The sequence below is a fragment of the Notamacropus eugenii genome, chromosome 2 (genome assembly GCF_028372415.1).
Source record: "Notamacropus eugenii isolate mMacEug1 chromosome 2, mMacEug1.pri_v2, whole genome shotgun sequence".
NCBI lineage: Eukaryota > Metazoa > Chordata > Mammalia > Diprotodontia > Macropodidae > Notamacropus > Notamacropus eugenii.
The window spans coordinates 157275752-157347840 of NC_092873.1; the positions used below are offsets into that span (position 1 = coordinate 157275752).

General features: G+C 37.5%; 1 long non-coding RNA gene across 2 annotated transcripts; it reads right to left on the reverse strand.

The window, feature by feature from the left end:
- Window positions 1-10071: 10071 nt before the first annotated feature.
- LOC140523734 (uncharacterized) lies at window positions 10072-32440 on the reverse strand. Of its 2 annotated transcripts, XR_011973455.1 has the most exons (5): window positions 32360-32440; window positions 18532-18672; window positions 13072-13138; window positions 11139-11227; window positions 10072-10250 (listed from the first exon to the last, which is right to left on the reverse strand). It is a non-coding gene; the product is annotated as an uncharacterized lncRNA (long non-coding RNA). The 2 variants fall into 2 exon arrangements; XR_011973454.1 differs by lacking the exon at window positions 11139-11227.
- Between the last annotated feature and the right edge of the window lie 39649 nt (window positions 32441-72089).

Genomic DNA, 72089 nt, shown 5'->3' on the forward strand with positions numbered 1-72089 from the left:
ATACCATCTATTCCCTTAATTAATTTATTAAATGTTATGCACACAGGGTCAATCCAAGATCCCTGGGACATTCCTCTAGAGCCCTCATTCCAAGTTGACACTACCCTATTAATGACTGCTCTTTGAATCCAGATATTTCACCAGTTCTGAAGCCATATACTTGTATTAGTCTAAATAAAGGCAAAAAGGTAGAGAAGACCCACCTTGAAAGAGGATCTTTTTTGTAATAGTGTTATTACTGTCAAATTCTTGGAGCAAAGATACCCCAGGAGCTTCCAACCACTTAGTATCTCCAAAAGGTTATAAATATACTTAGAAAAGGTTCCACCTAAACAGCTACTGTGTGGCAAGCTCAAATGGAACTGGCAATAAGCAGGGAGCATTCAAGGAAATGGTCATATTGACTTATTCAACTTAACACAATTCATTAAAAACTAATTGATTGCAGATATCACTGCTAGGCTGTGGTGGGGAAGGGAAGGAGAGAGGAATATAGCAATGTTTAAAGCTACAGTCTCTGTTTTCACGATATTTCTAGTTCATTAAGGGAATGATACCTACCCAGATCACAATGAAGCATGATCTCAGGAATTAACTTACTGAAGGCTCTTGTCTTTGTGTTTACAGAAGCAGATATGGTGTAGCTGGATGAGAAATCAGAAGATCTAGATTTAATCATGCCTATGCCTTTTAATAGGAAATCTCTTCACATATCTGAACCTCAATTTCTACATCTTTATTTTTTTAATTGATTTATTTTTAGTTTTCACTTCCACAAGATTTTGAATTCCAAAATATCTCCCTTTCTCTCCCTACCACCCACCTTACATCTTTATTTTTTTAATTAATTAACTTATTTTTAGTTTTCACTTCCCCAAGATTTTGAGTTCCAAATTTTCTCCCTTTCTCTCCCTGCCGCTGATCCCAAGACATTGTACATTCAATTACTTCTTCCCCCTATGTACCCTCCCTTCTCTCACACCCCTCTTTTCTCTAGTCCCCTTGCCTTCTATTTTCTTGTAGGGCAAGATAGATTTCTATACCCCATTGCCTATATGTATTATTTCCCAGTTGTATGTAAAGGCAAGTCTTAGCATTCATTTTTAAAACTTTGAGTTGCAATTTCTCTCCCTTCCTCCTTCTCCACCGATACTCATTGAGAAGACAAGCAATTTGATATAGGTTATACATGTGTAGTCAGGCAAAACACTTCCATAACAGTCATATTATGAAAGACTAACTATATTTCCCTCCATCCTATCCTGCCCCCCCATTTATTCTATTCTCTTTTTTGACTCTGTCCCTCCTCAAAAGTGTTTGCTTCTAATTGCCCCCTCCTTCCAGTTTGACTCCCTTCTATCATCCCCCACCCCACTTATCCCCTTCTCTCCTACTTTTCTGTAGTGTAAGATAGATTTTCATACCAAACTGAGTGTGTATATTATTCCCTCCTTAAGCCAAATCTTGAGAATAAGGTTCTCTCTTTCTTTCTCACCTTCTCCCTCTTCCCCTCCATTGAAAAAGCTTTTCCTTGCCTCTTTTATTAGAGAGATAATTTACCCCATTCTATTTCTTCTGTTCTCCTCCCAATATATTCCTCTGTCACATCTTAATTTTATTTTTTTTAGATATGATCCCTTCATATTCAACTCAACCTGTGCCCTCTGTCTACATGTCTCAAGAGTTATGAATATTATCTTTCCATGTAGGAATGTAAACAGTCCAACTTTAGTAAGTCCCTTATGATTTCTCTTTTCTGTTTACCTTTTCATGCTTCTCTTGATTCTTTTATTTGAAAGTCAAATTTTCTATTCAGCTCTGGTCTTTTCATCAGGAGTGCTTGAAAGTCCTCTATTTTATTGAAGTTCCATTTTTCCCCCTGAAGTATTATACTCAGTTTTGCTAGGTAGATGATTCTTGGCTTTAATTCTAGCTCCTTTGGCCTCTGGAATATCATATTTCAAAACCCTGATCCCTTAATGTAGAAGCTGCTAGATCTTGTGTTATCCTGGTTGTGTTTCCACAATACTCAAATTGTTTCTTTCTGACTGCTTGCAATATTTTCTCCTTGGCCTGGGAACTCTGGAATTTGACTAAAATACTCCTAGGAGTTTTTCTTTTGGCATCTCTTTCAGGAGGTGATCAGTGGATTCTTTCAATATTTATTTTACCCTCTGATTCTAGAATATCAGGACAGTTTTCCTTGATAATTTCTTTTTTATATTAATTTTATTTGTTTTCAGTGTTCTACAATCACTACCATATAACTTAGATTATTTTTTACCCTCTCTCTCCCCTACCTTCCCCTTCCCTCCCTGAGATGGCATACAATTTTGTATAGGTTCTATACATACCTTCCTATTAAATACATTTTCACTATAGTCATGTTGTGTAGAAGAATTAAAATGAATGGGAGATATCATATAACAAACCAAAAGGAAATGATCTGCTACATTCTATGGTTGAATTCCAAAGTTCTTTCTCTGGGTATGGAAGACATTTTGCCTTAAGAGACGATTGGGAATTTTTTTACGTCCTTGCATTGCAATGAAGTTCCAAGTCCACCAGAAAAATCTCTTGCATGCTGTGGTTGTTGCTGTGCACAAAGTTCTCCTGGTTCTACTCCTTTCGCTCAGCATCAGATCATATAAGTCTTTCCAGGCCTCTCTGAAGTCTTCCTGTTCATCACTTCTTATAGCGCAAGAGTATTCTATTACATTCATATACCATAATTTATTCAGCCATTCCCCAATTGATGGGCATCCCCTTGATTTCCAGTTTTTGGTCACCACAAAGAGTGCTGCTATAAATATTTTTGTACATGTAGGACCCTTTCCCATTTTTATGATCTCTTGAGGATACAGTCCTAGAAGCAGTATTGCTGGGTCAAAGGGTATGCACATTTTTGTAACCCTTTGGGCATAGTTCCAAATTGCTCTCCAGAATGGTTGGATCATCTCACAGCTCCACCAACAATGAATTAGTGTTCCAAATCTCCCACATCTTCTCCAACATTTATCATCTTCCTGTTTTGTCATGTTAGCCAATCTGATAGGTGTGATGTGGTATCTCAAGGTTGTTTTGATTTGCATCTCTCTAATTAATAGTGATTTAGAGCATTTTTTCATATGATTATAGATATCTTTAATTTCTTCCTCTGAAAACTGCCTGTTCATATTCTTTGACCATTTATCAATTGGAGAATGACTTGTATTCTTGTACATTTGACTCAGTTCCTTGATAATTTCTTGAAAGATGATGTCTAGGCTCCTTTTTTGATCGTAGCTTTCAGGTAGTTCCATAATTTTAAAATTGTCTTTCTTGAATCTGTTTTCCAGATTAGTTGTTTTTCCAATGAGATATTTCGCATTGCCTGCTATTTTTTCATTCCTTTGGTTTTGTTTTATAATTTCTTGAGTTTTCATAATGTCATTAGCTTTCATCTGTTCCATTCTAATCTTTAAAGAATTATTTTCTTCAGTCCAATTCTGCTTTTTAAGGCATTCTCCTCCTCATTGGCTTTTTGGACCTCTTTTGCCATTTGGGTTAGTCTATTTTTTAAGGTGTTATTTTCTACAGCATTTTTTGGGTTTCCTTTAGCAAGCTGTTGAACTCATTTTTTATGATTTTCTTGCATCACTCTCATTTCTCTTCCCAATTTTTCCTCTTCTTCTCTTACTTGATTTTCAAAATTCTTTTTTGAGTTCTTCCATGCCCTGAGACCAATCAATACATATTTTTCTTGTAGGCCTTGGATGTAGGAGCTTTGACTTTGTTTTCTTCTACTTGTATATTTTGATCTTCCTTGTTACCAAAGTAAGATGCTACAGTCTGATTCTTTTTCTGGTTTTGGTCATTTCCCCAGCCATTTACTTGACTTTTGAGCTCTTTGTCAAGGTAGTTCTCTGCTTCCAGTGTGTGTGGGGGACATACTGTCAGCTACTTGATCCCCCCACAATCTGTGGGCATAGAGCTCCCCAAATAGCTGCTGCTGCTCCCCTGCTGCTGCTAGCTTCTCCACCCCTTCCACCACCCTGGGATTGAGACTGGGACACTCTCTCACACATGCCTGACAGGTTTTTTCCACTGACCTTCCAATTTGTCCCCAGTGTTTTGGGGTAGAGAAGTCTGGAAACCATCATAGCTGCAAGCAATTCAGTCCTCCCCTCCACCCAGGGCTGCTCAGGTCCTGCTTGTGCCAGAGTAGTCCACGTTGCACTGTGCTCTGCTCCCAGCATGGTGTGATAGGTACTTCCCATTGACCTTCCAAGCTGTCTTGGGCTGGAGATTTGCTTCACTCCATTATTCTGTGGGTTCAGCAGCTTCAGAATTTGTTTAGAGTCATTTTTACCCATATTTCACTGAGCTTGGGGGAGAACTTTAGCAAGCCCTTGCTTCTACTCCACCATCTTGTCTCCACACCCCAGTTTCTATATCTTTAGAATGGGGATTATGACAGCTGTCTTGCCTAGCTCATAGGGTTGTTCTGAAGACTAAATGAGAGCAACTATATGTAAATTCTATATAGATTGTAAAGTGATGCTATTTTAAGTGGTTCTATTTTTCTATTTTTGTAACTCTACTGAGGCACTGTCAATATGGTTGTCACATTGATTATTTTTTAAAAATTTAGTTTTTTTAATTACCAAAAAGTTTTGATGGCCTTTGTTTTTATAACAGTATTGTCCCAATATATCTTTACTCCTATTGAACCATGCCTTGTAACAAAGAAAATTAGTTAAACAAAGCCTCTTGATTATGACCATGTCTCACATTATATACCATACCATACACCTGCAGTCCATCATGTTTTTCCTGAAAGGGGGAGGTATGTTTCCTCTTCTCTGTGGAATTATTTTTCAGGTAGTAGAAATAAAATTTTTCCACTGAATCTAATAGCTTTCTGTTTCATAGTCTACTTGTGATTAATTAGATATATTTGTGAGATTCTAGATATAATGCCTAATTTTTGTTATATCACATTATATATTATATTAATCATATATCTTATTATATTGTGTTGTGTTATGTTATATTATACTGTGTTATGTTGTGCTATATTATTTTATATTACCTAATAATTACCTAGTATCTTACCAATTTTTATAATGATTAGCATTTATATATCACTTTAAGGTTTGCAAAGTAAATTACAGATATTTTATCGTGTGATCCTCACAACAACCTGGAGGTAATTCCTTTTTGAGCAGACAGTGCCTCAAAAGCTAACCAGAGAAGAGAAGGTAATCTAGACTAGGTACATCCATCATCTTTGTGGAAGAAAATGATGAAGGTTCAATAATAATAATAAGAGCTATCATTTACATATAACTTTAAGGTTTGTGAAGAACTTTATAAATGTTACCTCATTTTATCCTTATAACAACCCTGGGAAGTAGGTGCTGTTATTGTTATTAATTTTAAAAATAAACTTTTCAGTTATATATAAAACAGTTTAAAACATTTGTCCTTAAAAATTTTGAGTTCCAAATCCTCTTCCTCTTTTTCTCCCTTTCTCCCTGAGACAGTAAGCAATTTAATATAGGTTATACATACACAGTCATGCAAAACATTTTTCCTTTTTTTTTTTCATTTCTAAACCCAGGGTTTTTATTGTTATTTTTTAATATATAGTTTATTTTTCAGTTTTCAACATTCACTTCTACAAGAATTTTAATTCCAAATTTTCTCCCTATCTCTCCCACCCTCTGCTCTAGGACAGCAGGTACCCCATCTACCCCTTCCCTAAATTTGTCCTCCCTTTTATCACCGCCCTTCTTCCATCCCTCTCCCCTCTATTTTCCTGTAGGGCAAAATAGATTTCTATACCCCATTGTCTGTACATCTTATTTCCAAGTTTCATGCAAAAACAATTTTTAACATTCATTTTGGAAACTTTGAGTTCCTTATTCTCTCCCTCTCTCCCCACCCACCCTCATTGAGATAGCAAGCAATTCAATATAGGTCATACATGTATAGCCGTGGAAAATACTTCCATAAGTTATGTCATGAAAGACTTACCACATTTCCCTCTGTCTTGTCCTGCCCTCCATTTATTCCATTTTCTCCCTTGACTTGTTCCTTCACAATAGTGTTTGTTTCTGATTATCCCTTTCCTTAATTTACTGTCCCTTCTACTATCTTCTCTTTCCTAATCCCCTTCCCCCCTACCTTCCTGCAGGGTAAAATAGATTTCCATACCAAATCGAGTGTGCATTATTCCTTCCTTAGGTCAAATACTATGAGAGTAAGGCTCACTTATTCCCCTTCATCTCCTCCCTCTTCCCCTTCATCATAAAAGCTCTTTCTCACCTCATTTATGTGAGATGATTTGCAACATTTTACCTCTCCCTTTCTCTTACTTCTAATACGTTCCACTCAAGAGTAAATTTTATTTTTCAGATATTTTCCCTTCATATTTAGCTCACCTTGTGCCCTCTGCCTGTGTGTGTGTGTGTATGTACATATATATGTATACACACATATATACATACATACACCCATATACATATACTTATCTACATGTATACATACACATATATAATATACACATACATACCCACACACATACACACACACACTCATATATATATATATATACATATATATATACTACTCTAACTATATCTATATCTATATCTATCTATCTTTCTATCTATCTATCTATCTATCTATCTATCTATCTATCTATCTATCTATCTATCTATCTATCTATACTACTCTAATACTGAAAAAGGTCTCATGAGTCACAAATAAAATCTTTCCATGTAGGAATGTAAACAGTTCAACTTAATGAGTTCCTTATGACTTATCTTTCCTGTTTAACTTTTCATGTTTCTCTTGATTCTTATACTTGAAAGTCAAATTTTCTATTCATCTCTGGTTTTTTCAACAAGAATGTTTGGAAATCCTCTATTTCATTGAAATTCCATTTTTCCTTTGAAGTATTGTACTTGCGGAGTAGGTGATTCTTCATTTTGATCCTACCTCCTTTGACCTCTGGAATATCATATTCCAAGTCCTTGGATCCCTTAGTGTAGATGGTGTTAAATCCTGTATTTCAACAATACTTGAATTGTTTCTTTCTAGCTGCTTGTAATGTTTTTCCTTGACTGGGAACTCTAGAATTTGTCTAAAATATTTTTAGGAGTTTTCCTTTTGGGGTCTCTTTCAGAAGGAGATGGGTGAATTCTTTCAATTTCTATTTTACTTTCTGGTTCTAGAATATCAGGGCAGTTTTCTTTGATAATTTCTTGGAAGATGATATCTAGGCTCTTTTTTTTTTGTCATGGTTTTCAAGTGGACTAATAATTTTAAAATTACCTCCCCTGAATCTATTTTCCAGATCAGTTGTTTTTCCAATGAGATATTTTGCATTGTCTTCTATTTTTTCCTTCTTTTGGTTTTGTTTTATAATTTCTTGATTTCTCATAAAGCTTCCATCTGCTCCATACTAATTTTTAAAGAACTATTTTCTTTGAGGAGCTTTTGAACCTCCTTTTCCATTTGGTCAATTCTGCCTTTTAAGGCATTCTTCTGTTTGTTGACTTTTTCGGACCTCTTTTGCCATTTGGGTTAGTCTATTTTTAAAGGTATTTTTTCTTCAGCATTTTTGGGGTATCCTTTAGCAAGCTGTTGACTCATTTTTCATGATTTTCTTGCATTGCTCTCATTTCTTTTCCCAACTTTTCCTCCACTTGACTTACTTGATTTTCAAAGTCTTTTTGAGCTCTTCCATGGCCTGAAACCATTTCATTTTTTTTTTTTTTGGTGACTTTGGATGTAGGAGCATTGACTTTGCTATCTTCCTTCAGATGTATGCTTTGGTCTTCCTCTGGTTGTATGCTATGATCTTCCTCATCTGAAAGGATGGAAGAAAATACCTTTTCACCAAGAAAGTACCCTTTGATAGTCTTATTTTTTCCCCTTTTTGGGCATTTTCCCAGCCAGTTACTTGACTTTTGAGTCCTTTGGCATGTGGAAGGTTTACTACCCCAGGCTTCAGAGGTTTTATGTAGCTATTCCCCAAGATATCTCTAGGGAGTTGTAAGTTCTCAGTTCCTCCAAAGTGGCATAGTCAAGGGAGAGGTGTTTACTCCTCTCCTGGCCTGCACTGTGGTTTATGAGCAGCCACAACCCTCTTTTCTGCCTTGGAACTGCAAGTAAGATTCCCTCTTTACATCCTATACTAGCTCTGCCATGCTAGTGCTCCTCCTCATCCTGTGCTGCTACTCAAGACTGATCAGCTGCTCAAATACCCAGATCATTTGCTCAATTTCCCTACCTGATATAGGCTGAGAGCTCCAGAAGTGACTGTTGTTGTGACTGCCCTGGGGCTGGTTCTAGGGCTGGGGCTGGACCACAGTTGCCTCATACCCAGGTGAAAAAGCTTTCCCACTGACCTTTGAAGCTGTCTTTGCTGTTTGTGGGTTGAGAAATCTGGAAACCACAGCAGCTGCCTGTAATTAAGTGTCCTGAAGCCTGTTCCAGTTCCATCTGTGTCCCTGCTGCCCAAGCTAGGCTATGCTCTGTTCTGAGACCAGTGTGATAGACCCTTCTTGTCAGCCTTCCAGGTTGTCATGGGTTGGAAATCTGTTTCACTCTATCATTTTGTGGCTTCTAGTGCTCTAGAATTTGTTTAGAGTCATTTATACAGGTGTTTTAAGGACTTTGGGGGGAGAGTTTGAGCAGGTATGTGCTTCTACTCTACCATCTTGACTCCCCCCCAAACTCTCCAACATTTTTCCATATTAGTCACCTTGTAAAAGAAAATAGAGACCAAAAAACATAATAAAAATAAAGTTGTTGTTGTTTTTTTTTAATATGCTTCAATCTGCATTTAGACTCCATCAATTCTTTCTCTGGAGAGGGATAGCATTTTTCTCTCATAAATCCTTTGGAATTATCTTGGATCTTTGTGTTGCAAAGAATAGTTAAGTCATCCACAGTTGATTTCCATACAATATTTCTGTTACTGTGTACAGTGATCTCCTCATTCTACTCATTTCACTTTGCATCAGTTTGTGGAAGTCTTTCTAGGTTTTTCTGAAAGCATCCAGGTCATTGTTTCTTGTGTTATCATTTGTTCTCGTTTTATAGCTGAGGAAACTGAGGCAGGCAGCTATTAAGTGACTTGCTCAGGGTCACACAGCTAGTAAGTGTCTGAGGCAGGATTTGAACCCAGGTCTGCTTGACTCTAGGTTCAATGCTCTTTCTACTGTATCATCTAGTTACTTCTACATTTAATTTTCTTAGTCATATATCATAACAGCTTAAAAAGCTTAACCTAATATAATTTACAACAATAAATGGGTGTTTTAGCTATGTGCCTATTGAAAATCTATGTGACACTGTAGAAAGAATTAGGAGATCTAATCAGGAGAGAGACTAGGGTTTATATTATACCTCCAAAATTTTTTAGCTGTCACTTTGGGCAAATAAGGAATTCTCTGAACCTCAGTTTCTTCATCTGCAAAATGGGAATAAGAATATCTATAGTACCTAACATAGGCGTTATGAGAGAATATGATGAATGTATAAAAAACTCTAGAACCTGAAAGTGCTATAAAATGTCTGCTAATATTACTTGCAGGGGACTAAGTCAGGGTCCCATGATGAAGTAGGAACCAGACTCATTGGTCACTGAGGTACCTTGATCCTATGAATATTTTTTACAGAGATGGACCTAAGAGAATATGAAATCATTATGTTGTCTTAAAGAATGTGATGATTGTTGACTTTGATCCATCACTACCCCAACCCTTTGGTGATCTCTGCCAGAACTATTGAGACTTCCCTAGGAGCACACACAGGGAAGGGGTTCATAAAGATACATGATGAAAGTCATCCAGGAATAGCAGATGTCTGAAGTCATCCTGCTGTGCCATTTGGAACTCTCTTCTTTCTAAGAGAATGCTGACTCTCACCCTAACTCTTTGAATTCACATTTTGTGTTTTCTATCTCTTCCATTCTTTATTATTATTGAGCCAAAACATGCTTCTATTTTGTATCAGACAATGAAGAGATATCATTTATTCAAAAACAAGACAAAAAAGTGTGACAGTCCAGCCTGTAGCACTAGCCTGGATGCTCAGCATTTGACTCCTGTTCTTTATAGCCTACAGGAAGTTTCAGAGTACTACAGATGCTGTTACTTTCAGCTGCTTTAAGTTTCTCAGTGTTACAATGCTGTGCTAAGGAATGGAGAAAACTGAAAAAAATATGGTCCTTTCTTCATGTAGCTTACAATCTAGAAGAAAATAAGGAAGAAAGGTAACTGAAAGATTCATGGACTTAACACCCTCTAACTGTACTACTCTTCTGGGTAAGTTATTAGAAACCAGGGATAAATAGAATATCCAAGAGGACTAGTACTTCTAGTGTGAAGACTTGCCAAGCTCTTTTCAGGACTGCTCATCCACCTTTGGTGTCCATCTGATTCACCCAACTCTCACCTATGCCTCCAGGAAGTAACTGTAGCATGCTCAGTGGCTCAGTAAATCATCTCAGTAGATGGATTAAATCAGGATAAGGGTAATCAACAGACCTCAAACTTGGTGAGTTTAGGGGGGTGTCTACCCCGAGCATGTATAGACTTGCCCTAGTGGAATGGGCAAATGAGAACAATTTGTTCCAATGACCATGAGGGTGACTGAAGCAAGTGTTGTAGAGCAATTAGAGCTTGATCAGACATCAAAGATGCCCGTCATCCCCTACAGCCCAGGCTTTGTCAATCATTTTGACTTTTGTCTTGGCACTGGACTTTGATGACTCTGGAAAACAGAGTGAACTAATTCACACACAAGTGAATACATCACTAGTAATGTCACTGGGCCTCTTTGAAAATGAAAGACAAACAACATTAGAAACTATCACTAACTCACTATGGGACCTGGAACAACTCTTTTATATACCCTGAATTACAGTTTATTTATCTGAAAAATTAGTAGCTTGGACTAGAATGTCTAAGACCATAATAAAACTCTGTCATTCTGTTTTCCTTAAACAACAATCTAAAATACATTGTGTCAAAGAAAGGATGAAAGTACCAAGTCATAAAAAAAAAATCACAATATTTTTATTTTGATGATTACCACTTCTTTTCTCTATATCTGTTTCTAGCCTGGTATCCACATACCTGAATGCTATAGAATGTCCATGTGCCTCTGCTCAAACTATCCCCTCTGGAAGAAGAAGAGAACAGGGAGGCCAACATGTCTAAGCTTCCTGTTAGAAGAATGCTCTGATGAAGCATACACCAAGCATAGCTAACTACCATTTGAGCTCCTCTCTGTATCCAGGTGTCCCTGGCTTTTATGACCCTTTCCTGTCCTGATCCTTCTTCCTAGTTATCTGTTCCTGTCTGAACCTGCTGGAATAACTGCTCCTCATGATCACATGGGGCTTGGCCACCAACCCTTGCCTTGTGGGATATCAGTTTGTCCTGAGACATGACAGAATAGACAGAGGCCAATAAGAATAGCACATATGTCAGCAACTGTCAGATTCCAAAACTGGTGTAGTTCATGGATTCTGAATTCTAGTGCATGTTTCCTTCAGTGTGACCAAAAGAAACCTTTTACTGGGGCTTCCTTATCAAAAATTCACTTGAAAGTTTCCCTTTTCCTCTTAAACATGTATAAATGTGATTCCTTTGAGAGTATTTAAGCAATATAAGACAAAAAACTGATCATTTACACATGGATAATTGTCAGAAAAATGACAAATTAATCATATCTGTTCCTTAAAGTAACTAGGTAATTCAGTGGGTAGAATGCTGGACCTGGAGAAAAGGGAGTCTTGAATTAATATCTGGCCTCCAACTCTTACTAGCTGTGTGATACTGGGCAAGTAACTTAACCTCTGTCTGCCTCAATTTTCCTATCTGTAAAATAGGAATAATACTAGAACTAACCTCCCAGGGTTGTTCTAAGGATGAAATGAGATAATATTTGTAATGTACTTTGCAAACCTTAAAGAGTTATAAAGACTAGTTTTTATTATTAAATTTTATTATTATTAATTTTATTTTTTTATTTTTATTATTAAAGCAACCCATATAATGACTCCTGTAAGGACAATAATTTATTAAGTTACTTTGAGTTAGTATATGTGCTTTATTATAGCAAAAACAAGATTTTTCTCAGAACAACCTATCATTCAGACTTTTAATTATGTTTGACTTTGAACCAAATGAGTGATTTTTAAAAAGCTACACTTTTTTTCTTTAAATATAGAGAATCCAAGATATAAATGCAGTCCATCTTTTGGCCTCAAAACAAAAAAAAAAAACAAGCTTAAAGTCATAGACCCATAGGATCACCAACACATATTTAGAACTAAAAGGTTCCTCAGAGTCCATTTGGAAGCAATCAAATCTGTGTGTTAGGCTTTCTTTTTAAAAATAGAAAGCTTCCCATGGGTTAAGAAAAGTCTTCATAGTCTCCTATGAGTAGTGATAACTTCATCTATGAGAAGACTCTATTAGAGTCATAAAAATGAGCCATATCATTAGACAAGAGGGAATTTCACAGTCAAACTAGGGACGGGAATACTAATCATAAATCAGATATTAAGTTCTTTAGGTCTATTGATCTATAATTTATGAAATACTAGCTAATATTTGCATTCTTTGGACCTTAAGTTCTATATTGAGTTTTAGGGGAGAGCACATTTTTGGAGAGTCTTTAAAACTGAACTATACAGTCACGTAAATCAGAACAAGACTTTGTTCACAAGATAGTTATCTTAGCAGTACACATCCCACTACAAGGGAATCGGACAGCTCCCTGGGGAAGGAGACAGGGATTATATATGACTTAATAGAGCCACCCACATTGTCTCTGAGTGCTTTTGTAAAGAGAAAACTACTTTCCTGGTCAATATCCTCATAGCCAGGTCATTTTCTGAAAAGAAAGGAATGAAAGAAAATTCAATTCAAAATGGAGAATAAAATATGTTTCACATTACCTTTGCCTTAAAAAAAAAAACCCTCAATATAAGATGTGTTTAAAAACCTTAAATTCTTTAAGGCATCTTTTAATATTTTAGTTAACTGAGAGACTTATTACCTGATTTATTAGGTTCTGTGATATTGGATCCAGGTCAGTACAGGAAATACTCAAATGTAGCAGGGCTCTGAAGAAAAAAAAAAGGTCAGACCATCCATATATCTTCCTGTATTATTAAAAAAAATTGCTTCCTTAAATGTAACTAGAATATTATTATGGTAAAGACATTTTTTTGCATTCTGGTATCCTTTCTGGGGGTACCATTGGTGCTTTTGGTTGCCATTGTCCACTCTAGGTGACCCTAAATGGGTTCACTTCATTTGTTTCTCTGGAAATCTAAAGTCTACTTAAATTTTTTTTCAAAAGAAAAGGCATGGAGCATCTCTAACAATACAGGAGGGAAAGAGTAACCACATTGCGCAATTAGATTTCCTGATTCTGAGAACATGTGCAGACAGAATGGTATCAGACTGTTGGAATCAAAGTCTTTTCAGGAAGAAATGGCGGCTTCCATTTTTTTTACATGACTCTTGGTATAATGTGATATTTATCAAGAGCTTACGTTAAAATATACAAGCTGCCATTGTACTCTTGATCACAATTATATTGCACAATGGATGTTGCCAAGTCAATTTATGTTTGCTAAAGCATTTCTGTTCTATTTCATGCATCGCATCTTCTTGCCTACTCAGCTCCATTTTCATAAATCTTTTTAAAAAGCATTTTAATTTAGAAATTATGCCTAGACCTTTATATATTTTTCTATTAAAATCTTGCTTATATATTACTTAAGAGATGTGGCCAACTTTCATTTGAGTCTTGGGAAAAGATTACACTTTGGAGGATATGGATGAGAAAGAGAGATGTTAAGCTACTGAGCAGTTTGGAGCTCAGACATTCAGCTGGTCGGGTGTTTGAATTGTAGATGGGTGAACCTGGCTGTGTTCTGGGTCTGCTGAACGTCTTGAACTGTTTTCCTAATGTTTTGGGTTTGGCAGACCCAAAGTGTGTTTTGCTAAGCACTTTTCCCTTCATTTTAAGCCCATGTGTATTATAAAGGAAATTTAATCCGTATGTTTTTGATTCCTTTACACTTAACTCATCAAAATGTTGTTTTGTAAGAGCTATTTGATGTCCAAGAAGCCTTTGAGTCTTTTTTTAAATAAATTTTTTAAACTTCCCCCTCTCCCTCCCCTTAGGAACAGGAAGTTGTCTTTTGAAGAAAGTAAACTAACTAAAAAAAAAAAAAACCTAAGGATGAATATTTCATAGAAGACTCCCCAACCTGTGCTAGATAGAGAAATGGAACATAAATTAAAGAACTTTTGACATTATTCAAAATTTGTTAAGTGCCCATACTGTGTCAGATACTGTACAGATCTCATTCTTTGCCCTCAAGAGACTTTACCTTGTAATACACAGCAAATGGAAGAGAAAACAGAAAAATTTAATGAGATGCCACATCTCACCAAGTCCCTTTCTATTTCTCCAATTCTAATATCATCATTCATTATACCCTTAGCAGGATACCCTACTTGAAGTACTGAAGTAAGTGTAGCTCTGTGCCACCATCTGATACCCAATTCCTGACTGGTCTGGGGGAAATTTGATCAAATACACTGACCGAATTACTGGGCTAACTAAAACTTTATTTTTTTAAAATTAGGAATGGGGATGTCGAAAGCAGCTGTGGTCATGAAGGACCAAACTTTCTCTGCCTGTCTACTCCAAACATCTCTTTGTGAGGATATTTGAGATTAAAAATCCCTCAGCCCTTCTTAGGATCACAGATTTAGAAATTGAAGGGACCTAAGAGATCATCTTAAGGTTCAGATAAGGGAAATTCTTTTCCCCAGTGTTACACAGGCAACAAGTGTTAGAGATAGGATTTGAACCCAGTTGCTCCCATTCCAAATTTAGAAATTCTTCTTCTTGACAATGGCTACCATTTGGCATCTACTGCAAGGCATTTCCTTGTCTTTTCTCAATAAGACTCAAAGAGAGGATTTTATTCATGGGGAACCAAGTTTTCCACCTTAAGTTACTCAGAATATAGCTGCAGCATAAAGTAACTAAAGAGATCATGGGACATTTCAAAGTTAAAATTGTGTTTTACTATATCATGAAAAAAATGTCAAACTCATCATAGCAAAAGCCCACAGAGCTTACTAAAAGTCCAGGTCACTTGGGAATGTAAATTCTGGTCAGCAATTTTGATACAAATTTCATTTTGAAAAATTCAAGGACAATAGGCTAGGCATCTTGGATAAGCATGCATTAAACTAAGTGATCAACATCTTTATAAAAGTAATGTTATTTTAAAATAATAAGTTTTCTAATTTAGGGAGGACATGCTGCCTACTTAAAACATCATATTTATTTATTGCAAATAATTTATTGTTGTTCAGTTGATTTTCAGTCATGACCCCATTTTGGGTTTTCTTGACAAAGATACTGGAGTGATTTGCTCTTTGCTTCTCTAATTCATTTTTACAGATGAGGAAACAAAGGCAACCAGGATTAAATGACTTGTAAAGGGTCACACAACTAGTAAATGTCTGAAGCTAGTTTTGAACTCAGGAAGATGAGTCTTCCTGACTCTGGGTCTGACGCTCTATCCACTGTACCACATAGCTGCCCTGATTACAAATAATTATCTATTTCATAATTTTATATTTGAAAATTTTCAATTTGGAAGCAACTGAATTTGAGAGCATACTATCCCACAGAATCTCCACCAGAGACCTATTACTGTGAAAATTTACCTGCCATTTCAAAGAGCTAGTCTAACTTTTTTTTCTTCCTCAAGTCTCAAAAGAATCCCAGTATTGGGATGTCCTGGTCTAGAAATGTTTCCTTTTTTTTTAATCCATATGATCATATGTTATATAGAAAGAGCATTAGATTTAGGAGAATTGGGATGGAATCCTGACTTAGATACTTTCTATCTGTGTGACCTTGAACAAATCATTCAATTTCTCTGAGTCTCAGTTTTCCAATCTGTTATGATATTAGACTGGATTATCTTTCTAGTTCTAAATCCTGTGATTTCTTATATTTACCATCATTATCATCATCATCAGCAAATAAGCAAATAAAACAACAAATAAATTATAGCCAGAACAAAGGACTAAATTTAGAAGATAATCAAAACAGGAAAAAATGTTTTGACTTGTTTTGAAGTGTGTTATTGAGGCATTTTGGACTGGATTTGTGAATTGGTACAGTGAACTCAACGGGGCAAAATTTCTTCTACCAAAACAATTCAGTACCTATTCTATAATTTATCTTCTTAGATAATTATGTGTATTTGGGGGAAGAGAGGCAGTGAGTGGGTAAATGACTTCCCCAAAGTCATAATGTGGTATGGCTCAGGTGTAGAACTTGAACCCGGGTCTTATCAGTGCTGAGACCAGTTCTCTCATCACTAACCCATGGTTCTGCTTTTATTGAAGTTTGAAGAATTAAATTAAATTCAACCACAGATATTTATTAAGATGCTTCTATGCAAGTTTTAATAAGTGTATAACATTTTTAAAAGAAGATACTAAGTGCTGAAAGAGTTATAAAATTTAGGCAAGTCAAGGTTCTTGACTTCAAAAGCTTATAATCTAGTAGAGAGGTATGACACAGGCACAAATAAACACATGACAAAAAAATACTTGACAGAAGATTCTCAAATGAATCTGTGACCTCATCAGTTTTGATGTTGCTTCCAATTCAATGCATGCTTGAGTCCATAGGGAACTCAATGGACTTTCCAACCTTGCTTTTTCTTGAAACCATGAGAATACCAATGGTATGCTCAAGATTTCTCCATGTTATCTCTTGCTCTCTCCATAGGAGCAATCTATTTCCTTTTTTTTCATTACTACATTTTCATAATGGAGACCTTTACTGTAATTCCTCAATGGTTCTTCTTTGTTATGTTGTAGCTAGTTCTCACCCATCACATATTGCTTTCTTGTGACAGGCACTTGTAATTCTTTGCCAACTGTAGCATTCTAAGACTCACAGTCATGTAATAGCAATATTCATTTTAAAAAAGATGGTCCCTTAGGTGCAAACTGCTATGTGTATAAAAGCACAAAATGTCAGCAAAAAAAATTTTCAACCTTATCTTTGTTATATTTTCTCTTTAACACATTACATCAGCTAGAAGCCCCTGATTTCACATAATTTCACTGGCTCTGGCACAGAATCCTTTTGGTTTTTATAGTTTTCCCTAAGGACCAGGAGGATTGAGGAAAACATGAAGCTTTTCTTAGAAGAAGAAAAAAATTCATGAATAACATGTACGTAAAAGGCTTCTCCTGCTCATAAAATGCTAGACAATTTTTCAGGCTTGCAAATATTGTAACTTCGAAAAGACAACTGGACCCAATGGGAAGTTTTCAGAAGAGGATATCAAAGCTATCAATGGTCACTTGAAAAAATGCTCTAAGTCACTACTGATTAGAAGAATACAAATTAAAACAACTATGAGATACCACTGCTCACTTATTGGATTGGCTAACATGACAGAAGAGGAAAATAAAAAATGCTGTAGGGAATGTGAAAAAATTGGGACATTAGTGCATTGTTGGTGGTGTTGTGAACTACTCCAACCGTTGCAGAGAAAAATTTGAAACTACACCCAAAGTACTATAAAACTGTATACCTTTAGACTCAGTAATACCACCACCAAAACTGTATCCCAAATCAATCAAAGAAAAGGGAAAAGGACCTATATGTATAAAAATATTTATAGGAACTCTTTTTGATGGCTTCAAAGAACTGGAAATTGAGGAGGATTCCCATCCATTGGGGAATGGCTAAATGAGTTGTAGTATATGATTATGATAGAATGCTATTATACTATAAGAAATAACAAGCAGAGTAGTTTCAGAAAAATCTGGGAAGACATATGTGAACTGATACAGAGTGAAGTGAGCAGAATCAGAGGGACATTATACACAGTGGCAGCAATATTGTGAGGATGATCAACCATGAAAGACTTAGCTAGTCAGATCAAGATAATGATCCAAAGGATTCATGATGAAAAATGCTGTCCACTTTCAGAGAGAGGACTGATAAACTCTGCAGATTGAAGCATACTTTTAAAAACTTTTTTATTTTAATTGTTTTATTTTGTTTGTGTTTTCTTTTTCAACATGGCAAATATGGATATGTTTGCATGAATTTACATGTATAATCAATATCAAATTGGGGAGTGGGGCAGAAGGGAGGAAGAGAACTCAAAAATGGTAAAAATGATTATTTTTTTTACATGTATTTGGGAAATATTTAAAGTCAATGGGCCTGTAATGGATTTTTTTGTACCTGAAAAATCTGCCATTCTTTGCTATATTTACCAGTGGAACACATGATCTCTCTCCTTTTCCACAAATTGCTAGAAGCTAAGGTAATATAGAACGCTTTCTGGAACAGGCACATTTCGACATTCCATGAATTTCAGCTGTAAAGGGGGAAATGAAGTTGGAATTAGGAACCATAGAGAAGAAGAACATGAATATTTACCTTTAAGATAACTGGATTGTCAACATTGATTCTTGTGCAATTTTTCTTTCCTTATCTTCAGCTCCAAAATAGGAATGTTGTGATCTTCAAAATTTGATTTCCTTGGTTAGTCCTTCCAATCTTCCTTATTCTGTGCTTCTGCTGCAAAAGATAAAAAAAAAAGAAATTAAGAACTCCCAAACTATGTAAGCCTCTAACTTGGATTGCCATGAATACCATTGTCTAGGATTCATCTACAAAACTTTCTTCTTCCTGTTTCATGTTCTTCTCTTTTTTATGAGTCTACATTTCCTATTAATTTTTAAAAAAATAATGACAACTTAGCCAATAATACCATCTAATGACCAAGCTTAACTTGACAATCTTTGTAGGCTCGATAAGATGAATGTTTAGACATATCCTCTGAGAATAAAGGACAAACAATGATAATGACATCTTGCCAGTTCTAGCTTGTAGTCAGACAGAGAACAGTATAATCCTTATTTTATGTCACTGGATATTTCAAGCCATCTGTGGTCTCTTTCGGTCATTTGATAACTTAAGGAGATTGTTGTTTCCTCAGATATGGGTCAGATCCTACAGAAGAGAAAATTATACCATGAGTCAGGGAAATAAGTTCATTGAAGAGGTCCACGCTTCTTCAGGTCATTAGAATATCCATGAGGTAGGTGGTGATACTAGTAAGACATGCGTATTATTTTTTCTTTGGAGGAATTAAAATTAATTTTCCTGGTTCTAAGTGGGTAAAAACCATTGTTTCTTTTTAATTTTTCATTGAAGGGAAGTGAGAGGGAGAGAAAATAAATGCTTGTTAAATGAAAAAAAATTAATTTAAAAAGAAAAGATGCAATTCTGGAGAAATGAGCTCTGTTCCTCCCACATTTTTGATTTTGTGTGTGTATGTGTGTGTGTGTGTGTGTGTGTGTGTGTGTGTGTGTGTGTGTGTGTGTAAGAGAGAGACAAAGAAAGGGGGAGGAAGAGGAGAAGTGAGGGAAGAGAGGGGAGGGAGACAGAGAGACAGAAACAGAAAGAGATAGCAAGAGAGACAGAGATAGAGAGAGAGGGAGAGAGAGAGAGAGAGAGAGAGAGAGAGAGAGAGAGAGAGAGAGAGAGAGAGAGAGAGAGAGAGAGAGAGAGAGAGAGAGAACATGAATAGTTTAGGATTAAAGGGAGAGAGTCAGAGTATTAGTAGAAGGCTCCTGGGGAGGGAGATATGACAGGTATTCTCTTTTCTTTTTTCTCAGTCCAGACTTCATCATTAGAAGCTAGTGAATGTATTATTAGATTGAGAGGCAACATGGTCTGGTAGGTAGAGAACGGGCTTCAGATCCAGGAAGACCTGACTCTGATACCTATTGTTTGGCTCTGGGCAAGTCCTTTAACCTCTCAGTACAAGCACTCAAAGTTGTAATGCTTATTAAGTAGAAGACAGTCTTTATTTCATCACACACTAAAAAAGGGGAAAATAAAAGACTTCAGTAAATAATAATTTATACAGTCTTCTGTCCTGTCTGATGAATCCTGCCTCCTGTGAAAAGACTCATAATACTGAGACTAACATTTTGTGAGACATAACACTCGGACTTATAACCTTGCTATTTGGACTTTTCTTAAGAAAAAAACTTGGGACTGGGAGAGACAACCTCTTGCCATTACAGTGAATCCTACTTTCACCCCTGGGTAGTTTATATATTTCTAGCTTTACTCCCAAAACTTTTAGAAGTAAAACAGAATTGGAGTTCCTAGAGAGAAATGAGTCCCTTTCTGTATGACTGGCATTGGCTGAATAACTCACAATAATGGTAGAGGACAAAGCACAGGTCTTTTGTTTTCTCAGATTGTGGCTTAGTCCTTTGTTGACACTTCTACTTCAGGACTATGTACATGGTCCTCTTCTCCTCAAGAGTCTGACCTTGCCCAAGAATTCCCTCATCTTTCTTTAGACCTTTAAAACTCTCTAGTAACTTGATATGGTTCAGGATATCCTTCCTTTAATCAGGAAGCTAGTTTAGAAATATCTAACATTTGGCTGATAATTGTTTTTAGTACTGTCTTCCATTGCGCTAAGGAGTTGTGCTACTTCCTTGCTGTAGCTGGGTCTAGGAAACTGAGGCCCAAGAACTCTAGTTTGGGCTTAATGGGTGAGAATTCATGACACTGCGATTTCTGTCCTCCCCAAGCAACCATTACTGGCAACCAGAGGACAGGCAGTACTCATATACAGGCTTTTAGACTCTCAGGACCCTGGACTCTGTTGTTTTCTGTATCTCTCCAGAAAGGGGAAAGGTCTGTATCTGTAATGATGCTCACTCACTTTTATAAGCCTGACACAAGAAGTGGCTCTAATGTATGATAATCTTAGCCAACCAATTCACACTCCAGTCATCCCTAATCACTGAGGTTCAATCACTCCTGCTCTGCCAGTTATGAGATCAGACAGCTCCACTGAGGTTGTCCATATCCTACATGAGAAGAAACTATTGAAGTCCCAAACAAGGGCCAATCTCCCTGTAACCTCATCAAGTTAATTAAGGGATCCTGCTCCCCAAGCAACCCCCAATGCTGAAAACAATGAAAAATACAGGAAAAAAAATCAAACCATAGTTATTCAGGAATGATTACAAATTTCTCCAACTGCAAAAATAATTTCCTCTTATTCCTTCCTCTCCTCCCTGCCAAGTTAAAATTCATCAAGCTTTTAAATGCTTCTTTCCATACTTTTCCCTTTACTTTACTAGTAAATTGGGAGATTTTGGAGGAAAGGGGTTTAGAAAATTAGGATTCAATAAAATGGTGCATTCTCAATCCCATTCAGTAAATCTGGGTTTTCATGATTTGGGAAAATCTGTCTCCTTTTAGAAGGGGATTTTTTTTCTGTATGTATTTCAAGGAATTTTCTGACTACCATATAATAAATCCAAAAGGGGTTGGTAACATCTGGAATATTGGCTAAATTTTGGCTGTGCCTAGAGGTCAGGTGACTGGACTATTCCAAGAGTGAAAATAAATAATAAGAAAATGAAATTTCTAGTAGTACGCAGAATTTCTGCCTCTAAACAGTTTAGTTTTAGAGCTCCAAGGAGAACCTGGGAGTTACCAAAATAGCAAAAAACACCTAATAATGTGGTTTCTTATATTCTTTGCCTGGTTTTCAGAGGAAATAGCTCACCTTTTCCTCCTTTCTTTCCATTTTTTTAATGCTAAATTTATCTCTTCCTGTTGGTGCTGAAACCACTAGCTAAGGCAGAGTTGGTGATTGAAATGAGTACCTTTGCTACTGAAAAAGATGGAGAAGGTTTTGTTAAATATGAACATCATGAGGCATTTATAACAATGCAAATGTGGGGGAAATAAAATCAAAAATCAAATAATGTCCTTCACATGTACACATACACACATACACAAACACAGAAATATACACACACACACATATATAAAACAGGGGCAGTTTGTATGGGACTTAATTATTCTATAGAGGAAGTAAAACAGATTGCCATTCCAAATAAGCAAATCCAGAAATGATGCAGCCTGGGAGAGGGATCAAAACTTTGGGCTGGCTGAGGGATAGTAGAAAGATGTGGAGCGTAAGAGCCAGGTTCTAAGCGGGGGTACCTTGGGTAAGTCACTTCTCTCTGGGCCTCAATTTCTTGATCTTAAAATAAAGGTGTTACACTAGATAACTCAATAAAACCTATGCCAGTGTTTCCTTACAGTGTGTTAGACAACTAGCATTTATGAAATCCCTACTATGTGCCAGATAGTGTGCTAAGTATTGAGGAGACAAAGAAAGACAAAGACAACAACAGAGTTTAATATACAACTTTAAAAAATGGATAGAATAAGATATTGATTGAGTAGAGAATGCTTACATGGGAGTAAATTGTTTCCAATGCCTGGAATAAATTTCTTTCAAAGGTTAGCTTGTGTACCACCTTCTACACGAAGCATTTCCAAATGCTTTCACCTGCTGTTGCCTTCCTCTGACCCCCAAATATTTTGTATTTATTTTAAAAAATGTTTGTATGTGTCCTTATTTTCTCCCTGACAAAATATAAGCCTTTGTATTCTGAGTGCCTAGCTCATAGTGGGTTTTTTGTAATAGCTTGCTGATTAAGTGAAGGCATGTAGGTTCATAATGTAGCATTCCAAAGGAACCAGACTTGCTAGAGAGGTCAACTACTTCAACACTCTCATTTTACAGAAATGGAAAGTTAAGTGCCTTACTCAAGGTCACACAGCTAAGCAAATGGCAGAGCTAGGATTCAAAGTCATGTCCTTTCACTCTGAATGTGGCATAATTTCCAGTGAACCTCGAGGTCTCTCTGACTTTTTCTTCAGTTCCTGCCCTGTTCTGGGCTTGAATTTGGTACCTTAATGTTTCTACCTGGACTCTAGTCTTGAGAACGCATTTGGATTGGTGGTCAAGAGGGAAGGAGATGAGAAGGTCTCCTAGAAGTACATTGGGAAAAGGGTATGTGGTCACTGCCTTTGCTTAATTTGCTTAGGGGACAAATGTCTGAGAAACATTTGGACAGAAGCTATATGTGGAAGGGAAAGACCAATCAACCAAAGCATCTCAGAAAGGAGGGTGAGAAATCCAGTTGGAGAGAGCAGAATTCATATGGCTTGAAGACAGGAAGGTAGCTGCAGACCATCCCTGGGCAGATAGTTCCTTATCTTTGCTCTCTTTTGACCATTAAGGCCATGAAATGTTACATGGTCCTAATACTGAAAAATGAAGAGCTAGTTGATACCCAGGAGGTGGGAGGGAGGAACAGCACATTCCTGAGAGCAGAAGGTTAGCAGTTATAACACATCAGAGAGTAGTTATATTATAAATTTCCCCCAGAGGAGGAAAATGTTAGCTAGCTTTCAGATATACTACCTGACAAGATACTGAAGCTCACTGGGCTCTCTTGACCCATGCTACTTGACAGTGTAAGGAAGAATTATCTTTACAAGTCACATCCCAAGTAGCTCCAAAAGGTATCCAACTTTTGGCTGGGAAGGAGAAGTAAGAGGGGGACACAGGTTACAGATATCTCAAGATTTCCAGTTAGGGAAAGGGGTCCTCAAAGGCAAACAGATGCCTGGTAGAAATCAGCATCTGGTTTCACAAGTGGTATTGCCAAAAAAAAAATTGTTTCCTGCATAATGCAATGCTAGGGAATTATAGGAAGAAATTTTATCACATAAGGAGTTGTTCCTCTGACAAAAAAGAATAAAGAAGATCTTTGAGAGGAGATTGACTAATCTGTCAGGGAGGTTTTAAAACTTGGGGGTGGGAAGTGAGTAAGTCCAAAGGTTATCTCAGGGACTAAGCATGTGCTGGGCCTGGAAAACAGAATCAATTTCCTGAAAAGGAACTTATGAGAGGATGGAAAAGACTGAGGAAAGTCAACAAATCAAAAACCCAACAAAAAGGGTGGGAAGGGGGTGGAGAAAGAAAGGAAAGAAAGGAAGAGACAGACTAGGGTCATACTATGGGCTTCCAAATGGTGATGAAAATATTCTTAAGGTCTTCACTGGGGAGCTAAACTTGCTGGTGACAGGAAACTTCCCTTGCAGGCATATCTTCTGTAAAACCAGCCCTTTAGGTCATGCATGTATGTCCCCAACATGTATAAGGCATTGCATAAGTTGTATCAGTAGACTGCCAACTCCTTCAGGTCAGGGTTTCTGTGTCTGTTTGTTTCTTTCTCTCTGCCTCTGTGTTTTTATCTTTGTCTTTCCTTCTCTGTCTTTGTCGTTGTGTCTCTAACTCTGACTCTCTTTTCTCTCTCTGTTTTTCCTCTGTTTCTGCCTCTCTCTCCCTCTCTCTGATCAGTGGCCATGTGCCGTAGTGGATAGAGTGCTGTGTCTGGAGTTAGAAAGCCCCGAGTTTATATCCAGCCTCAAACACTTATTAACTGTGTGAGCCTGGGCAAGTCACTTCACTGCTCTTTGCCTCAGTTTCCTCAATTGTAAAATGGGAATTAATGATAATACTACCTCCCAGTGTTGTTGTGAGAATCAAATGAGAGAATATTGATAAAGCACTTAGCCCAGTATCTGAGATATAATAGGTACTATATTAATGCTTGTTTCCTCTTCTCTCCTCTCCTTCCCTCCCCTCCCTTCCCTTCTCTTTCTCTTTCTTCCTCTCCCTTCTCCTCACTTTCTCCTCCAGAGCCATCTAGGTTCAGTGGCCAGATATTGATCAGGAAGTCTAGAGATAGCCCAAATGAGTTCAGGGAGACTCATTATCAGAAGTAACTTACTAAGCATGTGCTACATGAATGCTTTCCCAATTCCTTTTAATTCTAGTGCCTTTCCCCCATGAATTTACTTCCATTGATTCTATAGATAACCTATTGGTGTGTATATTGCTTCCCCATTTGATTGTAAGCTCCTTGAGGACAGGAACTCTTTTGTATCCCCAGTGCTTAGCACCAGGCCTGGCATATAGTAGGCACTTAATAAGTATTTATTTTAATTGAATTGAATTGAACTTAGGCCTTGAATAAATTTAAATGTTTATTTTAATGGAATTGAACTTAGGCCTAGAAGAGGTTTTGTTCTACACTGCTGGAGAGAGCCCCAGGCTGTTGGAATCTAGTGTTTTTGTCTATCAATATATGATAATGAGGGATTGGCACATGATCTTGATGTCTTCTCTTGGTTCTGGTAAATATGACCATAACTGGAATATTTCCTTATATTTTCTGAGCTAACAGTATCATGTCTGCTTTTTTTCAGATTCCATAATGTCTAATATTTGGAACCCCAAAGCTCTACTCTAGAGCCAGCACACATAGTAGTTAGAGTGGTCTTAGTGAGAGAAAGACCTTGGTTCAAATCCTGCCTCAGACAGCAGGTCTATTCACTTTTCTCAACTTCAGTTTCCACATCTGTAAGATGGAGATAATTAATACGAGTGCCTCCCTCACAGGATCGTTGAGAGGATCAAATAAGAGAAGTGTTTTGAAAACACAAAGTGCTGCATGAATGTTAGCTATGTCTCTCATCTTGTTCTTCTCATATTTTTTCCCTCAAGTGTTTCAGATGGAAATTATTATTGGACATATGACTATCCATTTATTATTCTCTTATATTCATTGTTCTATGGACCATTGCACAGATGGATAAAAAACAAACACATAAAACCAAAATCATTTTTTTCCATTGAATAAAAGTAATAAGGATGTAGGTTCATCTCCTGTAATTCTACAGAAAACACCCATCTCTGGTAGCAGACAGGACACAAGGAATAATATGCATTTTGTGCAGTTCCACATGATTTTGGTCTCATCTCCTGAGTGTCCATAAAACTTTTTGTTCCAAAGGACTTGAAGATGATGAGTTATTTGTCTGTGGTATTTGCTGAAGCATGTCTCTTTTATAAGGGATAATTCATACTACTGTGCCTACTATATGCCAGGCCTGGTGCTAAGCACTGGGGATACAAAAGAGGCAAAAGATAGACAGTTCCTGTCCTCAAGGAGCTTACAATCAAATGGGGAAGACAATATACACACCAATAGGCTATCTATAGAATCAATGGAAGTAAATTCATGGGGGAAAGGCACTAGAATTAAAAGGAATTGGGAAAGCATTCATGTAGCACATGCTTAGTAAGTTACTTCTGATAATGAGTCTCCCTGAACTCATTTGGGCTATCTCTAGACTTCCTGATCAATATCTGGCCACTGAACCTAGATGGCTCTGGAGGAGAAAGTGAGGAGAAGGGAGAGGAAGAGAGAGAAAGAGAAGGGAAGGGAGGGAAGGGAAGGAGAGGAGAGGAAACAAGCATTAAGGTGGAATTCATATAAGGTGGAATAGTTAGACAAATAACTGTGGTGTGAAAAAACAAGACATCTGTAAAACTTGAGGGAAGGAGAGAGAGAGAGAGAGAGAGAGAGAGAGAGAGAGAGAGAGAGAGAGAGAGAGAGAGAGAGAGAGAGAGAGAGAGTCAGAGAAAGGAAAGAGGGGAGAGAGAGACAGAGACAGTGACAGAGACAGAGAGAGAGACAGAGTCAGAGAATAGAGAAGAAGGGAAGGAGAGAGTAGGGATAGAGGGAGGGAGAGAGTAAGGAAAAGGAGGAGGGGAACAGACAGAGAGATGGAGACAAACACACACACACACACAATGAAATGAGCTTTTAAGAAGGTTTTGAAGAAAATATGGAAGATTACACTTTCAAATCATCAATTAAAAAGAAAATAAAAATAATTATCAAACCCTGCCTCCCCCTCCCTGCCTTAGCCTGAAATCCCTCAGCACACATATACCTTCCTAGCAAAATAAACACCCCAGCAAGCTTCGTGATTTGTAACTGGTTTTCCAAGTTGACCCTTTCTTTTACCTCTTATTCAGCTATAATGGTTTTTTTCCCCACTTTTTCTTCGTCAAGCAGACTTTGTGGATCCCAGAAGGGCCCTTCTGCTCTGCAGTGAGTGCTCTGTTACCACTTTCCAGGTCTTCCAAACTTATTACTAGCTTGAATACACCACAAGATGATTAGTATGACCCATTTCTGGCAGCATAATGGCTGACTCAGCAGTAATGGCTTTCTGGATCTAGAGCCCCCTCTGCTAAGCTTTTACTCCCCTCTTCCAATCTCCCTCCCTTTTCCTTGCTGCCTTCTTGAAAACATGTTGAAATGCTTAAACATGCAAGGGGACAAAAGAGAGCACAAAGTAAACAAAGCACCACCAGCAGAAACTCCCCAAGCCCCAAGTTACTAAAGACATTTATTTCAGTTTTCTTTCTTCATATGGCTGGTTGGAGTCCTTATGCTCTGTAAATAACCGAGTGTACTCCCTGGCACAGAACTTGGAAAAAAAGATCGGGGAGTTGTCCATTATTGCTGCCTGACAGAAGACCTTTGACTCTCTTTGCAACTCTCAGGATGTAAGGAACATTCTGGTACCACGTTTGCTGCTCCTGGCATTGGGGCTGGTGTTTGGTAGGCACCAATCGGATTTGGCAGTGGCAGCAGCAGCAGTTCCGTCCTGAAGTCATGCTTAAATGAGACTATTCGTAAACAAGAGGCTCAATTACTTGTTTAAAGCTAATGTCTTAATGGGTGAAGCCATGGTACTTGAAAGGAGATGTAAGAGTTTTTATCCTAATATTTATATTCATTCTTTTGCTGAAATATTGAGAACATGAAAAGGGAAAAGGCACCAGGAGGAAATGGAAACACCACCGAGGGTGAAAAGCTAGTAAGTAAACATTTTCTCAAAAGCAGTCTGGAGGAAAGAGAGGAACCAAATCACATTAGGGAATTCCCTGCTTTCTTCTTTGAGAAATTTTTCCATCTTTTTTTCTTTTAAACCATTACAAGATCGGGAAGTTTTGACTTGCTGCAGATTTCCATTATTTTAGCAACTACAAACATTTCTTTTCCTAGGGCAACATCAGCCTCTTTCCACATATTCCCTGCCTCTTTATTGACTAGAGTCAACATTTATACAGCACTGTAAGGTCTGCAAAGAACTTTACAGATAACCTCACAACTATGGAAGATGCCTGTTATTTTTATCCACATTTGACAGGTGAGGAAACTGAGGCAGACAAGCTAAGTGACTTGCTCAGGGTCACACACCTAATTATTGTCAGAAGTCATATTTGCAATGGGTCTTCCTGACTTGAAACATACCCAGTGATCTATCCATTGTGCCACCTACCTTCCTTGTTAGATTGCATTACCAAAGAGGCATTATGAAATTAATACATTCTCTAGATGGTATATGGGGTGTTCAGGGAGGACTACCATCTCTGGTGTAAGGGCTTGTTGGGCCCTTTTCTTTTTTTATAAGTTAATTAATTCATTTTTAGTTTTCAACATTTACTTCCATAAGTTTTAAATTTTCTCCACCTCCCTCCCCTCACTCCTCCCCAAGACAGTGTGCTATCTGATATAGGCTGTACACACACATTCTTATAAAACATACTTTCACATTAGTCATGTTGTATAGAAGAATTAGAACAAATGGGAAGAACCGTGACAAAGAAAAAACAAAACAAAACAAAAAAAAGAGCAAACAATATGCTTCGATCTGCATTCAGATTCCACATTTCTTCCTCTGGATGTGGATAGCATTTTCCATTATGAGTCTTACAGAGTTGTTTTAGGTCCTTGCATTTGCCAAACCCTTTACAGGGCTGGTCATCCACCTTTGCTGTCCATCTTTCACCCAATTGTCACTTGTGGCTCCAATAATCTGTAGCATGCGTAGCATGCTGTAAAATCATCTTGGCAGATGGGCTAACCCAAGTTGAGGGTAACCAGTAGACCTCAAACATGTTAGTGAGTTAGGGAGATGCCTACCCCAAGCATGTGAAGACTTCCCCTGGAGGAATGAGCAGAAGAGAACAATGACCCAATGGCCACGAAGGTGGCTGAAGCAGGTGCTATGGAAATCTTAGAGCTTGGTCAAACAGAGAAGGCACCAAGGTCATCCACCACATCCTGGGCCATTGTCAGTCATTTTGACTTTTTTCTTGCCATTGGACTTTGATGACTCTGGAAGACAGAGACTGATGAGTTTGTGCAGCTCTACCTTACTTAAATTCAATTAATGCTCATGTCAAGACATCATCCTGTGATGACTTTGGTCCTCTTTGAAAAGGAGGAACAGCAGCACATAATCTAGACATGTACAAGGTAAAAAATAATAATGTGACAAAATTGGTGGAGGCTGAGTGTATACTGGGTAGTTATTCTAGGTGATACTAAAGGTGCTGTGTTATTAATGAGTAACTGGGTGCACCCCACATCCACCGTGGCTCCTAATTTCTGTAAATCTGTAGAAAAGCAGGTTGCCAAATAATTAACTATGGAGGCAGAAAGGAATGATAAATTCCTTCAATCTAGATCAGTAATATGATCTAGGGGTAACATGATATGAAATATAGATCAGGATTACTACAATATGGAAATACCTATGACTTATCAGGCATTCACCCTAAATCCAGGAAATTTCCTGCTTTCCATTGACTGGCCACCACATCATAAGACTCAGACAAATGGCTTTCATTGTAGCTAGATGATTTATTAGATGTGGTAAGTTGCATAGAAAGTGTCTACCACTCTTACCTTGTGGAGCTCCAATTGTCTCCCAAACTGAAATCTCCTTCTGCTAAGCCGTCCCTCCCCTTTCCCAGGGTTGAGGATGTATTACTGAATGAATTGCTTCTCTGGGACCTTCAAGGGAAGTGTAGCATGGAGATAAATTTCTATTTTTGCTCTGTTCACCAGGCTTCTTCATGATTAAAGAGTTGTCCCAGCACTCTGGAACTTGCCTTAATGGCAACACCCCCTTCACTGTCTGGGCCAGCATCTGGCATTTCCACCTCAGGTCTAAAAATCCCAATTATTACAGATAGAAGCTGGCACCATGGTGCCAGAAACACAGGAAGTCTAATTCCCAAAGGTCCCAAAGGCTGCTGACTGTGTGGTGGGCAGGAAGCATTTGTCTATTTTCTATAGCTCACCTTATCCTTCAGAACTGAAGTTGAATAGTTGCTAGGGCTGTGGCCCCACACAAAATCTCATGGTCTTAATACCCCAAAGTCAGTTGCTGTTAACACACCTGGTGATAGCCAAGGTTTTCCACTCTCCTGCATTATGAGGAAGAAATTTCAGCCTGAATTTTATGAGCAAAAAGAAGCAACGATTCAATCTGGTATGCCTAGAGTCCTCATGATTCTCATTCTCTTTTGTGACTTCTCCATTGTCTTCTTGAATGCTCCTATTCTTTGGGAGCTTAAAAATATTGAAACAGAGTTCTGATGACAGAAGGGACAGCTGTCTATCATTACCCAAGTCACTATATCTAGGTTATCATTATTTTCCTCTGGGTTCTGGGGGAAAAGCTTAGATCACCTTCTGCCTACCAATTCCCTGCACTCTAGATACACCTGGTTAGCCTCAAGCTGGGTCATTAACTTCAGGTGTAGCATCTAAGTTGTAAAACTTCAAGAAAAGGGAAAGGGATACTTTTGGCTCAGAGCTATCCTTGTTGCCAATATCTTTCACATCACATACTGTATCAGTGACAATTTCCTCTACCTTATTTGTAAAGCCAGCCTTCAATAGAGCTTGGATTGAGTAAGAAAAAAAGATACACTGTTTTCAGTTCTGATGCTAACTTGCTATCTGACCTTGAACAAGTCATTCACTTCAATTCTTGGAAACTCAATTTCCCCATGTGTAAAAGGAGAAGATTGGCCTAGATGCTCACTAACGTTTCATTGAACTCTATAAACCATCAAGATATCTGGTATTTTTGTCTTGTTTTCTCTTTGCAAGGAGAACCTTACCTCATACCTATTTTAAAATAGCAATAATAACAGTTTCTGGATGTCTTTTTATGTACTTTATGAGTTCACCTCATTCAATAAAATTTTTTGAGTCGCCATATACCCATGATACCGAGCTCAGCGTGAAACAGACATCTTTAAGGCTTTAGAAATGTATTACCCCTATCCTTAAGGACTTTATAATTTAAAATAGCACCTGATTTTTTATTTTCCAGATTTTTAATCCTAAAAGTTTGAGCTATTTGTGTTTCTTCCTAGAAACTTGGCCTGCTTTCCACTTTGGGAGACATTTCTCTTTCCATTTGAGGTCATTATGTATCTTTGGGTCTGATTAATTTGGTTGCTTGGGAGCCTGCCTGTCCTTTAGTGCATTTATAATTGGTCTACTACAACATACACAAGAGAAAATGCACGTCTTATGAAAGAGGAAAATAATGAATATTCCATACTTCTACTTCCTGAGAAGATTTATAATTTTAAAGTAGACAGAAGACTGAGCCCTTTGGAATATTACCCCTTGGAATAGAAAACTAATACACAAGTGTACTTTGCTTTAGAGAATGCCTGCATTCCTTAAAAATTGCCCCGTAAAGTAAATTTCTGCATTTCAAGTCCTATTACACCATTGCTTTTAATTAGTGAATTGGAGAAATGTTTTTCTGGAAAAATATTTTGGCATTAAGGCATGATATAAAACCATACTTAAAAATCATAAATTTAGGATTATGTATTAATCCCCTCAAAATAAATCACAAAATATGAATACAAAATGGTCAGGGTTATTTTTACGTCTGGGGCAATCTTTCCATAAAGGTCGGAAAAAAAAGTATCAATGACCGTTTACTGAACAAAGCAAGCTGCACGGAAAAGCCATTTAGCATCTATAAAACTCCTGTCCCTGCATTCTAGAGCAGGATTCAAATGCAAGCTCTTTTTGGTTCTTCAGTCTATGTAACCTAGCACAATGGGAAATTGCTGGCTTTTCTAAATAATAATAACTAACACTATTCACATTTCTATGGCATTCGAAGGCTTTACAAAGCGAATTTCTTGTGAACAGTTTGACGTGAATGAAAAGAAGCAGAAAATATTGCAGTAGTAAAGATTTTTAAAATGAGGCAGTAAATAAAAGAATAGGAAAGAAAACACATTTACTCATGTATGGTGTGGAGAACCTAAAGATTTGGTAAATGAGTTTTTGTGTATTACATATTCAATCTATATCTTCTTTTAAAATTGTGTGCTAATGAATTTCTCTAAAGAGGGCAATGGAATAGAACGTGGTAAGGACTGCAGATGTGAGTAGTGGGAAGGAGGAAGACTGTAAATGATATTTTACAATTATTACATGATTGAGAAAGACAGTCAGCCAGCCACAAAACAGAAATGAGGAACAACCAGTGGACAGCCTGGGTATTCCTTTGACGTTCTTTGGATTTCAAGAGAATTTGAGGAAAACACCTAGAAATGTGACCTAATATGAGGAAGGAAGGAAATAAGTATTTATAAAGCACCTACTATGTATAAGGTGAAACAGCTAGGTGGAACTGTGGCCTGGAATCAGGAAGAATCATCTTCCTATGTTCAAATCCCCAGCTGCAGACACTTACTATTTGTGTGATGCTGACTTATGATGACTTAACAATAGTATGTATGAAGTACTATGCTAAGCACTTTGCAAATATTACCTCATTTAAGCCTCACAACCATCTCGGGACATAAAAACTGTTGTTGATGTTCAGTCATTTTAGTTATGTACAACACTTCATGACTCTATTTGGGGTTTTCTTGACAGAGATAATGGAGTGGTTTGCCATTCTCTTCTCCAGCTTATTTTACAGATGAGAAAGCTGAGACACACAGGGCTAAGTGATTTGCCCAGGATCACACAGCTAGTAAGTGTTTGAGGCCAGATTTGAACTCAGAAGTTGAGTCTTTCTGATTCCAGCACTGTATTCATTATGCCACCTAGCTGTCTATATATGCTTTTATTATTTTCATTTTATAGATGTGGAAACTGAGGCAGACAGAAGTAAAGTAACTTGACCAAGGTCACACAGCTAATCACTATCAGGCTGGATTTGAACTCAGTTCTCCATCACTTTAGTCCCAATGCTCTATCCACTGTGCCACCTATCTGTCTCTAGGCTATGGAGAGGCATTACATAGGATGGAAAGCCATGGATGAGCTGCCATCTCCATTGTTGGAGTGTCTTTCAATTACATCATAAATCCCTTAGAATCTGCCTGACATTCCCTCCCCTTCCCCTGTTTACTGTCTACATGCTCTTCCTTTATCTCTGTCTCTCTATCCATCTCTATCGCTAACTCTCTATATTTATATTTTTCGCTTTTGCTGTTGAGGTAGTCCAAGGTACGTCATGGATTTAGAGCTGGAAGTTACCTCAGATGTTATCTAGTCCAATTTCTTCATGTTACAAATGAGGAAACTGAAGCCCAGAGGGGTTCTTGCCTAAGATCACACAAATATTAAGTGACAGAGTTGGGATTCAAATTCAGATTCTGTGATTCCAAGTTTTTAAGTAAATGGTTCTTAAAGTTTTGTTCATTCTTTCTATCAGTTACTGGGTTTGATGGTGGTGCTATACAGAAAGAAAGTACTCAGAAAAATTTTATTAGATGCATAGAAATATTGTGAAACATTCTCCATGCTTTCAGGAGCTTACAACTTAAATCATATGTTGAACTTGAGTGAGGAAACAAGATAAGAAAACAAGAAACTGTCAGTGTACCATTATGACAAACTCAAAAGCAAATAATTGGATTTTCCCCAAGTCTATAACTTTTTTCTCTTCAAGGATACAAATAACAAAATGCAAACTCCTATTAGCTAACTCATTATAGAAAGTCATTTATTTATTAGGCTGCAAATCTACCCTGAAAGAATAATGTACTGTTTAGTTAAAACAACTACACCAACAATCGATTAATTTAGGTTCAGTTTTGAATGGTTGAAAGAATGGATTCAGAAGGATGCTGAGAGTTAAATTAATACCAAGAAAATATAACATGCTGTATGATCAGTACCATGGTAATGAGTGGGGAATTGAGGACTGTGGTCTGAAAACCTAAATCGAGAGCCTAAACTGGGATCTTGGAACCTGAGTATTAACTCTAGTTCCATCCCCTTGTTTTCACACAAAGCTGAGAACAATAGGGTTAAGTGACTTCCCCTAGACTTTGCCAGTAGTGTAGTAACTAGACAAGGACTGAAAGCCAAGTCCTCCATCTCTGAATCCAGAAACCTTTGCACTACATTGCTACCCTATTCTTTTCTTAATCCCACTGCAATCTTGACTTCTGTTAGAAATTGTACATTATCTAAAGGTCTGTTTTAATTCCTCTGTACTCTTTATGGACGAGGGTATGTTGGTACATATTTAACAACAGTCGTCTTGAAAGAAACATTTTAATGCTTGATTAGTGTTATCAACATTTCCCCATCATTTTCTTAAGTCTAGACAATCAAGAAAACAATATATCAAGCCTTGACATGTAGTATTTTTTGAGCTATAAATGCTCATGCTGAAAATTTAATATTCATTCAAACTAGCTCCATCATACTCCTATTTCTCACTCTCAAAGGACTCTCTATGTGGCTTCAGCTTTCAACTCTATGATGATTCTAGAATTTAAGAGCAGTATCACAGAAAAAGTGCTGGTTTTTGGAGTATGAAAAACTGGGTTTGAATTCTACCTCTGATGCTTTCTAACTATGTGACTTTGAGAAATTCACTTTTCTTGGCCTGAGTTTCTTCATCCATAAAAAACTAGAGGGTTGAGCAGTAAGTGATTTCTAAGGTTGATCCAAACTCTTGAGATTTATGAAGGACTAATTAGGTCACCAATAAGTTCATATTATATCACATCACCTATGGAGGCAGTATGGGATGGTAGACAGGGTACTGGGCTTGAAGTCAGAAAAACTTGTGTTCGCATTCTGCCATAGATACTTAATCATCAGTATGACTATGGGCAAGTCACTTCTTCATTTCATTTCATTCTGTTTCTTCGTTTGTAAAATGAAAGAAATGGAATTGATGGTCCCTTTCAACACTAAATTTATGATTTTAATTTGCTGAGAATTCCTTCTTGAATTCCCTACTAGCAGTGGATTTAAAGGTTTTTTTTTTTATTCTTGGGTCAGTTGCACTTAGCCAAATTCCCAAGTCTAGGCTCATCCCCAACATATGACCTCTTCTTTGAAGTTTGCTGAAATCAAGGTCAACTCACCTCAGTGAGTTTCCACAACTTCCTTTCTCTCTGACAATACTTCTCTGTATTTTTACCCATCCTTCCTCTCCTTCCCCTCTGATTTGCTTGTGTCTTTGTGGAAGAATTGTTCCTCCTTTTTGACAAAACTTTTGATCCGACCCCTTCCCTTTTCCTCTTATTTCTCTACATCAGTTATCCCATTTATTTTCTATATTTTAAATCTCTCCTCCTCCACTGACTCTTCTCTGCCAACAGATGTGCTTATGCATTCACAATTAAACTATATCCATACATACTCATATATGCACATATGCATAGTAAATATGCACATGTGGATAAATATGTGTGATACACACATATATGTATATATATACTTGCATGTATATATGTATGTGGACATGTGTATATATACATATAATTTGATAAACATACAGTGGCTCACTATGAAAATATGCCTATAAATACACATATGTGTTTACCGAATATATGACACAAGCATATATGTGTGTGTTATACTTGAGTATGTATATGTGGACATATGTGTATATACACATATGTTTGTAGAGCACACTTATATAAATGTCTTTTGAGTGATTGATATACACAGGAGTCAGGAAGACCTGAATTCAAATCTGACCTCAGACAGCAGCTGTGTAATCCTGGGCAATTTCAGTTGTCTCATCTGTCAAATGGGCTAGAGAAGGAAATGGCAAATCACTCCAGTATCTTTGCCAGGAAACCTACCCTTCCCCCCAAAAAAGGGTTATGAAGAATCAGACATGACTAAAAAACAACTTAAGAAGATATAGGAAGAGATAGAATAATAAATGGATAGGGTTAGGACTATTAATCACCAAAAAGAGTCTTTTACCAATAAGCATTTGGACTTGAGTTACGCATTCATTCATTTATTCATTCACATGTCATGTATATGTATGTATATGCACATACATATATATATATAGATGTAATATGTGCATGTATATGTGTATAGAGGTATATGTGTGTATGCCTTTATAATCATATCTTTGGTTATTATCCTTTCTTGTTTTGCCTAGGAACCAGAAAGAAACAATGGCTCCTCTGATTCTAGAAATATTTAGAAGATGGAATATTTAGAAAAAATATTTAGAAACATTAGATCTTTACCATAGCCTAAGAAAATAAATTGTCATGAAATTTTGGTTGCTACTGGTCTCTTTAATCAATAAAGGGAGTGTCCCTATCATAAGCTTCCAAGCACACTCCCTGCTCTCAAGGAACTCATACTCTGATATGGAAGACAACATACAAGGAACTATGTACAAACAAGATGCTCTGGTAGATAAATTGGAGGTGAAACCACTAGCATTAAGGCAGATGGGGAAAAGCTTCCTATAAGAAGCTGGATTTTATCTGTGACTTGAAAGAAGTTATGGAATCCAGGAAAGCCAGGATATAGATTGTTAAACTTAACAGTTTAAAGGAATTTTGATGTTCCATAAATCAAAAGAAATATAAGTACACATTTGAAAGGTCTCAGAAACCATAGCTAGAAACAGTTTATTGAGACTTGTGAAAAGGTTTTGGAGAGGCACTGTAGTATAATATATGGCACGCAATTTAGAGTTCACAGGATCTGGATTCAAATCCCATTTTAGTTCTTGGTTGGGTGACTATAGGTGCCACCTAATATCTCAGTGCCTCAATTTTATCAACTGAAAAAATGAAAGGATTGGATTTAATAGTCTCTAAAGTTCCTTCCAGCTCTAAACTGAATTTCCTATAGGTATATCTATCTTTCTCCTGAAATGACTTTTTGGATGTTTCAATATGTCAGAAAATTGGAATCCCTAGTCACTTTGCCTTTAAATGTCAAAAGTCATATTGCTATGACAACATTTCTAGAATTTCTGTGTTAACAGCAATTAGATTTTATAGAGCAACTCTTTCCTCTTGGCTACTTTACTGTGATCTAGTTATTCATCACAAGATATGGCAGACAGATTCTGAACCTGGGCAGGACAGTCTCTGTAGTCCAGCTCAAGTAAGGCTTGATGAAATCCACATGGGTTGTGTTCAATCAAAAGTGATGTTAATTGGAAGAGGGAAAGAATTCCAGAAACTGGCAAGAAATATAGCTTTACTATTGATTGAGGGAGTTCACCCCCAAATTATTGAGCTGGTATGGAAAAGTTGGGTTCCTACTGAAGTCATTCTCAATTCTGTATTCCCAGATGACAGTTATGGCTAAAAAGTATTTTTTTCCATTTTCACTTTGCCAAAAGAAAAAAGGAAGAAAGAAAGAAAGAAAGAAAAAGAAAAGAAGCCTGTAAGAACACTCCATATGCTCATCATCTCCTGGATGAATTCTGTAGTGTGATGGATGAAGTGTAAGGAGGTAAGGGTAGTGGAGCAGGAGGAAAGGGGAGGAAGAAACAGGCATAAAGGTAGCTTAGAAAGAACAGGACAGGCCATTGAGGGCTTGGCTATAGATGCTCATGGGTCCTTGGCCTGATGAGTACCATGGAGGTGTTAGTGTGCTTTGGGTTTTTGGTTTAGCCATGGTTAGTGATAAATCCCATCAGCAATGGATATTTTCACATGAATTTTATCCTTTGCTGAATATGAAAACAAAACCAAAAAAAACTATATTAAAACTTCTGTTGATGATAACAAACACCACCGAGGTTGATTTTTGACTCTATTTTATAGAAAATTAACCCAGCTGACCAAGTTTTTTTTCTGGTGTGTGAACACCTGTTTTCTATATTTTCTACATGGTTAGCAGTTGCTGAGGATAATTTTTGGCTTCTCTCAGAGAAATATGAAGCAGGCTACACAGACCTACTTGTAACACAAATGCACCAAGTTGATTTACTCTGTAAAGGTTTTTTTTTAATATGTCAATTCTGAATGCCTTTTTAAATTTATTTCAGCTTTCTCTGAAACTCCTTTTTCAACAAACTCATGTAGCAGTCTATGAAATATTGCAATGTCTTTGTTTTCTAAATCCTGAAGAGCCTGCTGAAGAATGTATCACTCCTCTGTGGCATAGTCATTGTCTTAGAAGTCACAGGTAATTAATCATAGTCTGGCTAATGGCCATTTGTGAACCATCCCTAAATTAGCAACAACACTGGGTGGTTAGTGTGATTTTTATGCTTATCTTACTGATGAAGACTGAGACTGATAGAGGTTAAGTGATTTGCCTAGGGTCACCTGACTAATAAGTGTCTAAAATCAGATTTGAACACAGTTCTTCCTGAATCCAGGCCCCGTATTCCATTTACTTCCCCACCCAACTGTTTAAAGGGATGAAGAGAATCATAGGAGATAAAATGGACATTTTTGATTACATGAAATTGACAACCTATTACACAAAAAAATCAAAGCAGTTAAAATTTGAAGGGAGATCATTAACTGGGAAAAAATGTTTGCATCAAGTTTCTTTGCCCAAATATAATAGAGTGGTTTCAAATATGTAAGAATAAAATCATTCCTTAATAGATAAATTGTCAAAGAACATGAAGCTATCAAAAGAAGAAAAAAACTATTAATGACCATATGAAAAAATGCTCCAGATAACTAATAATAATTTCCTACCCATTATTTTGGCAAAGATGACAAAAATGAAAATGGCAATTTTTGTAGAAGATGTGTGAAGACAAGACAAGTACAAGAATGTCCTATTAGTGGAGTTGTGAATCTGGAAAGAAATTTGCTACTATGCCCCTGAATGCACTCAACAGTGCAGACTCTTTTACTCAAACATACCACTACTAAGTTTAATACAAAGATATCAGAGGCAAAAGGAAGGGACCACATATGTGAAAAATGTTTATTCTATCCCCTTTTTTTGTAGCAGAGAACTGGAAACAAAGTGGGTGCCCATCAATTTGGGAATGGATGAACAAATTAGGATATGTGAATGTAATGGAAGATTATTGCATTCTAAGGAAGAATGTCCCCAGAGAAACCTAGAAATGTTGCTATGAACTAATAATACTCAGTGGAGTGAAGAAGACCAGAAAAACAATATACATGTTGACGACAACATTGTAAAGACAAACAACTATGAAAGACACAAACATTCTGAAGAGTACCATAACCAATCATAACTCTGTAGGACTGATGAAACAGGATGCTTCCAACTATTGCTGGACTAGAGGTGCAGAATGAAACTGACATTTTCAAACATAGTCATATTTGATGACTTGAATATGCTTATTTGCTATAAAGCAGGGCTTACAAATTAGGGGAAAATAGTGATGGAGGTAGTTATAGTGATGCCAAAAAAATTAAAGAAAGGAATGTCAGAAAGCATTTTAAAAATTCACAGAAGGGAACAGATGACAGTTCAGAGAAACAGGAAAGTTTTGAAAGTAATGTATTAAATTAAAAAAAAAACCCAACAAGCTGTACCTAATAAAAATGTTTCATATGCAAAACAGGAAGGGAACAAACATTAATGAAGCACCTACTAGAGGCCAGGCACTGTGCCAGTGTTTTACAGATGTTATTTCATTTGATCCTTACAAGAACCCTTGGGTGTGGGTTATTCTCGCTGTCATTGGGTGCTATTATTCTTGCCAATTTAGTTGAGGCAACCGAGGCAAGCAGAAGTGATTGTCTAGGGTCACACAGAGAGTAAATGTCTGAGCTGCAACTGACCTCAGGTCTTCCTGACTCCAGGCTTGGGGCTCTATCCAGTGAACCCTCCCACTCCCAAAGAAAACAAAAGAAAAGATGGATGTTAATGTCATTGAAAGTGGTGCTCTATTGCTCAAATAAAATTCAGCTCAATCTTGCTCTCTTCCTTACACTTGAGTGTAATGCTGTTCATTGTTCATCCAGTGTGCCCATCCCAGATAAATATACCAACGGACTAAGTCTTTGTCCAAGATATGTTAGAGGCTGGACAATATGCATCCTTATTACATCTATTTTTTCCCCTGATGCTTGAGCCAGATCAATGAAATGGCTAGAACTCATCAAGATTAAAGACCACTCACAAACCAGATTTGTAGAGAAGTCTTAAAACAGGGTTAGGGAACTCTCAGATGAGGAAACTCTCCTTCGCAATATAGATCAGCTTCTTCTTTAAAACTTATACTCTTCGAGTGTTGTCTAGAGTGTTGAGAGCACAAATGACTTGCTCAGGGTCAGATGGCTGACATGTGTTAAAGATATAACTTGAATCTAGGTCTTTCTGAATCCAAAGCCAGTTTTCTATGTATAAATGACACTGCTTCTCATATGTGAAATATAGAAAAATAAATACAAAGTAATTTTATTTTTGGAAAGGAGGGCACTAGCATCTGGAGGCACAAGGAAAAGTTCCATGTGAGCTAAATCTTAAAGGAAACTTTGCTGTTGTTTTGTCATTCAGTTGTGCCTGACTCTTTGTGACCTCATGGACCTTATAGCACACCAGGCTCTTCTATCCTCCAGTATTTCTTCATGTCTATCCAAGTTCATGTTTGTTGTTTCCATGACGCCATTTATCCATCTCTTCCTCTGCTGTCCTCTTTTTCTTTTGCCTTCAATCTTTCCCAACATCAGGGAACAAAGTGGGTACCTATCAATTTGAGAATGGATGAACAAATTATGGTATATGAATATAATGAGTCCTATCCTCTTTTCCAGTGAGTCCTATCTTTTCATTATGTGGTCAAAGTATTTAGGCCTTAGTTTCAGTATTTGCCCTTCCTATGAATAAAAGAAACCAGGAATTCTAAAAAGTGATGGTGAAGAGGGGATTACATTCCAGGCATGGGAGATGGAGGGTCATGTATGAGGAATAGCAGGGATGATTTGGCTTGACTGTGCTGTGTGTGAAGGAGAGTAACATATATAATAAGACTGGAAAGGTAGTTTGGAGCCAAACTGTGAAAGGCTTGAAGTGAAAAAGTCAATAGAGAGTCACTGAAATTTGTTGACCAGGGATGTAACATGATCAGATCTGTGTTTTAGGAAAACCAGTTTGGCAGTGTGGAGGACAGTAGGGAAAGACCTGAGTCAAGGAGAATAATTAGGAAGTTGTTATAACAGTGTAGGGTGGTGACTGCGTGAGACAGAATTTGACAAAAGAGATCTTGGGCAATTAGAATCAATAAGACTTGTTGACTGATAGGGGAGTGGAGGGTAAGTAGCTGAGTATTACTAAAGGTTGGGAACCTGGGTTGCTGGAAAGATAAGAAATAGAGCTCAAATGAGGTATGGATTTTGGGGGAAGGATCATGAGAATATTCAGTGAAAACTGGTCATTGGGACTAGGAATAAATGAAATCATTAGTCTCATCCTGCTGTCATAACTCCTCTGGGCTTACCTGGCAGGTCCGTTCCCCAGAAGCTCGATGACTATTCTTCCCCAAGGTTCTAGGGGTAAGTAAACTCTCACAGCATGGGGGTTTCCAGTCTGGTTCTGCTGCTTATTACCTATGTGAACTTTGGCAAGTCTATTTCAATTTTCCAGATACAGAGTCTTGGGTTCAGATTTTGGCTTTGCTACTACCTGTAGGCAATGGGAAAGTCACTTCAATTTGTTGAGTCTCAATTCCTCATCTTAAAGTTTTTCACAGTTTGGTTCCAAACTACCTTTCAAGTCTTATTATATATATTACTCTCCTTCACACACTGTGCAGTCAAGACAAATTAGCCTTGCTATTTCTCATACATGACACCCCATCTTCCATGCCTGGAATGTAATCCCCTCTTCACCTCCACGTTGAGAATCCCTAGTTTCATTTATTCATGGGAAGGACAAAATAAGAAAATGATGGGGTTAGACTCAACCTTTAAGGTCGCCTTCTGTTCTTAGTTCACAGTTCTGTGGATGGGCTATTTTAATGTCATGCTTCTCCAAATCAGTAGCCACAAAACAGCCAGTAGAGGATGTCTCTGTCTATCTTTTGCTGTTCTTTTTTGACCACTGCTTTCACGACAGGGTGTTCTTCTACATAAGTAGACATCGTTGGGGGTATGTTGTACGCTACAAAGATAACACACAAACGGTGAAAACTGCAGGCTGTTTTCACTCCTCCCTTGCCTCCCAAACCAACCAAAACCTTACTCTTCACCAATATAAACTTTCTTTTTTAAACATATCTGGCCTTGAAGAAGTTCTCTGGCCACCCAAGATTATCTAATTTCAGGCATAATGTAAAAGTCAAAGACATTTGGGGAGAAAATGGCAAGACTTTATTATTATTATTTCTTTTTCTAGGTAAATAAAACTGTCTAACTTGGTTGGATTTCTTCTTATTCTTATAGTAACTATATTTACCTATAAGCATATTCATTTTGGGCAGGAATCATTGAACCTTTCCATATCTTAGCATTTTTTCGTGTAGTCTTTTTAAATCAATTATTTTCAGCATACTTTTTTTATGTTTCTACTGTATGCAAAGCACTCTTGGGACACACAGACAAAAATGATTCTCTCCCTACTCTTATGAAACTTACATTATCCTGGGAAGACACAATATACCTACACATAAATAAATACAACTTAATTTGAGGAGAGAGAGAACATTCATAACCAGTGATACCTGAGCCAGGTCATGAAAGAAGACGAGGTTTCTCAAAAGTGAAGTTGAAGTGCGATGACATTCTAGAAACAGAGGAAAATGTGTGAATGAACATAGGTGGGGAATCAAATGTTAAGTTCAGGAAACAGTTAGTAATTTAGTTGGAATGTACAGACCGTGAAAGACAGTAATGTGAAATAAAATTAGAAAAGCAACTTGGAACCAGATCATGGGGTAATTTTTACAGGATGTCCCAAATGTCTTAGGGTAGTTTTAAGCTTAAAGCTGTCCTGAGACTCTTGGGACATCCTGTATAGAGTTGAAGTGTTTGTATTTTACCCTAGTGGTGGCAGAAAACCACTGAAGTTTGGTGAACAGGGAATGATATAGTAAAATTAGTGCCTTAGTGAAATTAGGTTGGTAGTTGTGTGGAGGATGGATTGAAAGAGCAGATACCAGGAGATGAATTAGGAGGCTATTACAATATTTTAGGCAAAAGGTTGTGAGGTCCTAGACTGGATTAGTAAACTTGACAGTAGATAAAAAGGGGCAGGTGCCATACATACAGTGAAGGTAGAACTGACAGTAATTGGGGAGCAAGGGAGGAAGAGGAGGCCAAGATGGCTCTGAGGCTATGAACTTGGGTGATTGGCAAAATGGTAGTATTTTAATCAGAAATAGGGAAGGATGTAGAAGGGGGAAATTTGGAGGGAATATCATGAGTTGAATTTAAAATTTGCCAATACTCAGCGAGTCTTTTGTGCTTTTTAGCATTTCTTGTGTGTATAAGAAATAACTGTCCTATACATGATTCAAATTGTACATTGAATATCTTATACACTGCCATGCCTCAAGAGATCCATTAAAAATGAGCCACGTCCACATAACATATAACAAGACATCCAGGTGGATATTTTCAACCAATATTTATCCACATAAAATTTTGAGAAAATACTTTATACAAAATAAAACAAAAAAATTTTAAGTACACAACCTCTCAGTATTTTTAACACTTTGATAGATATGGGATCTAACTGGTGTGAGTATTCTTTCCACCGCTGAGCATTGCAGTCCCATCCACATTCTCCCATCTTGTGGGATTCTTATCTATGTATTTCTATATATCCTCCACAGAAGATGGAGGGGTGAGGAACCTATGGCATAGAGGACACATGTGACCCTGTAAGTCCTTGGGTGCGGCCCTTTGACTAAATCCAAACTTCACAGAACAAATCCCTTTAGTAAAAGGATTTGTTCTGTAAAACTTGGACTCAGTCAAAAGCCACACTCAAGGACCTAGAAGGCCGCATATGGCCCCTAGGCCATAGGTTCGCCAACCCTGCAAGGGTTTTCCTCTGATTGTCTTAATATTTCACAGATATAGACACTGAATTGTATTTAGTAAACAATTATTAACTAAGCTTGGACAGATTTATGTACCAGACATTGTGCCACATGCTGGAGTTATAAATGTATCAATAGGAAACAATCTTGGGCCCCAGAAACTAGAGTACTCCATCTTTGGACTTAAGCACATAGTCCAGACTGGGTTCAATCCAGGGAGGGGTGGGATTTTGACCATCTAGAAGGTTTTATTAGCCTTCTTTTCTTATATGTACACTTCAGCTCATTAAACTGCTGTCCTGATACCCTGGAGAAAATTTATTTATAGCTTAGGCTTTGGCTCATTTCTAATGGTTCTCTTGAGGGATGGAGGGGGAGTGAGGTACTCAATATATAACATGAATCAAGTATGGGACAGTTATTTATTTCTTATACACATAAGAAATGCTAAAAGACTCAAAAGACTCAGTGAGTATTGGCAAGAATTAAACAATTTATAACCTGTAACATTACTGTGATTAGACTTTCCTGGGAGGTTGCTACTTAAAACTGTCTAAATCTGAAGTAGTTTGCAAGATGGCAGATTAGATATTTTACATTTCTCATTGGCTCCAGAGGCCATTAGGTAATGTAGCAGATAGAGTGTTGAACTTAAAATCAAGAAGACCTGAGTTCAAATTCTGCCTCAGATAGTTGCATAGCAATGTGATGCTGGGCAAGTCATTTTTGATCCATTTCCTCAATTGTAAAAATAATGATAATGTTAACATCTAATTTGCAGTATTGTTGTGAAGATAAACTGTCACACACATATATATGTAATATGTATTATATAAGTATAAAACCTGTATTTCACAAACCTAAAGCTTTCTATAAATTATCATTTTTATTATCTCTCATCTACCTCTCTCAAGTCTGTATCTTCTAATAAATCAGGTTGTATTCCTCTTACTGGCAGTTTCCTTTTCATTTTAGAAACTTCACCTGCCAATAGTGTCCTCTCTTACGTAGGATCTCCCTCTGCTACCAGACAGTTCTTCCATGATTGGCCTAGGACAACTAGACCAGAAGTTAGCAAACTATGTTCTGTGAGCTGAGAATGGTTTTTTACATTTTAAAAATGCAATAAAACATTAAAAATGTAAAAACCATTCTTATCTTGAAGACTGTTCCAAAATAGGCTGTTGGCCAGATTTGGCTTGCAGGGCACAATTTGCTGACCCCTGCTCTATATTTTGGAACTCAACAGGTCACCTCTGCAGCCCTGTACATATCAATCTTGAAAATGATTATTTGGCACCTTTAAGGGAAGGAAATATGAAAAGGAGAAGGTAGCTAGGAGCTCAGGTACAAGCTTATGTGGAATGGGATAAAAATCACTGCCTATCCCCCTCATGGGAAATCAAGTGACAGAACTATTTATCACATAGAAGAGTGATAAGAAGAAGGGAGAGTTGGGAGCTATGTCTCCTTTTTAACTGACACATCATTCTGCCCTCCAGCAGCTGTCAAGGGGCAGAGAGATGATTAAATTACTAGAGTTTATAGTGTCACACCAAAGCATCAAGTCCTTTTATCATTAAGCTACCACATGGCAGAAAGCTACCAGGGGGTTCATTGTTACCAATGTGCCTAAGTTCCGAGTTAGACATGGGGTTGGCAGAGAAAGGACTGGCAACATAGTGCAGATCTTGTTCAAACCCTATTATAAAATTAAAAAGAAACATTCCTTGGTTTCAATGAGCTTACACATACACTCTTGCTACATAACCAAAGTCTAGTACTTCTTCTGGTCATACATGTCCTTGATTGACTTCCTTGAGACAAGTGGTGTAAAGGGCATCTTTGGTAATTTGTTATATCTTATTTATACCTGGTATGTACGCTTGAGCTCTTGATCACCTACAATTTTTATTTTTCTGAGATTATGGTTTCTGCCAGGAGGAGACTATTCTTAATATAGTACAAGTACATGGTATGCTTAACATGGACCTTCACATTGTACCCCTCTTTGAGTTGTGAGTGATTCACTTTCTGGGCCAGTTCATTCACTCCAACTTGTCCTCACATTGGCAGGTCTGGGTAACCAAAGAAGGACCAACATTATGCAGGTACATTCAGACTTTCTCAGGGTCTTATGCACAACCCTGCTGTAGGAGAATACACTCCCTCTACTGACCATTATAGATATCTATGATCCCCACAGAGTGCGCTGCCCATTACACAAGTCCAACTATTCAGAATGATGACAATCAGATCTCAAACATAACTATTTACATAATGGTGAGGTGAAAACAATAATAATTATAACAACTATTATTATTATATCACAGGTGCTCAAATGAGGCAAATCAATAAAGCAAAGACCACATGTAAACCTGGGTCACACATTCCTACCAATAACACTCAATACCTATGAAAAATAGTGGGCACAAACTTATGGAGAAAACCCTTGTTTTGGGACATAACTCACAACTCTGGGCCACAAACCTTGACGTCTTGGTCAGTCCAATCCAATAAACATTCATTAAGTGCCTACTATGTACCAGGTACTATGCTAAGAACTAAAGATCAACTGATAAAAAAAAAACAAACCAGTTTCTGTTCTCAAGGAACGTACAGTTTAATGAAGAGAAACAAAAAGCAAAAGGCAGCAGTAGAATGGGGGCAGGAGGATATTAGGGATGTCCAGCGTGGGGCACCTTGTTCTGTGGATGTGGAACAAGGCAGAGTAGCAGATGCAAAGTGGAGTGAGCCGAGTCCAACTTCTGTCCTCTACAAAGGAAGGCATTGGGGAGACTCTGCCCTCCAGTGAGAGGAGAGAGGAGGTTGAGGGAGGTGGTGTTAACCAAGGCTGGAGTTAGTAGTGTGATGATGAGATTAAAAGTGATGAGCTTCTTTTTGTGATGACTAAGAATTGGTCATTGAGGGGATGTCCATCAATTGGGGAATGACTAAATAAGTTGTAGTATATAGGATTGGGACAGAATGTAATGATGCTATAAGAAATAATGAACAGGATGATTTCAGAAAAGCCTGGAAAGACTTACATGAACTGATGCAGGGTGAAACGAGCAGAATCAGGAGAACACTATGCACAGTAACAGCAATATTGCACAATAAACAACTGGGAATGATTCGCCATTCTCAGCAGTACAGTGATCAAGATACGCCCAAAGGACTTATGATGAAAAATGCTGTCCACCCCCAGCTGACTACAGACCAAAAGACTTTTCTTTCTTTCTTTCTTTTTTTCTCTTCCTTCCTTCCTTCTCCTTCCTCTTCCTTCCTTCCTTCTTCTTTCTTTCTTTCTTTCTTTCTTTCTTTCTTTCTTTCTTTCTTTCTTTCTTTCTTTCTTTCTTTCTTTCTTTCTTTCTTTCTTTCTTTCTTCTTCCTCTTTCTTTCTTTGTTTCTTTGTTTCTTTCTTCCTCTTTCTTTCTTTCCTTCTTTCTTTCTCTTTCTTTCTTTTTCTTCCTTCCTTTCTTTTTATTTGAGTTTTCTTTCACCAGATGGTTTATATGGAAATATGTTTTCCATGATCACAAATGTATAACCTATATAATATTGCTTATCTTCTCAGAGAAGGGGAAGTGGAGGGAGGGAGGAAATTTGGACTTCAAAATTAAAAACACATTAAATTATTTTTACATGTAATTGGGGGAAAACAAAATAGTATTTTAAAAAAAGAAGTGATGAGTTTGTCTTGGGAAGGGTATCTTGTTTCACACAATTGAAACTAGGCAAAGTATCAGAAATAAAGTGAAATGCTTGTTCCACAGAAAGTTAGTTCTCTGCTAACCATTTTCCTGCTAGACAAATCTTTTCTACTTTCAATCTGATGAAGCAGTTACAAGCTCTTTTGATCCATAATCACCTTTTAAGGGGTGCTACAAAATTATTATGCTACTGAATTGGCCAGCAGTTCCCTTTAAGCCACAAAGGTTCACTCTCTTTGGGCAGTACAAACAACCCAGCCAGCTCTTCACTCAACAGGATTCTACATCATCCAATCAGTGCTTAAATAGCCAAGCTCACAGCAACTATTTAGGTTGAGTCTCTGAACAAGGCAGACAAATCCAGCCAACTTTTCACTTACCAGGATTTTGAGTTGTTCAATTAGATGCTCTCTATCTCTTTCGATAAGGCAAATAAATTGCAAAAGCTATCTTTCCTTATTTACTTTTCCCCCTCAAAATAACGAAGACAGCAGAGAGCAACAGACTTTATGAATGGCTTCACTTCTTTCAACTTGTAATCAGGGCTAATGGACAATAATTGAAATGCAACCTGTCTTCCGTGAACTTGAGTCTTTGCTCAGCCAATCAGGATCTGAAGTCTTCTTTGCCTGTCCTGTTGTCAGTTTCTTCACTTAGCTCTGAGCAGAGTTGCTGGTTCTTTCACTCTCCTGGTTAATTCTAGTCAAGGGGCAACTAGGTGGTGCAGTGGATAGTGCAGGAGTCAGGAGGACCTGAGTTCAAATCTCACCTCAGACATCTGATACTAGCTGTGTGACCTTGGGCAAGTCTCTTAACCCCAATTACCTCATCCTGGGTCATCTCCAGTCATCCTGATGAATATCTGGTCATTGGATTCAGATGGCTCTGGAGGAGGTGAGGCTGGTGACCTGCACAGCCCTCCCTCACTCAAAACAAAGTCAAGTGTAAGTCATGTCATTATTTCTCTGATGGCATGGTCTTCTTCGGCAATGAAGGACGAACACACACACATAATTCTAGCCAGATTCTTCATAGCCTTCCCACTCTTCTAGTCACCTTCCTTCACTCAGATTTTTGACTTTCAATGGTTAATTTTTTCCTTATGAGATAAAAATATACTAAATCTTCTTTAAGAAATTAATGGTCCTTCTTTCATCACCATGTAGTTTCCAAACAGTTATTTGATTTATCTTTTTTTAGGAGTTTTAACTCCTTTTGCTTTGAAAACATGAAAAATGAGTTGAAAAAACACAATCCCTTGCAACCTCAGATATTCTACAGTCTTCAAAGTGGACCTCTTCAGCAGTCTGTGTCTTGGAAAACTGTGTTTCTTCACCCTTACATTATATAAATTTTTAGTAAACAAAAATTCTTTTTCTGCTACTTTTAACAACCAAAATATTAACCTATGACAAGGGCAGGACTTAACATCCTTTTGAAATCCCTTTCAACCACCCCACTATTCACCTGTGAAAGGGGCATTATTTTGCATGCTTCATTATTCAACTTACTTCTTTTCTTGATACAAAGTTTCATTTTCTGCCACAAATAGAACCTGTTTATGCTAAAGGGGCAAGTACCTTCCATTAAAATGATGAACTTTGGTGGCAGAGAGAAAATAGTTCAAGATCATGAAAAGCACTGCAAAAATTTAAGTGAGACTGAGTCTGATGTCCTACTTTTCTTCAATTCTAAGCCCACATCCAGTGACTGATGTGTACGGATGGCCTGAGTCCATAGATAGATTGTACCGCTGCATATACAGCTTCTATTATGACTATGTACAAGACGTATTCTCTGATGCTATTGCTTACTTCTGGGTTTCTGTCATTTACTTAGGTAAGATTTTGTTATACGAGTAGGAGATACTTTGTTTAAAGAGGCATGTTTTTCTTCAGTCCCAGAGAGAGACCCAATGAAAATATGTGATTGAAAAATACAAATAAAAAAATGACACCAGCATGGAAAAAAATTAGGTCCAATAATTCCCTTGATTAATAATAGATAGTATTTTTATAGCACCTTAAAGTTTACAAAGCACTTTATTATTTATAATATATATTTAATTTATTATTATATTATCTCATTTTATCTTCACAACACTCATGGGGGTAGGTGCTATTGTTATCCCACATTTTACAGATAACAAAACTGAGGCTCACTAACTTGCCCAGGGTCAGAGAGCTAGCAAGTATCTGAGGTTAGACTTGAACTCAGGTCTCCCTGACTCCAGGTCCAGCACACTAGCCACTGATTAAAAATAATTGTATGTGTATCAGAAAATTTCTTCTGTGAAGTAGTGAGTAAGTTGTGATTCTACTACTAATTACTTGTGAGATTTAAGTACTTTGCTTGTTATAGGATGTAGATTCGAATCATAGTTCTCTTATTTAATATGTGAGACCTTGGTTGGTTGGTTGGTTGGCTGTTGTCCTTTGTCTTCGAAGAGGATCAAAATGACATCACCATTGTAAAGTGAAATTTCAGTGTGTCCAGCTGTGGCTGATGAGACCAATACAAGCTCGGAATGCTCTAACACAGGTTGGGCACGGATAGTCCATTTGTATATTTGGGGTGAATATGCCAAATTTGCACATCCTGCGTTTACTTTGTGCTGTTTCAATTCTGCTTTGCTCAAAGAGCATGGAACCTTTTCTTACATGGTCACGCCATGCTGAGCGGCTCTGTGCTAGTGTCTCCCTTGTTGCACAGTCAAATCCAAAGTTCTTAAGAGAGACCTTGAGAGTGTCCTTGTATCGTTTCTCAGTGTCAGCTGTGAAATGACAAGATTGGACCAAATAATGTATAACACCCTTTTCAATTCTAAATTATATGACTTTTCTGAAAAAGGAAGGTTATGGGCTCATAGATTTAGACCTGGAGGAGGCCTGAGAGGACTTTTAGTCTTGTCCTCTCATCTTATAGATGAGAAAAATGAGCCTCTAAAAAAGTAAAGTGACTTGCCTGAGGACACGACACGTAGGTAATAAATGGCAGAAGTGAGATTTGAACTTGGAACTTTTGAGACCAAAGATAGCTTCTTGCTATATTATTGGGGTATAATGACTCTAAGCTGAAATATATGTACTAAATATAAGAAAGAAGGAAATATGTAGAGACATATTTAAAAATGTTTAGAGACATATCCAGAGTACCTGATTTGTGATGTTTCATACAATGGTAGTCACTTTGGCTTTAGGGACAAGTTGTATGATATTAGATATAAACATAATAGTTTTTCCAATTGATGTACAGAGTAAAACTCCATAGGATACTGTTAGCTGATTTGTATCACTTTTCATTCTGTTGATGTACTGAGCTTTAGTGAAATATGCTCTGGTTAATATTCGTTGTGATTGATTTTACAGTCCAATGTACAGTATGCGTAGCTGGATGGCAGTCCCGGTGAAAGGTGTTTAGGAGCCAGGCCAAAATATGTATCCTCCTCTTAAGACAAATGGAATCCTGACGCCCTGGTTGAGCACTTTAATTTGCCTGGCTTACCTGATGTTAATTGCTTCCTGGCCTAGCCCCATCCATCCTGCTTCTAAATTTCACATCCTGTTAATGCATAGAAGGCCCACATGTTAACCCTTTAATGCAGGGCTGGGTGCCTTTCCACTTTGGCTGGGGACTTTACTCAAATAGGCAGTTCAATTAACCTCCAGGCAGTGAGTCTGACAGCTCTGACTTCATATCCAGTCCCCTTCTTGGATTTCTTCCTATTCAAAACTCTGCCATAAGACCTGGAAATCATGAATGATTCATTAATCTCCTAAATGAAAAATATAGTCTGAATTGAGGTTTAGGTGTGATTTTTCATCTAAGCTTTCTTGATTAATATATGTCAAGAAGGTTTTTTCTTCCTTTCCTTTTCCCTTTCACTTTCCCTTTTTCTCTCCTCTCCCTCTCCTCTCCTCTCCTCTCCTCTCCTCTCCTCTCCTTTCCTTTCCTTTTTCCTTCCCTTTTGTTTTTACTGAAGTAAAATATGTTTTTTACCCAGCCAACTTCAAAGGATTCCATACTTCAAGCTGAAAGGGACCTGAGTGGACATCTGGTCCAACACACTTATTTTACAGATGAAAAAAATCAGGCTTACCTAAGATCACACAGGTAATAAATGACGTAGTTAAGATCAGTAATCAGTCTGAATCCAGCACCTGTTGCAGTATGCTACACCGTGATGCTGTTGTAGACAAGTTGATGATCTTCGTTGGTGGAGATCTGCATTGGTGGAGGAAGTACATGCTGGGAGTTCCTCATATTGAGGTATTCACTGCCCTAAATCCTTCCCCTCATAACAAAAGAATACTGAGGTATTTTCGAGGGGAGGCATGGAGGTGGATTTAGGTACCTACAAGGTAAACTCTACCATCTTTTTGGAGTGGAGGTCTGCCTTAAACACTCCCTTTGCATCATTTCTCAGTAGGACACTCACCTGTAAATTCAAAAATGAAAGAAAACTAGCCGTAGTGCCTTTGGACTACTTTTGGAAACTGTACTCTGCCCTTCCCTGCATTTAATGAGACCTGTGGGCATACGAATGATTCAGTGGAAACCAACAGTCAGAGTTTAAATATGCTCTGATGACAGCTGGCTCACTTGCTAGAGCTGTAGCAAAAGGCCTTCACTAATGGTTAAAGCAGATGGACAGAAGGAAGAAAGCAGAATGTTAGAATGTGTGAGAGGTCAGAGGTCAAGGTGAATGAGCCTGGTGATTTCCTGTGGTCTGTGGGTGTTTTGTGTTGGCGGCAAAAGAGAGGGCTTGTTTTTAATTTGAAGAATTTTTGAAACTTTTAGTTGGTTTATTTCAACAAAAAAGACCAGAGTTCTTCATTTAGTTCCCAGTCAAATTTAGGAAGTTCCACTTTCAAACTAAGGCCATATTTACTAACAGGCAGACATTTTGAATGCATTTCCAGTGAGTTACTTAGGAAACGCTTTTACTAAGCAAAGGTCCCTGGAGTTTTCACATATCTCTAATGCATATTTGGTCAATCCATTCTCCCCCCTTTTAGCGTCCACAAGCTTCCTGTTTTGGGGGGAGCATCATTAAAAAGTTTAAGCATATTTTATAAAGAATGAGTACAGCTCCATTCTGACTAGAAGACTACTTTCCCAATAGTCACTGAGATTTAGGTTAAAAATCCTATGTCATTTTCCATTTCTTGTGATTTGGGAGCTATTATAACTTTCACCTTTAATCAAGTTTTATTGAAGTCAGGATGTTAATGAACGTTTAGCTTGACAATCAAATCCATTATAGGGAATCATAAATTTTTCTAAAATAGACATTTTAAAAAAATTCCAGGAAAGAGTCTATTTTGAGACCCAAAATACACATAATACTTATAGAAATAAGGGCAGCTAAAGCTTTAATGCCAATGGTACATTCTGTATACTTCCATCTGAAATGGCATAGGCTGCAAAGAGACTTTGGAGAAATATCTGCAAACATACTTACAGTTTCCTGGGTACTAGATATTTTTTCCTTTATAGAGAATATAGAATGGTTCCTACAGATGCTGAAGGACAATTTATTTATTTATTTACTTACTTAAAAATAACATTTTAATTATGTGAAACCCCAAAGTTAAGTGTGCATAAAATATGAATGTAGCAATTAGACCTATTGTTTATTGCTTCAATTCCCAAGCCTTTTGCAGTCTGAAATTCATTTGGGAACCGTAAAAAATTTCCAGGACCTGCTATTAAAAAAAAATGACCCTCAATCACAATTAGGGGCTCTTTTTTCACAGCTTAAATACTTATACATGGATACTTGTATTACCATTTCAGGAATGGAGCAATCCCATAATCTACATTATGAAAAGCTATATTTTCTAAGTGAATGCTCAAAGTAGAATTAAAAACTTACATATCCTTCTGATTCAGAATACAGTCTTTATTAGTATTTATTCATATCAGGCACATTTATTTCTAAATTGGTATACTTGATTTCTAATAAGCATACTTCCTATATTCATATATTGTTTTGTTTTTTAAAGAAGTCCTTAATTGGGAGACATTAAAATAAAAAAAACTGAAGAATAAAAAAATATGCAAAATAGTTTTTGAATTCTTGCTTACCATATGCCCACAAACATAAGTTGATTAGAAAGTGTTTACTTAAACCTTTAAAATATATGTAGTTATCTAAAGAAACTATGAGCTAGTTGTGTGACCTTGGTTTACTTAGATTTTTTCTGGATGTCAGTACAGGGGTGACGACCTGTGCTTCAAGGTCACATGTGGCCCTCTAGGTCCTCAAGTATGGCCTTTTGACAAATCCAAACTTCATAGAAATCCCCTTAACAAAAGGATTTGTTCTGTAAAACTTGGACTCATTCAAAAGGCCACATTTAAGGACCTAGAAGGCCACATGTGGCCTCAAGACTTCACGTTTCCCATCTCTGGAAGACTAAATGTTCTATTCCAATCTCTAAAATAAATTCTATCTTATAAAAATAAAAATGCCCTTTGCCATTACCATCTTAGGGTCTAACACAGTGTTTACCTTGTTGTGAAATGCATTTCACATAGCAAATGTGTTGAATGAATGAATAATCTTATGAATGATAATCTAATTCCCAATGATGGGTTCTTAATCTGGGGGGGAAGGGTGTCCATGAATTTGGTTTATATATATATATGTATGTGTGTGTGTGTATCTCAATATAATGGATTTCTTCTTAATCCTATTTATTGCATTTAAAAAGCATTATTCTGAGAAGAGATTCATAAATTTCATTAAAAAGGCCCATGACTTAAAAAAGGTTATAACTGTCTGACCTAGACCTACTTTGATATTTCCAAAGCGTTTTCTGAATAAAGTAGAAAAAAACAATGTTGCTACTGGGGGGTGAGGTTGTAGGCTGAATTAATAGGAGGGAAAGCAAGTCAATGAACTGCTGTGTTATGAACCTATCACCCACTGTTCTATGTCTCATGCCCTAGGTCATCTGTGTTTACCTGGGCACTTTTTTTTTTCTAAAACAGAAATAGGCTCATAGGAATATAAAATTGGATTTGGAAGGAGGGACCTTAGAAGTATGTAATTTAACCCCTTCATATTATAGATGAGCAAATAGTCTTAGAGGTTAACTGACTTATATTGAAGAAAAATGTAGGAAATAGATATTTTGTACCAGAAAAAGTATGAATATATTATACATATCCAATCTTACAGCTTTTTCACAACTCACTCTGCTGTATTTATGCTACATTTGGTGTGTGTGAGTGTAAGTTACCACCCCTCACTCCCATTCATGGCCATTTTGTTCATTGTCATTCAGTGATGTCAGACTTTATCACCCCATTGGGATTTTCTTGGCAAAGATACTGGAGAGGTTTGCCATTTCCTTCTCCAGCTCATTTTACAGATGAGAAAACTGAGGCAAACAGGGTGAAGTGACTTGTTCAGGGTCACATAGCTAGAATGTGTCTGAGGCTGGATGAGAACTCATGAAGATGAGTCTTCCAGACTTCAGTTCTGGTGCTCTATCCATTGCACCACCTAGTTGATCTATTCGTAGCCATAAAATCTATCTAAGACCTATGCTTAATAATACATAGCCAGGGCTTATTAGCTGCCTTGGCACTCACCAGTTCACTCAGTCACTCTTGTGTGGGTTCACAGAATCCTCTTACTCTAAAAGCTCTCTCTTCTTCTTCTTTGTATGCTGTGTGTATCCTACACCTTTCCAACATTCTCTCCTTTGGATATATTTTGTCTCTCCCTCCATGCTCCTGTGATAAAAACAGGATGCCCTCTTACCACAGATGCTAGTCCTCCATCCACCTGGTTGCTGGATTTCGTATAAGTTCAAATCCCAGCCCAACCACCTATGTGACTTTGGGCAAGTTATTTCAAATTGCTGATTCTCAGTTTCCTCAAATATAAAAGAAAAGGTTTGTCCTAATTTTTCCACATTCTCTCCAACATAATTTTACTTTCCTCTTTTATCATTTTTGTCAATTTCATAGGTGTAAAATGATACCTCACAGTTGTTTAAATCTGCATTTCTCTAATCAATAATGATTTAGAAATTTTTTTCATGGTCATAAATTGTTTTGGTTTCTTCACTGGAAATAATTAAGAATAAAATGAGCAGAACATCATATACAGTAACAGCCTTATTGTTTCAAGAACAACTTTGAGTGAATTTGTTTTGTCTGTTATAAATACCCAAATTAACTATAAAGGACATATGAAGAAAGATGTGACCTGTATCCAGAAAAAGAACTGATAAAAGAAGTATGTATAGAATAACATTACTTATATATGTATTTGTGTCTCGTGGTAGTCATTGGTAGGGTGGGAGGGCGGAGAAAAAAAGGAAATTTATATGATTGTGCATAGTTGTGCATAGTAGATTTGTGGTTTCATGTGCAATCATCTTTTTTATTGTGATGTTATAGAAGTGTTTGTTTTATTTCATAAATTTAAAACAAATAAATGAAAAAAAGAAAAGATTTAGATTGGTGACCTCTGAACCCAGTTCCACCTTTCCATCTAGGGTGCTATGATCTTTTCCACTCCCAGACTAGTCTCTCAACTCCAGTGACTCAATGTCAGTCTTGAAAGTACTTTCTAATGACCTTAAGTAGACCTAGACTAGAGAATGCCAAGTGCTTACATTCCACCCTTCACCTCCAAGGTGCACAACTCTTTTCTCAGTTGGCCTTGGTGCACCCTCAGTAACTAACATATCACTTTGATGAGCCAGCTAGATAAACTTATATTAGAAATAAAATTTCAATTGGTAAGCTACTCTCCACCATTGGTAGTATGAGTTTTTGCTATGGTTACTACTTACTGATGCCTTACAGTCCTCAGCTGATCACCCAACAAGAACAATTTCATGTCAGATGATAAGTGCTTATAGAAAAGATTCTCAAAATCTTCTTATTCATGGAACAATGTTGTAGGGCAGAAATGTGGTACACTGAGCATTTAAGTTGGCAGCAAAGAAGCTACCAGGCAGTTGAACTTCCACACCTATTATCTGGGTCTTGGGATTTCTCTGCCTCTCTTCATCTTGACACCCCACCCCTAAATTTCTTTCTTTTCCATCTGCCTGGCAGTGACAATGGAGGTGGTGATTTGGGGCTTTAGAGGCTAGAGCTGGTACTCTGTCCTTCTTGATGCCAAGCCTAAAAGAGTAGGTAACATGAAGCAGGGGGAGGAAGGGTTATCGAATGTGGGAGGCTCACGGCTAGAGGAGGAGAGTTTACCAGAATACCTAGCAAAACTTTATGCTCTATTGTGCCCTTTGAGAACCATTGTTACAGAAGGCCAAAGCCAACTCAACTTTCTGAAATAAATCCCATTGATAGTCACGATGAAAAGGCCTCACATACCCTGTGACAGGACATAATTAGAAAATAGAATTTGGCATCAGGGAAGGAGTGGGTAGGCTGCCAACAGGCAAGTTATCTTTTGATGAGACTTCTGCCCTGGATTTTTGTAAAACCCTCTGTTTTGCCATAGGCAGGAATGTTTCTGCTGGAAAAGGGTGTTAATTGAGGAGCTGTTGTCTCTTTTTTTTGGATTATGACTCCTATAATGTTTTCAGCTGAAATACTTACTGTGCACTGAATTCCCTCTGATCTAGAGAATAGCAATATCTCACCCATTTAGAAGAGAATGGGAAGTCTCATTCCAGTCATTTTTGATTTTGACAATTAAAATACTTTTAGTGACTGCTAGCGGGTAAAATTATCTGGAAACAATTTGGAATACTGATTTGATCCTATAGGCACTGATCTTCAAATAGAATAGTTAATACGCTGTTCGGTCAGCTCTGTCTCAAGCAATAAAAAGAGATCTTAAATGGAAATCTTGTGAAATCTGCTCTTATTCCACAGTGGTGGTTGGGTCTTGATTTAATCTTGAGAGTGTTCATTTTTCCTGGGGCTGATGAGCAGGAGAAATGTATTTGAGGAAGTTAGCAGGGTGTATGATCTTCTCTGGACAAGTGTCCCCAGTGTCCTCAGTTCATTACTTAGAGTCAGGTGCTGCCTGTGATGAGTTGGCTTCCACCTTCCCATGATTCAGCCAATAATAGGAGGTTTACATAGGACGTGCATTGTAACACAAGCAAATGCTGATGTTTAAAGTAAACACTATTTCTATATCATAGGAAGCAAAACCATCTGATGGCCATTAAAAAAGATCGTTTAGAACAAAGAGCCATATGCATGATGTGTGTCAGCCTGGGTTGTTCCTTTTTTTTTTTTTTTAAGCCATTACTGCTCATCTATTTTTTCTACAGCTTTTATTAATCACCCAACAAGTGCCAAGGACAGTGTTAAGCACTGGGGGATTAAAGACAAAAATGAAAGTGGTCTTGCCCCCATGAAATGTGCCCCCAACTTCTATTGAGGGTTGATGGAAACAACACACAGTTGCTTTACAGAGTAAACAGAAAGTATATCTCAGGTAATATCCAATGCAGGAGGTCACTGGCAACAGAAGATAGGCCAACTATGTCAAAGATGGTACTTGAGTTGACTTTTGAAGGAAGCTAGTGGCTTCTATGAGATATCAGAAGAGAATATATTAATATATGGAGGACAGACTGTACAGAGGAATAGACCTAAGGAACAGAATGCAGTGTATGGGGAGCATCAAGTAGGCCAACTGGTCCAGAATGTAGAGTTTATGAAGACTAGGAAAGACAGGCTGAATCCAGAGATGGCCTCATTAAGCATAAAGAGAAAGAGGAAGACCTCGGTTGGAAGAATGGGGCAAGGGAGAAGGGGAAAATGGGAGACTTAAAGAAAAAAGATTTGAAATAACTATTGCAAAGAGTAGGTAAAAAAAAAAATTAGGGAGGAATAAAAGGATTGCCTTGCTGCAGTGAAGGTCTTGTTTATATTAGCTTATAGAGTATAGATCCATGATGTCATTGATATAGTGAACTCTCAGATGAAGAATTTTCTTTGTCCAAAGCAGTTTAGCATGAAACTTATGGTCTTAGAGAGTGGTCTAGAGCCCTTTGAGGGGCTGAGTGATCTTCCCTTACAGGAGTGACTTTCCCAGGTTCAAATAATCAGTAGGTATTAGAAGGAAAGCATGAACCCAGGTTGTTCTGACTCTGAGGCCACCTCTAACCATTATACCACACTGCCTCTCAAGTTGTGATCAGATAAAATAACATAAATTTTTATTGGACCCAGATAGCATGGATGCATGATGTTCTCCAGCTTCATTCAGCAGTACAAGACGCAAAGTGGAAGAAGTGGATGATGGAAGTAATCTAAGGTTGGGGCTTAAAATTAAAGATCTTAAAAATGAGTTTTTAAATCCCCAAAGAGGCAATTCAAAAAAACTCAGTCAACAGCATTTATTTAGAATGTTCAAGCAGTTTGAAGAAGTCTTCCAAAAAAGCTTTTAAAAATAATGCTTAGAACTTTTATCTTTGTTTTTATCTTTGAAAATAATACTAAGAGCTTAAAGTTGCTGGCCTCTGATCTACTTACAAATGACAAGAGTATTAATGGTTTCTGTGCCAAGGGGGATCAAGGGAATGAATCAGTGGACTGGGAACTTGTTCACAATGACTACTTACATCCTCTTGGCAGAAAGGCAGTGTGATATATTGCTAAAAGATTTGGCTTTGAAATCAGGAAGACATGGGTTCAAATTCTGCCTCTGATTCATACTACTTATATGACTGTAGGCAAGTAACTGAGTCTTTCCTTTCTCTAGGCAAGTTTCCAAGACTGTAAGTTACAATGACAATACTGACCTGTATTAGTAGAGAAAGTTTTCTTACCTGGAGTTCCCTATATCAATGAAATCATAGGTGCAGTCCCTATACAACTTGACATGTAGGTATGTTCTACTGTTCTTTAATAGAGCTATAGATATATTGTCACGAGGCAATGCCCTGAAAAAAAACCCACTTTATTCTTTAGCATAAATTTTGGTTTGATTTTAGCTTAATTTAGAACTGCAACCCCAGATGGGACTGGGACCTAGGAGGCTAGGTAGCGCAGTGGACCTAGAGTCAAGGAAACCTGAGTTCAAATGCAGCCTCAGCCACTTACTAGCCTGGATAACTGGATAAGACACGGTCTCTCTTAGTTTTCATATCTATAAAATAGAAACAATAATACCTACCTCTGCCTCAATTTTCCTCTCTATAAAATCAAGATAATAGCACTTATCTGTCTGCCTCAGTTTCCTTATCTATAAAAGGGAGATAATGATTATACCTATTTTCCAGGTATAATTTAAGGATCAAATGAGATAATATCTGTGAAGCTCTACAACAACTTTAAAGAATTATTATAATGTCTTTTCTGGCATGTGGCAGGCTGAGGTCTTCTGCTGTGGCTCTGATTTAAGTAGCTGGGTAGGAGGGACCCCTGCTGCCAACCCTAGGGTAAGGGCTTTGCTGTAAAATAGCCCTTGGAGTACAGAATAAGCTATCCTTTGGGTGGGCCCAAACCACCATTTTGACCCTGAAGTTTCCCCAGATTCCCAGGGAAGGGAATTGTATATTGGGACAGAAGCAAAGTCTCCCTTGATTCCTTTTCTCAGTCATCTCCTGGTGTAGGCTCATCTCCCAAGGAGGGCAGTTAGACTGAAATATAAGAATGAAGGAAAGCCCACTGAGACAAACAGTTGTTCTGAGATATTTGCTGCTTGATATTTCCCTTATCGGGGGCCTTCCACGTCTCCCTCAGATAAAATTTATATTATTCCCTCCCAAGCTTTCCTTTCGGAACTTTCACTATTTCCTAGACTCATGAAGGGAAATGTTCCATGCAGTCATAGTTGTAAGAGAACTCCCCTGACCTGCAGATATGTGCACAGCCTCCTTGGAGCCCAACGTGTCAGGGGAGGTAGGGCCTCTATTCACTCCCCTGAAACTGGACACACATAAAACAGGTAATCAACTGGACCCAGAATGAATCCCCTCCTCTCCATTCTCCCCCCCGCCTCCCCTCAAATGTTTTCCAAATGTATTTAGAAGAAAGCTGGGAGTTATCCTTTATGACAGAAATGTCAGTTTTGTGAAAAATGTCAGTTTTACCAGATGCTTCTGGTCTTGGCTGCCTAACCCAGTTCCTCTTCCAACAGCTGCTGCCCCTTTGTCTACTCCTTCCCATCCTCCCACTTGCTGTCTCTATCAGTTGGAGTCTTGTTCTGGCCTGCTGCAGGCACCAAAACTCTGGGAAATATTACAAGGAGGGGAAACTAAGAACTAGGTCAATTAGCAAACTTTCCTCCACACCACTGAATGACTGTAGTGTAATTAAACCTCTAAACCCTTTTACAGCTCCTGAATAAATTGAATTAAAGATATGGAGAATAAGCTGCTTCCAGTTTGGGCAGATTCTAAAAGTTATGTGGAGCAACCCTCAGGCATAAGTCCTGTTCTTGCTGAGATCACTATAAAATGAGGCTGATGTTTTAATGAGAATACCAGTGTGCAGCTATGCAAATGAGCACTGTCTCCTCCAGAACCTTGGAGACGAAGTACAGATATCACTCAAAATAGTGCATGGACTCTCTCTTTGGAGCTTTGCTGAAGCCACATCTATATCTATATCTATATCTATATCTATATCTATATCTATATCTATATCATCTATATCGATATCTATAGGTGTGTCTATGTATATATGTATGTATGTATATATGTACATAATATATATGTATACAAACACACATATACATATATATTGAATTGCTTACCTTCTTAAGGAGGGGAGAAGCAGAGGGAGGAAGAAGATTTGGAATTCAAAATGTTATAAAAAATGAATATTAAAATTTTTCTTTACATGTAATTGAAAAATATAAAATAGCATTAAAAAAACTTCGATGCTTTGAAAAGGATCTTCAATGTGGATGGCTATAGGTTCGAATTCCAGCTCTTCCATTTACCACCTGTGTAGCCTCTGGGGCTCCCTAGTTTTAGCTTTATGATGCTCCATTTCTAGAAATCTTATGTAGAAATATTTTAAAAATAACTTTGAAATTTATATTTTATATGTACAGTTTATAATTTTAATTAAATCAATTATTTAATTTAATATTTAATTATTTTATTTATATTTTCACCTTAGAAATATTATAAAAGAAACCTCAAAAGAGAAATTGTGAACAGTAGCATCCAGATGAGTATTTAAAAAAAGAAAACAAGATTAGCATAAACTGCCTTTCAGCAAGATTAGTATGAATCCCAACCCTTCCATTTATCATCTCTATGACCTTGGGCCTGTACTTTAACTTGTCTGATATATTTTTTCTCCTCTGTAAGATAAGGGTATTGAACTGGCTAACCTCTGGGATCTCTTCAAGCTATAGAGCTACATTCATATGCTTTGGGTTTAAACCTTAGCTTTGCTACATATTACAGATATAACACTGAGCAAGAGACTTTCCTTCTCTGGGCGTCAGTTTCTTTATCTGTAAAATGAGCAATTTAGGCTACATAACTTTCAAGGTCCTTTCCAGCTCGAAATCTATGATCCTATGAATTGTTTTCAGAAGCAATTTTAGAGCCACATAAGAAAATCAGTTCCCTTACTCTAATCATATGACATTTTTGACCAAAAATGGTAGTCATTTTATTAAGATAGACTTGGTTCCAAGTGACTTTTGGTTGTTGCTGGAAATAAAATTTATTTGAAAAAAAAAAAAGAAAATTTGTCATGATTGAAGCTTTCCAAAAGAATTGCCTCATCTGTAAAATGGGGGAGTTGGACTAACTCGCCTCTGGGGCCCCTGGCTTTAGCTCTATGATCCTCCATTGCTATAATCTTACATAGAAACTAAAAAAAACCATAAACTTTGGATGGAGGAGTTTAATTTATATGTGTAATTTAAAATTTTAGTATTTAGTTTATAGTTCAATATTTGTTTTAATATATTTTATTATTATAAACATTGCAAATGATATCATAAATATGTTATAGAAATTCTATATTATAAATATTGTAAAGGACAGCTGAAAAGAGGAATTGTGAGCAACAGAATCAAGCTTGGCATAAATAGCCTTTCCATGTGACTAGGATGAAGGAGACAACACACATTTGGATTTACCTTTTGATATATGATTGAATATAAGTGGTCAGAGGTTGCCTTTTTTTTTTTGCTTTTACATGACCTAGCGTAGTACTTGCATGTGGTAGGCACTTAATAAAATCTTATTGATTAGTTAATTATAAAAACACACCTCATATTAGCTAATTAACAGACTTAGAGAGTACAAGAATTTTAGAATGTTAAGTGTGTCAAGGGAGAGAGGATGGAAGAGTAAGTATCAAGATGACATGGAAGTCAAATTCTCCCTCTGGCAGAAACTAGTTGGGTGACCATGAGCAAGTTATTTAATCTCTAGTGCCTCTGTAAACGTTTCTAAGAGTATAAGTTACAGTCAAGTTGCTTATCCAAAATAAGCTTTAGAGGCAGAAGAGACCTTAGGTGCCATGAAGTTCAAATCTCCCATTATATAGCTGAGTAAACTGAGGAATGAAAAAAGATTAGATGACTATGAAGTCACACAGCTAGTAAATATCTGATTTGGGATAAAACTCTTCAAGTCTCTAAGACCAGTGTCCTATTTACTAGATCATGTAGAGTTGGAGGGCCTATGTTCAAATTACACTTTTGACCTATGTGACCTTGGGGAGTTCACTCCAACAGCCTGGGTTTCAGTTTCCTCTTTTACAAAATGAAAGAGTTGACAAGAAAGCCTCAGAGGTTCTTTTCAGCCTTAGATTTATGATCCTATGAAATCAATCAATAGGCAATAAAATAATGTTTTTTGAAAAAAATTCTGCCTCACAGGGTTGTTATAAGGAAAGAACTTGGCAAAAACACCATAGAAATGTGGTCAATTATTGGTTTCTTTCTTATTGGGAATGTTAGTAATAATTTCTCTCACAGTTGTTGTTTTGTCAATTAGTTGTGTCTGACTCTTTGTGACCCCATTTGGAATTTTCTTGGCAAAGATACTGGAGGGGTTTGCCCTTTCTGTCTCAATCTCATTTTACAGGTGAGGAAACTGAGACAAGCAGGGTTAAGTGAGTTGCACAGGTTCACAGAGCTGCCTCAGACCAGATTTGAACTTGTGAAGATGAGTCTTTCTGCCTCCAGGACTGGTGTTCTTTCCACTGTTCTAGATGACCTTCTTTCACTGGTACCTGCAAAGACGTTGGCCTAAAGGGGCCAAGGTCTCCCAGTACATCCTGGGTCATCTCCAATCATCCTGATGAATATCTGGTCACTGGATCCAGATGGCTCTGGAAGAGAAGTGAGGCTGGTGACCTGTGCAGCCCTCCCTCACTCAAAACAAAGTCAAGTGCAAGTCATCATTTCTCTGATGGCATGGTCTTCTTCGGCAACCAAGGATGAACACGACAACCATCACCCATTTTTTTTTTTTAAATGAAATGGCTTGTTTACGCCTATTAAATTGCTTAATAGCATCTACCTCCCAGGGTTGTTGTGAGAGTAAAGTGAGATAATATTTGTGAGATGCTTTGCAAATTTTAAAGTGCTACACAAATCTAGTTATTAGAATTGTTTAATAATAACAATAATGATGATGATAATTCTTCAACTCATAAAGTTTCAGGATGCCCAAGATGTTAGAGGCTGCTCTGAATTAAGGCAAAACCAAGCTTTTGAAGTCAGCCCTATTTGTAATTAGTGCTGCCGACGTTCTGAAGAGCCCTGGAAGGGGGATTCAGTTCTCTAGGTTCAGTCTTGATCAATCCGTGGGCTCTAAATGGCTTACACGACACAGGATTTATAGTTTAAAAAATATTTTTATAGCCCCTCTGTGTTGAATTCACTTTAATGCATAACTGAAAGGACTGAGTTCATGTTAAGTGTCTGTGCTTTCATGTTTTCACAGAAATTATGTTAATAGCAGAAACTCCTGCACAAAAAGCTGGTATTCCTGGATGGAAATGAATGGATGAATGAATGAAATGAAAGAAAAAGAATGTTTGCTAGGTGCTTGTTATGCTCAGATATGTGCTAAGTTTGGGGAAAACAATACAAAACAGAGAGTATCTGCTTTTAAGGAACTCTATTCTAAAGGAATAGACTGGAAAGTTGAAAGGGATTATATCAGTCATGCCCTTCATAGAAGCAATGGTAATTTTGATTGAATTTGTCTTCCCAAAGCAAGATTGTGTGTATGCGTGTTCATCCATTGGCAAAGAAGACCATACCATCAGAGAAACAATTACATGACTTGCACTTGACTTTGTTTTGAGTGAAGGAGGGCTGTGCAGGTCACCAGCCTCACTTCTCCTCCAGAGCCATCTGAATCCAGTGACCAGATATTCATCAGGATGACTGGAGATGACCCAGGATGAAGCAATTGGGGTTAAGGGACTTGCCCAAGATCACACAGCTAGTGAGTGTCAAATATCTGAGGTGAGATTTGAACTCAGGTCCTCCTGACTCTTGCGCTGGTGCTCTATCCACTGCACCACCTAGCTGCCCTCCAGAGGAAGAAGTGGAAAGGAGGAGGAGGTTGTGTATGGCCTCTGGCAGGATAAATGAAAAGCATGATTTGGGGTAGGAGAGTTGGTGAGTTTGCACATACACACACACACACAACACACACACACACACACACACACACACACACACACAGAGGAAAATAGCCCCAGGGCAGAGGTCCAAAGCTAAGTAGAGAGTGAGGCTGGTGACTTTGTATAGCCCTCCCTCACTTAAATCCAATTCACTTGGAAGTCATGGCATCATCTTCCTGATATCAGGGTCCTCTTTGAGAATGGACAAACAGCACAAGATTTAACCTCATGTTCCCTTCCTCGAAAAGGGAGCATAGTCTCTGGAGGGCTGCTACCCAGAGTGTTGTTCCAGGTAGGGAGAAGGGGTGAGACGGATGGCAAGAATCCAGGATGGATAGGATTCAGCTCCTTGGCATACTCTATAGCATTTCCTTCTAGAAGTGACAAGCCATGTAAGTTTACTGGACAGATAGTCAATTCTACCCTTTGCTTGATTCCTACACACTCCTAGCTAATAAAACAGACTAAAAGAAATGTTAAATCAAACCTATGGTACAAGTTCAGTTTGTCACTTTCCTTTCTCTAACTTTCTCTTACATTTTGGTGCCTCTTTTCATAGATATCCACTGCCCTGATGGTACCGCTTTTGGGTTTGCTTTCTGCCAGAGGGAAAAAGAAGGAATTAAGCAATTAAATGGCCCCTATGTGCCACATCCTCTACTAAGTGCTTCATAAATATTATCTCTGAGGAGAGTAATCTGTAGTATTCGAGTAAGTATCTGAGTATACTTAGAGACATAACGACTTAATCTAAAAGAGAAAAGTTCCAACCATGGAATTTTAGGGCTCAGAGGAGACCAGCAAGGAGATATCTCTGGACAAGAGGACTTTTTCTAAATTACCTCAATTATTGATGCCATTTAAGTCCATCCTCTGCCTCTGGAGTTCTGAAAAAGCTGGTGACTTCTGAGAAGTCTCTCCCATTTGCTAATAATATCTCAGACTTCAGAAAACAGTTGCTTAGAGATTTTGAATAAAATCAGTAGATCAAATACCTGAAATACTGGCTGGAAGCCACAAATATTATCCCTATAGGGAGCATAAAGACTGCGACTGTTTATTCTATTTTTTCCACCAGGTGGAATTAACATTAAAAAAAAAGATTTCAAATATTTGTTTTTAATGGGAATTAATATGGGAATAGATGGGTCTGAACTTCCACTATGGTGAAAGATAATAAAGTGCATTGTCTAATGGGTCAGTGGAATCACAATTATTTAATCAGGTGTCAGTCTTTTAAGAATAATCAGTATGGAAAAGAACACCCACAGGAAAGAACTTACTATATTTACACAACAAGTCCTATTTGAGGCCTTATTTATGAAAATAATTCTTGAAAGTAACACTTGGGAGAATGATTTCATTCCATCTGAGTTTAGATAAGTTACTTTGCAAAAAGTATCCACATTACTATGTAATGTTCTTCCATTAGAGGCTTATTTTCTTGTCAATATTTTTAGTTTCTCCCAATGAAGGAGAGGTTTGCAAATTAAAATAGAGACAGTGGTTTTCATTTTCGTCCTCTAATGTGACATGCATATTTCTCAGCTCTGAAGGGTCTGCCAAGAAAATGTTTAAGTCTCTTAAATTGCTCGTTTAAAGTGCCACAGTGGATTTGTCTTTTAAATCAAGTCCATGGTTCAAGTTCACACGGCAGTGCATTTGAAGTAGGAGTGGAGTGTTTTCAAATGAAAACTGTAAAACTTTTGGTGTTTAAGGTTTTTCAGACTCCAAGTTAATTGTTTTCCTTTAATATGTGAAGAATTAAAGATATTAAAAATAGGCTGCTAGAGCATGTAATTGTGGCCTTACATCCCTCCTTCTTGTGGAAATGAAAGGAATGCTGAAAGTGTTTCTCCTTTATAATACCAGAGGTGGCCAAGCATTTACAACTCTATATACTCTGGGAGCTGAATTCTTCTAAACCTCAGGCCTGGCTAACAGGTTTCTCCCAGACGATTTTCATTTTCAAAACATTCACATCCAATAAACTACACAAAACATAGTGTGAGAGAAAAAAGGGAGAAAGGAAACGGCTCTGTTGCATGCTTATTACATCCCCTTGCCTGTGGGTTACTTGTTATGAGTTTTAACTATGTAAATATGACGTATATGACATCAGAATTTAATCTAAAGCTACTATGTGGGAGATAGAGTGTGACTTTATTGTTAGGGCTAAAATCAACTGGGTGTTGACAGGTCTCAAAAGTCACTGAACATAAGCTTAAAAAGGAAAAGCTTAGACTGATAAGCTGTTTTTTGATTGACAACTTCAGGCTTGACTGCCACTATTGAAAACAGTTGGGTGAAAGCCTTTTTTTTTTTTAAACTATTTCATAAGAAACTATACTGGGAAATACAGGATGATTTATAGGCTGATGTAACACAAAATTGTAAGAAAAACAGTTATGAGGTTTATGAAATCTGGAAAGGAGGAGGGGGAAAGGACACTGTCAGTGAATGATTTAATTAACACTGAAAAAAAGTCTCTCAAGCGAAAGCATGTCTTGAAGAAAAGAAAACTTAGCTAAAAATTGGTGTCCACTGACTTTTACCTTGGGACAAATCATTTGTCAGTGGCTCCTGGTGGGACAAGAGTCAGAGAGAGAGAGAGAGAGAGAGAGAGAGAGACAGACAGACAGACAGACAGAGGGAGACAGAGGCAGAGACAGAGAGACAGAGACAGAGAGGAAAAAAAGGAAGAAGTTGTACAAGTGAAAAATACAACGGGAAATAAATGTAGGCTTCCTTTTCATCTTTCTGATGGAGTACAACCAATTTCTGGCACTGTAAAATCCATTATGGAGACAGTAAAGTAAATGCATTCTAAAGGAGCCGTCCTGGGTTGATTGAAATGCTATGATTGTTATGCATGCCATATCTTATCAAATATTATCCATAAGGAAGTATTCAATTCATACTTTGCCAATTACCCTACTACGCGCACCATAAACTTTTATGGCTTGTTATGGAATGCCACTTGGCTAACTATTTTCCCCTTCAAATATTGCATCATCACATTCAGATGGAAAACATATTCTAATGTGGCAAAGTGTTAAAGAAATTCAATACTCCAGGGCTAAATGAAACTGCTATGGTTCATCTTCTGGATAAGAAAAACAATTTATGAATGCAATATTCATTTCCTGAGGTGGGCATAAGCAAAAACCTCATCTGAAACTTAAAACCACTATGTTTGGCCTTTAGGAGTTTCCTTAGTTTAACTCCTTGAAGTCATGGACTGAGGCCTTTTGCTGAGATAACATCTGGAGAGGGCTCAGTTTTTTTCTGCTTGCATAATTACTTTTACAGGAGACTCCTAGCATAATTGCATCTGTGGAGGCCAGACCACAAAGACTATGGGATCATCTTTCATAATATATTGCTGAAAAATCTCAAAGCCATCTCCCTGCTTGCTCTCTGTCGTGCTGATTAGTGATTTGCCATTTTTGCCAGCAGAAATACACACAGGCCTGAGGTTTCAGCTCAAGGAATATGTTATAAAGGAATTCCAGGATGTTACAAAATGAGCACCTATTTGTATACAAGAGCCAGGATCTCTAAGCCTGGATTGGTCAACCTCAACCCTGGTTTTCTCCCACTAGAAAAACTAACAAAAGGAGACAAAGATCAGTGGCTAAGAACCATAATTTTTTGTCTACCAAGAGGTAAAGGTCTACTCAATATATTTAATGTTATTAGACATAAAAAGAGAAGATATAGTGAAATCTAATTTCTGACTACCTTTGTAGGGGAGGGAAAGGATAAAGGTTGGGATGATCTTTTCTAAGGCATATTGGGACTTCTTGCCCATCATTTTTTCAATAAGGCAATGAAAATATGATTATGGATTGGGGTAAGGGAATTCCAGGATCTCAGAACATCAGAGTTGGAAGAGACCTAAGTGGCCATTCAACTAATAGTTGAAGAGGAATTCTCTTTACAACATACCTGATATAAGCCTATCATAGTACTTACATGTGTGTAGAGCAGAGGCTTGCATAGAACCTGGAGCACATTATGTTTAATGTAAGAAATTGTTTGGCATTTCAAGTTCTTCCCAACCTGGTCCCTCCTATCTTTTCAACTTTCCTACACATTACTCCTCTCTATGTATTCAGTGATCTATTTTCATTGATTTATTTGCCTCACATAGAACCCTCCATCACCCATCTCTCTGACTTTGTTCACATGCCTGGAATGCTCTTTCTCTTCACCTTTTCTTTTAAGAATACCAGATTTCCTTCAAGACTGAAATGGCATCTTCTGTGGGAGTTCCCCCCTCCCTGCCAGCTTATTAATACATTTGCCTCCGTTGTTATTCTATATCTTTCTGTATGTGTCTTGTACATGTCTGCTTACGTATATATGGTCTCTCTCATTAGAATGGAAGCTTCTAGGGATTAGGTACTGTTTTCACTTTTTGTTTCTGGTTTCTCTGTAGCACTTAGCACAATGCCTGGCACAATATCAGGGTTTAATAAATACTTGATGGTTGTTTGAGAGGAACTTATCCATTTCTTTTGTATCCAATGATGGTGGTAGTGAAGCGGGGAAGATGTAGAATAAGGGGAGTTAGGAAAAGCAAATGATTAGAATAAAAGGGACACATTATTAGAAACATAGAAAAGGATATTTTCATGGAACTTCCTTACCAATATATGTCCAACAATAGAGACAATTACATAATGGGCTATTATAATTTAAGCAATTGAATGAACAAATAAGAGAATATGAAGAAATCTGAAAAGATGTTGAAAATATAAGGCAAAGTTAAAAAAAAGCATAAGCAGAATTGAGTACATATGAATTACCACTATATAAAAGAGAAAAAAGAAGGGAACAGAAGAAGAATGCTAATAGAGACTGAGTGACTGACAAGCTGTCACTATTTTAGTTACTGAAGTTCTCAATAATTAATCAGCAATAACTGATCCTCAGATATTAATCACTTCAGGGCAAGGTTAATTGGTTGGACTTTTTGCTCAATAGAAAGGGATGGTACTGGCCCTGTGATTTCATTATATAGGAAACTGCCAATGAGAAAATTCCCTACCAATGCAGATCTGCCCTTTTTTGTTTCAACTTACAACTTAGAGAGTTGCCTAGCACTAGAACACTTAAGGAAGGAACGAAACAAGAACTTATTAAGCGTTTACTATGTGCCAAGAGGGCAGCTTGGCAGTGCAGTGGATAGAGTCCAGGTCCTGAAATCAGGAAGTCATCTTTCTGGATTCAAATCCAAACTCAGACACTAACTAGCTGTGTGACCCTGGGCAAATCACTTATCCCTATTTGCCTCAGTTCCTTCACCTGTAAAATGAGTTGGAGAAGGATAATGGCAAACCACTTCCAGTACTTTTGCCAAGAAAACCCCAAATGGGGTCATGAAGAGTTGGAAACAACTGAACAACATTGGTAAGTGCCAGGAATTGTGCTAAGAGCTGAAGATACCTATAAAAATGAAAAGGAACATAGTCCTTGTCCTCTGGAACCCATTTTAATGATGGAATAAAGGAAAACAATACACAAAAGGGAGTTGAGAAGCAGGGCACTGGGAGTGGGGAATGAAGGTGCCCAGTGGGGGCAGGGATTGTTTTGAAGTATGCTTTTCTGACATCCAGATTTACCTATATCTAGAGATATGATGAAAGTCTTTGTAGTCATTTGCCAGTCCCTTTCAGGTGCCTGTACTTTTTAAGGGAGAAGAAAATCTATGGCTGGGTTAGGAGACAGAATTCTCAGGTTTTAGTCTTGCTCTGAGGTTTATTGTGTATAGGGCCTTGGATAGATTAGTTCCCCTCCCTGAGCAAATAAAGGGTATATTAATACACGTACTACCTACTTGCAGATATGTTGTGGGAAAATAAAAGAACTTGTACATTGTAAAGGGCTACAGAATGGTAAACTCTTCCATTACAAGGAGGCTTGTGTAACAACGCAAAGTCTCAGTTGAGTGGGGATTATCTTTCAGTAGAAAGAACTCATTGTTATTATTACCACTTAAGTGTTGACAGTGAACTCAGCACTCTATCATACAAGCAAAAGTGATCCTTGGCCCAAGAGTTTATAGTCTGAGTTACATACAAAGGAGGCGTTAAATGTAGAGCCATCCCATGGGGCATATCCTATCTTACAAGAGATCTCAGTACCTTGAGAATTTTTCTTTGAAAATATCCCATTGGAAGTTCAGTTGGAACAAAAATAATATACCTAAGAAGAACCTGAAAGAGGATAGTTTTTTCCAATAGTTGCTCAAGAGGACAAGTCTTTCATGGCTTTTACTTGCAAGCAGTTTGATACAGTAGAAAGACAGCTGAACTTGAAGTGCTGAATTTGGAGTCATGGGACCTGAGTTCAAATCTCGACTCTTCCATTTATTGCCAGTGCAAACCACTTTACCTTTCTGGGACTTAGTTTCCTCATGTATAAAACCAGAGGACTGAACTAGAGTGCCTCTATGAACTAGAGTGCCTCTAATGTGCCTTTTGTCTCTAAATCTATTATCCTATGATCTGAGATTGTACCAGTATGGGTACTCTTTCTACTAACACTAACTGCAGCCTGTTGATTTGAGTAGGCCATTTTTTTTCAAGTTACTGAGGCCAAAAATTTAATTTGGTAGCTAACATTTTAATGAGGAGATTCCGCAAACTTAGCTAGGCTTGTCCTTGGACAATAGACCCACAGTCTACTGCAAAGATTTTATGTCTGTAAAGACTTTATCTTGGTAGGATCTACCAGAGCTTATACTCCACTAAGAACCCAAGACAACTTCTATGTCAAGATCAAAGGTGTTTCCAGATAAAAATGGCTTGGCTTGGCTTCTTGCTGTGAAATGTGAGATTTCTTTAATAGAAATATATT